This window comes from Triticum dicoccoides, chromosome 2B, assembly GCF_002162155.2.
Source record: "Triticum dicoccoides isolate Atlit2015 ecotype Zavitan chromosome 2B, WEW_v2.0, whole genome shotgun sequence".
Classification (NCBI taxonomy): Eukaryota; Viridiplantae; Streptophyta; class Magnoliopsida; order Poales; family Poaceae; genus Triticum; species Triticum dicoccoides.
In genome coordinates this window covers 87,666,431-87,727,273 of record NC_041383.1, presented here as the reverse complement: position 1 = coordinate 87,727,273, position 60,843 = coordinate 87,666,431, and the positions used below count along the sequence as shown (strand labels likewise).

At 45.9% G+C, this 60,843-nt stretch overlaps 1 pseudogene; it reads right to left on the bottom strand.

The window, feature by feature from the left end:
* Window positions 1-12,235: 12,235 nt before the first annotated feature.
* LOC119360549 lies at window positions 12,236-26,155 on the bottom strand (annotated as a pseudogene).
* Between the last annotated feature and the right edge of the window lie 34,688 nt (window positions 26,156-60,843).

Sequence of the window (60,843 nt, the reverse complement as noted above, 5' to 3'; positions counted from 1 at the left end):
CTCACCAATCGCCCTTTGCACCACCAAATCATCCTGCTACACCTCCAGTTCCTCTCCAGAGGCACCCGAGCTCGAGATCGAGCTCGAGCTCCGCCGCTTTGGCTCACCCGAGTTTGCGAGGTACATGCCTTCCCCGCTCCCCCTCTGCCCCAATCTGAAGCCGCCTCCTCCCACTGACCATTTCCCCTTTCTCCCCCGCCTCATTTGCAGCCGAACTCGACCGGAACAACCACCGCCCGATGCTCCTCCGTCGTGCTTCCTCGTCGCCGGCGAACCAGGCATCTCCCGCGACGTCCACCACCACCACCCGAATGGCAACTCCACGTTGAGTCCAACCGTGCCGTCAGCTCGACCCGTCCTACTCTGCATCACCGCCGGTGAGCACGCCGGCCCTCTGGTCGCATGGTCAGAGACGACACGCGGGCCCCGCCTGTCATCCTCACCTTTGTCTCGCCTCCTCTCTCTCCCACTAGCAGCTGGGCCCGGCCCGTCAGGTTTAAAAACCGGGCGCGCACGCGCTGGCTCGTCTGGGCCTCTTTTCCCTCTGGGCCTGCTGCAATAAGGCTGTTCTGGCCCAGTTGCATACTGTCCCTTTTCCTTTTCTTTTTCTGTCAATCTTCGAAATATTCTACAGGATAAAATAATTATCCAAATGCAATAATTCCAACTCCTAAAATCTTAGAATAATCCCACCTATTTATTGATGTAACTTTCATACACATCCATTACACTTTTCTTTACTGTTCAAATTTGAACAATAAAATCTCTGTTTGAAAATCCACTACTCTATCCCCCTAACTCCAAATCCAAAACTAAGAATTTTCCCTTCTTAGTTTTCTCCCTAGTATTTAACAAAAATAAGTTGACATTTTTCTGAGCACTTTGATTTTTCTATTTTTTTCTATTGCCTTATTTTTCTCGTTGTTATTTTGCGACGATAGATTGTGTTGTTGGCAAAACAGATTGGATCAGAAGACTTTCAAGACCCCGAAGACTTTGCTGAGCCAGACAAGCAGCGCTTTGACCATGACACCCCTCTTGTTCATCAGTACCCTTTTCCGATTGTATGATGATCAAATATGACGGTGGTAAACTTGTTGTGAACCACCACATGATGCATACCCCTACTCATGACTTTACCTTGTTCATGATTGAAATGTGAAGAGACTAGTTGATGCATAATGATGCATGTGTACCATGAACTCTTCGTGGTTACATTCTTTCGAAAACCCCATCGGGTGCCCCTAATGCCCTTGGGAGATGTTGAACTAAGGGCACCACTTGAGGAAGAAGTGGTGTACTGAAGAGAGCTTTTGGTGTGTGTAAAATGATGGATTAGATTTATGTGTGATTACCGTCCCAACCAAACATGTGCAACCACTCTACCCCTTTATGGGACGAGGCATTATTGATTACTTAGACTGATACAAGTGTGGTTCCCACATTACTAGTGACGGGGGTGACTTGAGGTCACTCTCGGGACGGGGTCGTGCTTGGATAGGCGGCCATGACTGTTTTCACAGGGCACCGGACACACCGTTGGTCCCTTCGTGTATTCGTGATAATGTGAAAAGGGCAGAGTCCCACGATATTTTGCTTATACACGAGGGCCGTGTATCAAGGAGTGGACCCTATGTTAGTGTCTTCTAGGGAAAGGTAATGATCGGGTGCTTCCCCCGAGTACTTGAGGTACTGCGGGATCATGGATGACACAAAATCTTCCCGGATCTTGTGGTTAAAGTGTGCAACCTCTGCAGAGTGTCAAACTATTTGAATAGCCATGTCCACGGTCATGGACAGTTGGGAGGTGCTACTGAAACTATGTCCAGAAATTTTACAATCTCGGTGCATGTGTGTGTGGAAGAGAACTATTTGTGTCAAGGTGGTGACTTGACATGTTGAATGAAATGGCATTGATCCAAACTCTATTTATGTTGATACCTGTAAGCTGTTCTCAAGGTTACCCATGTTCATTGATGCATATCTCACAAGTTGATAGGACATCTCAACTAGCTTGAAGCTAGGTTGCTTACTTGTTGTACAATTGCATTGTTACTTTGAACCAAATCATGGGTTGCTTGTGAGTACATTCAAAGTACTCATTGGCTTTCCACTGGTTATTTAAATGGCCAGGCATGGAAGAGCGGGACTGCGAGGAAGAGTTTCTTGGTGAAGAACATGCGAACTAGGACGTTTCCCAGTCAGAATGCCTATAGGGTTAAGGCAGATGGCATGGGTTCTACTTATCAACGAAGATTTCCGCTGCTTATGTTCTATTTGATGTTCAGCCCTTAAGGCTTTATCAATGTAAGACTTGACCATAATGGTCATAATTTGTGTAATACGGTATGTATGGATGTAAGACTCTTGTTATTCAGCTTCTGTGTGTTCAGTGAGCATTGATCTCTGGGATCACTGTACACGTGCATTCGGTGATCTCGACTTATGTGTCGGGGTCCCCACAATACCCCTGAAATATGTGTTTAAACACCATTTTCCTTTCCATTGTTTTGTTTAATCTTATAATCATATTTTTCCGTTCCATTGTTTTGTTTAATCTTTCTTGTAATCTATATGATCTAAGAAGTAATAATTCACTGCTTATGTAAATACCTCGGTGTACAACTCTGTTAGTAAGACCTTGTTACTAATGTTGATGACATTCTGGTAGCCACTGATGGACAAGAACCTTGCCTAATGGTACGCCTCGTTCAACGAGCATGAAAATGGTTCTCTTCGTCCCTCGCCCTTGGTACCGACACTATTGCCAACCCGCCTTGTTGTCATGACCATGCAAGATGTCACTGCTCCTCCTACTTTTAACCCACATGGTGGGCCCATAACCCGCAGTTCCACAGGATCGAAACCTGACTCTCCTGTACACCCCCTATTTCCCTAGTTATTCCTCGCGCGTGGCCTCGTATGTAATTCACGAGCCAACTTCCGAGAGATCATCAATTCTGTAATTAGACACAATACTTATTCCCGTAGCTTTGAGCCCCTTTCACACCCTGTTTCAGGCATCGAAATGTTGCCTGCCCGCTGAAAACTTCGCGAGATACCTCATTACTTTACTCTCGATAATTTCTTAAGTTTTGATATGAGAGTTACTTTCCGCCACCTTCACCGATGTTATCGACTAGATAGTCAACCTTGCCGAGGTCCGCTCTCCTGGAATACTACCCCTTTATTCTTTCATAAGTATGATGGAGTTTCTAAAGAAAGGATGCCGACTTCATCACGATGACCTGAAGAAGAGAAATGAAGACATCAACGTAATGGATCGACCTCTTCGAGAACAGCAAACAAGAACAATAAGAACCGTTAGAATTTCGTAACCTATTCTTCCCCCTTGCTCCCCTCTTAAATCTCGGGACGAGATTTCTTGTAGTGGAGGAGAATTGTGACGCCCGGATAATTAAGCTACAGTAACCCTCTACTAATGATGCCACGTCACCTCGATTACTGTTGCTAATCTCGCGTTAGTTTGAAACTGGTTCAAATTCAAAATTCAAATTCAAGTTAAATAATAAAATTTTTGAAACAATAAAACTAAAATGTTCGGGTTGTACCAAATAATGCATAGGTAATTATGGTGGAGAAACCACCCTTTTATAAAGCGTTAAAATACTCAAATGTGAATGAAACAGCACCATAACCAATCTAATAAATGCCTTTCATTATTTATAAAATATTAAACTATTTTATTTAATTACCCAAATTAATGTGGCAGTAATAAATATAGTAATACTAATTTAGAATCCATTTATGTATTTTATAAAACTGTAACCATTAAAGAAATAAAAGAAAATAGGAAAGGAAAAATAAATAAAAAGTAAAGAAAACAAAATAGAAAATGAAAAGAAAACAAAAGGGCTTCCCTAGTCCATACTTGGCCAAATGGCCCAGCTGGCCATCGAACCAACCGGCCCAGGCCGGGCCCCATTCCCCTATAACCCACCCTGAATCCCTAGCCACTACCGCACCCAATCCCCTCCCCACTCGCTCCCCACGTCCCCCCTTCCCGATCCAAATCTGGATCAGTGGAACGAACCGCGCCGTCCGCCCCCGACGCCACAGGACTGCACCGTCGCCGCCGCCCCAGACCTCGCCGGAGGCCACCTCGCCGGACTGCCTCCCCTACGTCGCTGTCGTACCCGTTTTCCTCCCTGTGCCCGGCTGCCTAAGACCCTATGGCCCCGCCGTGAGCTCCGGCCTCCCTCCCTCTCTCCCTTGTTTTCTATCAGCGGCACGGTCCACTCGCGCGCGCATGACCATAGCCCCGTCCCGTCACCCCTGCTTGCCTGGCCTCGACCTGGCGCGTGCCCACGCGCACCCGACCACCCGCTACACGCTCGCCGCCCGCGCACCATGACCTCCGCCCGCACCCGCGCGTGCACCGTGCCCGCTCGCCCCTGCTCTTGCTACTCTGCTGCTGCTGCCGTTGCACCTCCCTGGCGCCCGCCTCGCCGCGGCTCCTGCCTGGCCACTTTCCCAAGGCCATCCACCGCGCCTCACCCACGGATCCGCTCGCTCGCTGCCACTACACTGTCGTCCCGCGCGCTCACCCGCAGCTCGCCCCAGCCGACCGCATGATGGCGCCCGTGCGTGCCCCCTCTGTCGCGCTTGGCCGCCGCCCGGCCTCGCCCCGTTCCGCTCGCTCGCATCACCCACTGCTGTCCGAGCCACTGCCCCGCGGCAGCCGTGCCGCTGTTCCACGCCTGCGCACCGCCCTGGCCCCCTGCTCCCTGTGGTAGCCCTGCCATGGCCGCCGGCGCCCCGTAGCGCCCAAGTCAGGTGAGCCCCGGGGACCAGCGCCCGTTCGGTCTTAGCCCGATTGCCCAGCGCCTGATAGGCCCCGATGGGCCTATGACATGTGGGGCCCAGCCCCACCCCTGAACGTTTAAGAAAAAGAACTAAAAAATAAATAAAAATATTAATTAATTAATTAATTAACTAAATCAATTAACTTAATTAAATGTGTTTAATTAACCTAATGATTTAACGAAACTAATTAAACATGTTTAGTTAATCTTAGTCAATGACATGCAGCCCCGACACGTCAGCGACCCAGTCAACACCTCTGTTGACTGCTGACGTCATGTTGATGCAGTAAACCTAAATTTGATTTAAATGAAATATGTTAATGCTGAAAAATGATTAAATCCTTTCTAAATTAATATAAAATAAACCTTAGGTTGGATGAAAATACTTCGTACATGAAAGTTGTTCAGAACGACGAGACGAATCCGAATACGTAGCCCGTTCATGTGCCACACATCCATAGCATAGCGAACAAACAACTTTCCCCCTCTGGTTCATCTGTCCAAAAATGGGGAACACTGGGGATACTTTCCTGGATGTTTTCCCTCCTTCCCCGGTATCACCTCCTACCGCATTAGGGCACACCTAGCACCGCTCATTGTCATGTCATGCATCGTCATGCTTATGTTTGCACCGTCTTCTCTTGTTAGACACCGAGATCGACGCCGCTGCTACCTAGTACGACTACGGTGTTGACGACCCCTCCTTCTCGACTGAGCTTCCAGGCAAGCCCACCCCTTGATCACCAGATATTGCCTATTCCTTCTCTCTACTGCTTGCATTAGAGTAGTGTAGCATGTTACTGCTTTCGGTTAATCCTATTCTGATGCATAGCCTGTCATTGTTGCCACAATTGTTGATACCTTTACCTGGTATCCTAATGCTTAGTATAGGATGCTAGTATTCCATCAGTGGCCCTACATTCTTGTTCGTCTACGATGCTATACTACAGGGTCGTGATCACTCGGGAGGTGATCGTGGGTATATACTTACATACACATTATATGATACATGTGGTGACTAAAGTCGGGTCGGCTCATAGAGTACCCGCAAGTGATTCTGATGTGCGGGCTGGAGGGACAGGTGGCTCCATCCCGGTAGAGGAGGTCCTGGGTTCCCGATGGCCCCCGAATGTTACTTTGTGGCAGAGCGACAGGCAAGTTGAGACCACCTAGGTGAGAGGTGGGCCTGGCCCTGGTCGGCGTTCGCGGTTACTTTAAAATAACACACTTAACGAGATCTTGGTATTTGATCTGAGTCTGGCCACTGGCCTAAAAGCACTAACCGACTACGCGGGAACAGTTATGGGCACTCGACGTCGTGGTATCAGCCAAAGCCTTCTTGACGTCAGCGACTGAGCGGCGCGTGCAAAATTGGACTGGAACGCCTGCTCTTGTATTAGGGAGGCTAGGTCCGCTTTCGGCCGCATTTGCAACATGCAGGTGAGCAACGGGCGATGGTCCCAGACCACTGCATGCATAGGATTTAGACTGGCGTGCTGATCTTGTGTTGTGCCTAGGTGGAGCTGCGACGTGTTGATCTTCCGAGGTCGGGCATGACCCAGGAAAGTGTGTCTGGCCAGAGGGATCGAGCGTGTTGGGTTATGTGGTGCACCCCTCCAGGGAAGTTTATCTATTCAAATAGCCATGTCCCTTGATAAAAGGATGACCCGGAGTTGTAACTTGACCTTATGACAAATAGAACCGGATACTTAATAAAACACACCGTTTCAAGTGCCAGATACAACCCGGTGATCGCTCTCTAACATGGCAACGAGGAGAGGATCGCCGGGTAGGTTTATGCTATGCGATGATACTTGGTGAACTTACCATCTACTCTCTTCTACATGCTGCAAGATGGAGTCTGTCATAAGCATAGTCTTCGACAGGACTAGCTATCCCCCTCTTATTCTGGCATTCTGCAGTTCAGTCCACCGATATTCCCCCTTTACACATATACCTATGCATATGTAGTGCAGATCCTTGCTTGCGAGTACTTTGGATGAGTACTCATGGTTGCTTTGCTCCCCCTTTTCCCCCTTTCCTTTCTTCTCGGTTGTCGCAACCAGATGCTGGAGTCCAGGAGCCAGACACCACCGTCGATGATGACTCCTACTACACCAGAGGTGCCTACTACTACATGCAGGCTGCTGACAACGACCAGGAGTAGTTTAGGAGGATCCCAGGCAGGAGGCCTGCACCTCTTTCGATCTGTATCTCACTTTGCGCTAGCCATCTGATGGCAACTTGTTTAACTTATGTCTATACTCAGATATTGTTGCTTCCGCCGACTCGTCTATGATCGAGCACTTGTATTCGAGCCCTCGAGGCCCCTGACTTGTATTATGATGCTTGTATGACTTATGTTATTTTTAGAGTTGTGTTGTGATATCTTACCGTGAGTCTGTGATCTTGATCATACACGTTTGCTTGTATGATTAGTTTACGATTGAATCGGGGGCGTCACAACTTATCAGAAAGGTTGTAGTGCTTCCACTCACTTTCTTGTAAGTACAGGCTTCACCGCAAGTCTGTATAAAATTATATGCTTTGATCAACTCATCAAAGCATATATTCCAACTCCGAGATGCTTGCACCAGTCCATAGATGGATTACCGGAGCTCGCGCATTTTGTTAGCACCTTTAGGATCGACAAAACCTTCTAGTTGCATCTTATACCACTCTTCTTTAAGATATCCATTAAGGAATGTAGTTTTGACATCCATTTGCCAGATTTCATAATCATAAAATGCAACGATTGCTAACATGATTCGGACAGACTTAAGCATCGCTATGGGTGATAAGGTCTCATCATAGCCAACTCCTTGAACTTGTCGAAAACCTTTTGCAACAAGTTGAGCTTTGTAGACAGTAACATTACCATCAACATCAGCCTTCTTCTTGAAGATCCATTTATTCTCTATGGCTTGCCGATCATCGGGCAAGTCAACCAAAGTCCACACTTTGTCCTCATACATGGATCACATCTCAGATTTCATGGCCTCGAGCGATTTCGCGGAATCTGGGCTCATCATCGCTTCCTCATAGTTTGTAGGTTCATCATGGTCTAATAACATGACGTCCAAAATAGGATTACCGTACCACTCTAGTGCGGAACGTACTCTGGTTGACCTACGTGGTTTGACAGTAACTTGATCTGAAGTTTCATGATCATCATGTTAGCTTCCTCACTAATTGGTGTAGGAATCACTGGAATTGATTGTGATGAACTACTTTCCAATTCAAGAGAAGGTACAATTACCTCATCAAGTTCTACTTTCCTCCCACTCACTTCTTTCGAGAGAAACTCCTTCTCTAGAAAGGATCCATTCTTAGCAATGAATATCTTGCCTCCGGATTTGTGATAGAAGGTGTACCCAACAGTTTTCTTTGGGTATCCTATGAAGACGTATTTCTCTAATTTTGGTTCGACCTTATCAGGCTGAAGCTTTTTTACATAAGCATCGCAGCCCCACACTTTAAAGAAACGACAACTTAGGTTTCCTGCTAAACCATTGTTCAAACGGTGTCGTCTCAATGGATTTAGATGGTGCCCTATTTGGAGTGAATGCAGCTATCTCTAATGCATAACCCCAAAATGATAGTGGTAAATTGGTAAGGAAGATCATAGATCGCACCATATCTAATAAAGTACGATTACGACATTTGGACACACCATTACCCTGTGGTGTTCCAGGTGGCATGAGTTGTGAAGCTATTCCACATTGTTTTAAACGAAGGCCAAACTCGTAACTCAAATATTCACCTCCACGATCAGTTCGTAGAAACTTTATTTTCTTGTTACGATGATTTTCCACTTCACTCCGAAAATCTTTGATCTTTTCAAATATTTCAGACTTATGTTTCATTAAGTAGATATACCCATATCTGCTCAAATCATCTGTGAAGGTCAGAAAATAATGATCACCGCCGTGAGCCTCAACACTCATCGGACAGCATACATCGGTATGTATTATTTCCAATAAGTCTATAACTCGCTCCATTTTTCCAAAGAATGGAGTTTTAGTCATCTTGCCAAGTGATTTCAAAAGTCCATCTGCATGGAGTTTCTTCATGCGTTTTACACCAATATGACAAAAACTGCAATGCCACAAATATGTTGCACTATCATTATGAACTTTGCATCTTTTGGCATCAACTAGTACAAATGCCTGTGCGTTGCACCGGGCAAAAAAAAGAGGCACAACTTGCTTCATATTTCATTGTGCACCAGAAAGCACGAATTGAGTCTGTCAGGTTCACCGTCGCGGCATTTTTTCATAAGAGTCTCGGTGAATTTCTGTATTTAACTCGCAATACATCACTAATCTGCCAGAAATTCCACTTCCTTTTTTGCGCCAGTATATGAAATTGAGGGAGACTCTTCTTGCCGCTGCCGCCAACCATCTGTTCCTATCGTCATCTCCTCTCTGTGCCTTGCAGCGACAGCAGCCAGTCAGCCAAGTTCTCTTCCTCTCCAATGTAGCTATCAAGTGCAGCGTTGCCTATACTATTCTCAGGCATCAAGGATTTTGCTGCTTCCCAAATAATATATTGAAGTATTTTTCTTCTATTATATCTACAGGCATACTGCCTTGATTATGGTTGCCACCACCAGTCCACCACTTGGCTGGATGTATTTATATTGTCACATTGATGGACTATTACATGGTAAATGGAAATCTGAAGTCATTTGTACATATTTGCAAACATGAATGGCCAATACTGCCTTATTTTCCATTCTCTTGCTGATCTTTACATATTACATTGCCCTTTCAAAGATGCAACTATTTTTCTGCCATGAAAGTGCATCCGTGGACAAGCAGCAATGCCATATTTTCATTGTATTAAGAAAACTTAATTTTTTGACTATTTGTTACTAATATACATTTGTTGACCAATACAGCTGCTATAGAGAACTAAGGTTTGTTGAGTATTGTTACTTTCCTTCCTGTGTTATTGTTGAGAAAGATCCCTGCTGCTGGATAACACCAGGGTTACGGCGTGCTCTATGTATGTGTTTGTGTCTGCTCCACCTGCTCTGTTTGTATGTGTTTGTGTGTGCTCCGCCTGCAGCCGTGTGTCTATGTGGTCCATGCTTGCCGATGGAAAGCGCGGCTTTCGGTTGCCCTTCATGACACTGATTGTGTGCTACTGATGATGATTTTGCTGCTGCTTAATACAAACATATACAGTACATAGAAGATGATATGTATGTTTTAACTTTAGTTGCAAATTGAACTGACTATCTGTTAATTTGGCGCACCATTTTATATATCCAATTTTATTAAACATCAATAATAAGGTAAAGCTTATTATTACTTTTTGTAGAATTAATTTTGGGCATGAAGAAGCTAACTTAGCATTCTTCATAAGATGGAAGAGCAGTTTTGCGTGGAATAGTTTGTTAGTCATCTTTTTGGCTTTTCTGGAAACATGCAAATTTCCTCATTTTTATAGAAGTTAAGGTTTACGTAAAAACAGGAACACTTCTTTAAAAGTAATAAATGTATGAAAATTAGAACATTTCTTCAAAAAACACATTTTTAACATGTATTTTTTGTTTAAAGAATGTTTTGATATTTTTGTACATTTCTAAATGAATTTTTTTAGTAAAAATGGAACTTTTTGGGGGAATTTTTATGATTTGAAAAAAATGCAAACCTATCTTTGTGAAACAAAATAGTGTGAACATGTGTAAAACTGTGAAAAATTTTAAACTAATTTCTTCAGTACAGAAATTGAATCGGCCACATGCAAGGTCGGGTTCTCACGTACTTGGAACAATATTCTTGGAAATAATGCTTGATTTACTAACAATCGCATGGCGATGGCTGAGTATACTTGATCAACAATTGTTGTTGTCCAAGTCGAGGAGCTATCCCAGAATGATTTGAGAGTCGCCTGGACGGATAATCATTAATTGTATCTACTGGTCTAGTAGCACCTCGAACCATCCCAAAGATCTCACTTTCGGGTATGATGCAACGAAGCCGCTATGGTTACCCTGGTAAACATGTAAACATGACAAATTCAAAAATGCCTAACCATTAATACATTGGCAGCCTGCAAGTATTTCTTAGCTCAAACCCTCCATGTTCAACAGCATGCTCTGCACAACACCTCAGAAAGTGCTAGATTTGTGCAGGACAAACAAAATATAGAGTTAGTAATGCCATTCAACATTATTAATTAGTTTTTAGTTCTAGAGACATAGGATTATCTTAGAAAACCTTTCACAGTTGTTTCGCTAACCTGACGTTCAATATATCCAGAAGCCATAAAGACGCCATTGTAGTAGCCGTTGGCAACATTGTAGCCATAACTTGTATTGACATTTGACTACACCTTCGAACAACAGTATAATTAAATGCATGTTAGCCATAATTTATCCTCGAGTAGATAATAGTTCACCAGATAAAAAATGTGTAATTTGTAACCTACTGCACGAACACCTTACTTGATAGGTTATCCTTGCTTCCAACGAACACCTTGTTTGATGATTAAGTAGAAACATAATCTCCGACAGAAATCATCAACATTCCCTAAAAAACTCAATACTTATACATATAAATAATTATCATATTACAACCTGATCAGAGAACATGAAGCAGACCATAATTGTGAAACACTGAATATTATGTGGACTTGTTGATTCCAAGCGTGAAGGGCAAGGAGCAGAGGTCATACCTGGTGGTTTGTCGTCGGGCATCGTCCACGACATGGCCTACCTGCAGCTCATTGGGAGGGTGTCGTAAATGTTGCTGCAAGTTCCGGCTCCTCTGCTGCGGTTGCGGGAGCTTGGCGTGTCGCATCTATGATCGGCATTCCACTCGGAACAACTTCAAAAGTCCAAGCAAGATTTTTTCGGGCATGTTTTTGGAACTAGTTAACATAGAGGCATAGGCACATATTTGATAAGGCAAAAACACAGAGACAACCATTACCACTAATAATGAGCGAAAGGTGATTTGATTTCTAGGCATAAAACTGAATCATCTTAACTGATCATGCTTATGCCTCTCATTTAGCAAAAACTCCCTCTGTACCGTAATGAGTTGAACTGCTAGAACGACATCTATTATGATACAGAGGGAGTATAATTGTTGTGTATTTGGTGCCTGAAACTTGTACCAACTAAAACTACTCTCGGAAGACTGTTTTGAACATCAATTTTTAGACATAATGGATAACAATAAAGATTACAATAATTTAGATACATATATTTGGTGCACTTAATTCATCTCAGAGAAAAACACAATTCGCTGGAAAAAATAATGCCAAGCCCAATAGTATTGCATACCATTCAATTCATGTTCTTGATCTCATCCTGCCGGCATCTTTCCGCAGGCCGAGCTCGCCGTAGTAGTCCCTCACCAACGATCTCAAACAGTACTACTCAGGTTACCTGATTAACCAGAGAGACACTTGATCATTGTGTTACAGATGAGTTGGATGAATGTTAAACTAAACCCAGCTGGAAAACCTAAAACCTAAAAAGTGCTCGCGGGCTCGTTTGTCTTACAGAGCACACGCGCTCGACCACCGTTGGATCTGATCACGGTGGAGGGTGAAAACCGCCGAACAGATATACAGCGGTGGAGGGCCCCACGTCTCTCTCTCTCTCTCTCTCTCTCTCTCTCGCGTTGACCCGCACGCAGTCTGGGATCAGAGGGCGGAGTGAGCGGTGCTGTGCAGTTCCACCGTCGCCCAAATCCATCGCCATCGCGGCAGAACCGCCGGAGTTTGGGAGGTGCGAGGGCGGACCCCACATGCACGGCTGCAGAGCCTCTGTTCCTCATCTCTCTCCTTCGAAGCAGGGCGGAGGAGGGTGACGGTCGCCGATGACGGTTAGTTTATTCCGGCAAGCGGAAGGGGGTTCTCCGATCAAAATCAGTGGTGAGCATTGTCTACCTCGTCTTTTCATGCACTTCTCTACTGGATGCCTCGGGGGAGGTTCTGTGATAGGGTAGTGTCGATTTCGCGGGGGAGGGGTCAGCGGAGGGTCGATTTTTGTTGTGTGATACACCACGCGCGCCGGCGGCCGGATTTTTGGTTGCAAGGGACGAGCATTTTCTGACATTTTTGGGGTAATGGGATGTGGCTCTGCGGGGTTCGAAATAGGAGTGGCGAGTTGATGTCTTCGGTTCACCATGATTGATTTGTCTGTCATTGTGCATCTGCAGATCTGCAGTGGGTGTACAAGTACAACACCTCCGGGCTGAGCTGGATTGCCATGGAGCCACCAACATGGTCCGCCGCACCAGCGCTCTCTCCACGAGCGACCCACGGACACCGGCGAGTGCTCCCGTCCAGCTCCTGGCTCACCTTCTTCAGCCTCGCTTCAAACTAGTGCAGCCCACACGGCGTCAGCGTCCGTACTGCTAGGTGTATAACACAACTCCGCCTTGGTCATAATAGTCCGTGAACCTCGTAGTGCAGCAGCTCCTCGACCGCGTGCACCCTCTGCATGCGCCGCCGCGAGAACTGCAAGCTCCAGCCTACCTACTTCTCCTCATGGTAGGCGCGCACCAACTGCTCGATGAAATGCCCAGCTAAATTAAAGTTTTTTAGGAAGAAGAGGATTGTCACATCGAAATAGGAGTGGCGAGTTGATGTCTTGGAGTTGTAGTCATGTAGGTGCCTGACTTTTTATCCGCTGATGCTTCTGATTTTTGTTGTCTTAGTATAATTTTTACTGAAACCATGTTTTGCCTGATTGACTACAACAATTGTATTACTGAAAACAGAGGCAGGCTAGGCGTACTTGTTGATTGTTCTGGAAGCAATAACAGCAACAATTGTTAACTTGCAACTTTTGTATTACATACTGAAATGTTTTTGGAATAATGAAAAATATAAATGAACGCAGACCCACTGACTGTTCGGCTGAAAGATGGTGCACATCAGCCTCCAGAAGCAGGGGAGGTGCTAGAATTTGACATTGAGGGGAGGTGCTAAAACAGTATGCATGCATGAAGCATGTGGTCATGTTCTTCGTCCACTAAAGCCTAGTACCGTACTGTCAAGTTGCATAATCATTCCAGGGCTGAGTTGCTGGATGGAGAAATGAAACTTGTATAGTTATCTTATATGATGTCTAATTTTTTCAAACAAAGAAATAGACTGAAAGATCTAAATTGTTGACATGTCCTGCTATGACCATCAGATGGTTTGCTAGTTCTTCTCTACTTGTTATGTAGATATACTTGTATTTTTCTGCCCAGACTTCTCAAGTCTTGTCTTTTTTGTACTACACATAGCTGATTGTTTTAGTGTTTTTGCAAAGCCTCTATCATGAGTTACCTGACATGTACATATCTCGTCTAAAACTTTTTTGTCTACTATTTTTTCGCTAGTTAGTTGCCTGAGATGGTTCCAAAACTTGCTAGTAGAGATATGTACACATAAATACTTTTCCTTGAAGAATCAAGATCGTGCATGTCACCTTATGTGGGGAGGGTGTGGTGTTCCTTTTTCAGCATAGATTCATATACCTTTCTTTTAGTCTAGTTTTCACATATGCCCTTTTTTGCTAGCTTTGTTCCATATGGTTTTGTTCAGTTTAACTTGTTTTTCCTACTTGATTTTAGTTAGTTTCCTGAGACGGCTCAAAACTAGAAGCGGGAGATGGCACAGTGACACCACCTTCGTTCGTCTCCATGAGGTAAATCCCTTCTCTTCTCCATGAGGTTTGGACTACTTTTTTGGGCACGACAAACCATTGCTCTGCCTCGAAGTCGGCATTACCTTGGCTACTAGTTGCCAGGTAGAGGCTACTAGTTGCCAAATATGCGGGCATGGGTTGCCAAATCTGCGGCTTTTTGAGCTTGGCACTAGTGTGGTTCCCCCTTTTTTTTAACAAAACTTGCATAATAATTGATTAGTAGTTGCCTAATGTTTGTTACTTAGTTGCCTGACTTGGTTCATAATTTGCATTTAATGGTTTTGTTACTTGTGTGGCTTTGAGTTTTACCAAAATTTGGCCAATACTCTGTCGGTAGTTGCCTCAGTTAACACATGAACTTTGCTCGTGTGTTATTTTTCCTTCACATTTTCATCATATGGTTCAGGACTTGCTAGTTCCTTCTAGTTAGTGTTCTCGAATTTTCATACTCCCTCCGTCCGAAAATACTTGTCATCAAAATGAATAAAAAGGGATGTATCTAGAACTAAAATACATCTAGATACATCCCCTTTTATTCATTTTACAACAACAACAACAACAACAACAAAGCCTTTAGTCCCAAACAAGTTGGGGTAGGCTAGAGGTGAAACCCATAAGATCTCGAAACCAACTCATGGCTCTGGCACATGGATAGCAAGCTTCCACGCACCCCTGTCCATAGCTAGCTCTTTGTCGATACTCCAATCCTTCAGGCCTCTCTTAACGGACTCCTCCCATGTCAAATTTGGTCGACCCCGCCCTCTCTTGACATTCTCCGCATGCTTTAGCCGTCCGCTATGCACTGGAGCTTCCGGAGTCCTGCGCTGAATATGCCCAAACCATCTCAAACGATGTTGGACAAGCTTCTCCTCAATTGGTGCTACCCCAACTCTATCTCGTATATCATCATTCCGGACTCAATCATTCCTCGTGTGGCCACACATCCATCTCAACATACGCATCTTCGCCACACCTAACTGTTGAACATGTCGCCTTTTAGTCGGCCAACACTCCACGCCATACAACATTGCTGGTCGAACCGCCGTCCTGTAGAACTTGCCTTTTAGCTTTTGTGGCACTCTCTTGTCATAGTGAATGCCAGAAGCTTGGCGCCACTTCATCCATCCGGCTTTGATTCGATGGTTCACATCTACATCAATACCCCCATCCTCCTACAACATTGACCCCAAATACTGAAAGGTGTCCTTCCAAGGTACCACCTGGCCATCAAGGCTAACCTCCTCCTCCTCACACCTAGTAGTACTGAAACCGCACATCATGTACTCGGTTTTAGTTCTACTAAGCCTAAACCCTTTCGATTCCAAGGTTTGTCTCCATAACTCTAACTTCCTATTTACCCCCGTTCGACTATCGTCAACTAGCACCACATCATCCGCAAAGAGCATACACCATGGGATATCTCCTTGTATACCCCTTGTGACCTCATCCATCACCAATGCAAAAAGATAAGGGCTCAAAGCTGACCCCTGATGCAGTCCTATCTTAATCGGGAAGTCATCGGTGTCGACATCACTTGTTCGAACACTTGTCACAACATTACTGTACATGTCCTTGATGAGGGTAATGTACTTTGCTGGGACTTTGTGTTTCTCCAAGTCCCACCACATGACATTCCGCGGTATCTTATCATAGGCCTTCTCCAAGTCAATGAACACCATATGCAAGTCCTTCTTTTGCTCCCTATATCTCTCCATAAGTTGTCGTACCAAGAAAATGGCTTCCATGGTCGACCTCCTAGGCATGAAACCAAACTGATTTTTGGTCACGCTTGTCATTCTTCTTAAGCGGTGCTCAATGACTCTCTCCCATAGCTTCATTGTATGGCTCATCAGCTTAATTCCACGGTAATTAGTACAACTCTGAACATCCCTTTTATTCATTTTGATGACAAGTATTTCCGGATGGAGGGAGTACAAGCCAGCTGAATATGCATTTATGGTGATGTTCTTTTCTTTTTTTTGTGGGAAAAATGGCTGGGACGAGCAAAAGCGCAATTTGGGAAGAACAACCTGCCGCTGCTCCTGACCATAATTCATTTGCTGACCATGATTCATCTCCTTCCATTAAAGAGCAACAAACAGATGAGGAATACAGCAAGCTGCGGGTAAGCTCCCCCCCCTTGTTTAAACATGCACATGGTTTTGTTTCGGCACCTCACACACATATATTGAAGTTCACAAACACAACACACATATAATCACTTGCACTAAAATCCAGGGGTTAGAACCATGCACTTGACACAGAACAAGCAAGTTGAACACAAATGATAGGTCACATACAAATGTTAGGCACAGACCTAGGGGGGAGGGGGTTGCGTGTCAGGCAAATCTCACATGTAGAACAAGCAAGTCACATTCAAATGTCAAGCAAATAACATACCCCCATACTAGCAAGTCACATACTCAACACTAGCTGGAATTAAGCTCTTTTTATTTTCCCATTTTCAAAACACGCACATGGTTTGTTTGACATTTTCAGTAGGACTTGCTTGACATTTGAATGTGACTTGCTAGTGTTAAGTATGTGACTTGCCTGTTGTGTTTTAGGCAAATTCTATGACTTTTGCATGTTTCTGAATGTGTGATTTACCTGACACATACCATCCTGCTCCGGAGCTTAGTTCCATACTATCTAGGGGGGTCAAGTGTTTCTTGATTACCCTTTTTGCATTTGAACTTTCCTAGAAAAACATCAGTACTTGCCTACAACTACTTTTTTAGTGATTACAGTAAAAATAAATATAAAGAGCCCAGCAGGTCAGTTAATGACAACATGTCACAAATTGCTTAATGGTAGCACTTGATTTACTTGAACAAACCCATAGAAGTTGCTGCCCTTTTTCCAGTCAGAACCATTTTTGTACAAAAGAAAACTAAAAACGACGGGCTTTTGTGATTTTGCTTTTTCCCACCCATTTCATTTTTTGCTTAAAAGTGCCCCAAATAGTACACTTTTCTCCGCTTCACATCAAATCCCAGGATGCATGAGCACACAGGAGTTGCTTCACATCAAATCCTAGCACGCATGAGCACACATGAGTTGCTTACTGGCAACACTAATTTTGCTTAAACAAACCTTAGAAGTTGCTGCTCTTTTTCAACACACTTGCGGTACAAAAACAACCTAAGAAAAACATCAAGGGGTTTCTCTGATGTACTCCCTCCGTTCCTTAATATAAGTCTTTTAGAGATTCCAATATGGACTACATATGAAGCAAAAGGAATGAATCTACACACTAAAATACGTCTATATTTATCCGTATGTACTCCATACGTCTATATCCGAAGTGTTGTTTTCGTGTGAAAGTAATAGTACTAGCACATAAGTTGTGTTGGTACTTGGTAATACTAAAAGGTTCACCATTTTTGTGATAAACTCTATGTACCCTATTTTCTAGCCACATATTGGATTAGATGGTGATCTGTTGAGATATGGGAGTGTTGATTTTTTGGTCAAAAAAGGTGTGTTGGAACCCTAAAATGTTTTCCACATCACCCCTTCTAATTTGCCCAAATTTAATTGAAAGTTGCTTGCACCATCAATTAATCTAATTTTAATGTTTTACTAGAGGTACATATGGTACATGCAACAAAATGCCTTAGTATTCACGAAAGTTGCTATATCACGAGGTTAACTAACCTACATAGCAATAGTATTTGCCTAATCACTTGGTAATAGTTGCCTACATGTGATTAATTTATTGCATGTACCAACAGTACAGTAGCTGTAGATGATCAATAAACGAGAAGGGGTCAACTCAAAGATGTGACATCCACACCCATTGTTATTCATTGGTTGGCCCGGTTTACGCAATCTATCCGAAGACTTGGTCTGTACCTTGATAGAGGTGGATTGGTAGTTGCTAGAGATAGGTAGTCGCCAGATATGCTGGCGCAAGTTGATAGGTAGTTTCTAGAGATGCTGGCGCCACTGGCCCAGGGATTCACTCCCGTGAGCTTGTACTTTTTTTTCGCGCAAAAACTCGCCCAAAACATGATAGATAGTTGCTAGAGATGTTGGCGCGAATTTCCCATCCACTCCCGAGAGTTGGTGAAGTCTCGCAACTCACACAATTAGCTAAAACAATCATGCATAAACTTGTTGCCAGTGAAGCCACACACAGAAGGCAGTCAACCAACAGTAACTAAATATCAATTTCGACACCAGATATAGGATAGATATTCATACTCGATCAGGTAACACCACACACGTTTGTTAGGCAACTTACACCATTAGCACAAGCAAGCCACACAACCTTTTTTCATATCAACATGCATGGTACAACCCACAAAAATTATCCTATATCAAGTCAAAACTGAAAAGGATGTCAAGTCAAAAGCTCAAGGTTTTTATGCACACTTAGAAGCTTCACTAGCCACTCCCCGATAAAGCTTTGCACAACCACAAAATATATCAAATTTGTTTAATCTTGCTTTTCTTGCCAATAGTTCTTTTTGCTAAAACTTATATGCATTTTGTCTACATCTCGGCATTACTTTGAGTAAAAACTTTGTATGGCATTTTTCGTGAAACTTACACAAGAAGATTTCACATGCAAATAGGCTTTACCAGGTAAAATCTTGCTCCCCAACCACCACCATGTTGTTTCAATACACCACCATGTTGCCTACATCTCAGTGCTTTGCATGTTACTTGGTTAACACAAGTGCGGGTCTACATAGGAATTCAGATTGCACTTGCCTTGATGATTGTTCCCACTTTTCTTTTTGCCTTCGTAAACATGACCTCATTTTGTTGATTGCCATGAAGTTGTTTGAAAATAGAATAGTTTGTTGCACACATCCACCCAGGGAGTTGTAAATCACACATCCACCCAGGGAGTTGTATGTCACACATCCACCTAGGTAGGAAAAGAGTTGGGATGCTTTTTTTGTGTGCAGAGGACTTGCTTGTTCGTTGTACTGATGTTGCCTAAAGCAAACAGTAGCAGTTGCTTTCTTTCTTCTCTATTTTTCCCATGTCATAAAATGTCACAACTTGCTTACACAGTGGCAGTAAGTTGCCTAAAGGATTCCAACCAAGTTGTTTTAGATCCATATACTAGGTTCATTAGTTTTTATTCTCCCCACGTCACACAACTCACATAACTTGCTTACATAGCTGAAGTAAGTTGCCTAAAAGAAACCGTTCAAGTTGCTCTATGTCATCTATATACAAGTTATTTTTCCAGAACTTTATCTTTTTAATTTCTTCGTCTGAACAACAAAAATTGACACAACGTTCTGTTTACAAAGTTGCAATATGTTGGGTCAAAGATATCCATCAACATGAGTAGTCAGCCATATAACACATTCGTTTTAAAAATGACTAAAATTTGCTTATACCATGCAGTAACTTGCCTAATAGACACCCGACAAGTTGCTTCCTCATCCCATATATAAGTTCCTTTTAGTTAAACCATAGCCTTTTGCTTTTTTGACACATTACTAACCACAAAATCCATATATCTACTAGTGATTTCTCATTTTTTTGTACTTTCTCTTTCTCTTGCATGAGAGTACACAAAAACATCCAAAAAGGACACACCATACATATATCTATGAAGTTATGTGTTTTCATTTTCATTTTGTATTTTTTGCAGGACCCATAAAAAATAAACCTTTTCAAGCTATCAAAGTAATGCCCAAGGAAACCTCTACTAGCTACCATTAGCTACTCTCTGGGTAATTTCTCACCCCCTACTCTAAGACTTGGGTGTTTTACTATCTAGATAATCTAGTGCTTTTCAAAATAAATTCACTAAAACTTGCGTAAGGGAACTTTAGTGCTTGACTATAGTTAGTTCCAACAGTGACAACAAACAACAAAAAGTTTGCTTAATGGATAGCACTGTTTTTTTTGTTCAAACAAACCAACTACTTTTGCCTACAATTTTATGTTTTTAGAGCCCGACATGTCAGCACATGACAAAGAATTTTACCAATTTTTTGATTTTAAAATCATAGCACTGATTTTGGCTTGAACAAACCAATTACTTTCATCTACACTTTTCTTTTTTTAGAGCCCAGCAGCTCAGTACATGTCAACAAAATCTACATATGTTTTGCTTAATGGTATCAATACATTTGCTAGCAACCTCACTACTTGTCTATAGTTTTTGGGATGGGTACATTTGTTGCTCACTTCAACCCAATTTCTTGCTTAAAAGTATTCAAGTTTTTATTTCTGCACTACCTGACAACTCTTGCTCACAATCTTTCTATTTCTGCACATAATCTTTTCTAGCACCCATGAGCACACCGCGAGTTGCTCACTGAAACACTTTTTTTTTTCCTAAATAACCCCTATAAGTTGCTTCTTTTTAATTTCTAACACACTTGTTCCAAAACAAATCTAAGGAAAAACAAGAGTGGTCAGGTTAGTACATGACAATAAATCTATAAATTTTTGCTTAATAGTAGCAATGAATTTGCTTAAACGGCCTCACAACCATCCTAGAGTTGTTCTAGGGGACACATGATTTGATCACTTCAAGCCTCTTTTTTTTGCTTAAAAGGTCTCAATTAGTTACTCGCATCTTCTTTTTTTTGCACATTAAGCCTCTAGCACCCTGGAGAACACATGAGTTGCTCGCTGGTAACACTGTTTTTGCGTAAACAAAGCGTACAAGTTGTTGCTTTTCTATTCTAACACTTCTGGTTCAAAAGAAAATCTATGGAAAACAAGAGGGGTTTCTCTGGATGTACAACAAAACCAGTAGTTAGCAGAATTAGATTATTCCTGCCTACAAAAAGCACTATGGCTGCTCACCTTTCCTCCCTTTCCCTATGTTTTTATTGCAACAGAGCGCAGTACAAAACATTGCAGGAGATTACAACCATGACGAACAAAGGTGAGAAAAATCACACTTTTATCTCTTGATCTCTTTTTTGGCTGTAGATTTGTAGATCAATTTCTTCACTTTTCAACCTCTAATGGCGTAACCATTGCAGGTCCTTTTGATGGGGTGGAAGAAGAAAGAAGAGGGAGAAGAAGAAGGGTGTGGTGACAGCTGGGGACCGAAGAAGAAAGGAGGGAGGGGCAATGTTTTGGTGAAGCACGTGAAGGGAAGGAGAGAAGCTGGGTGGACGAAGGGACGTGGGAGACAGTCCACCCTTTCCTCTCCAAATCTGGACTGAGGGGGGACCAAAACATACCAAATATGGGAGGCTGCCAGGGGGCATTAGCGGGCACACGTTTGCCCGCTAGACGCGTCCGCTGGAAAATAATGAAAATCTGAACTAAACTGACCCAAAATCAAATCTAAGCCTTTCTATGCATGGCAATGGAGATTAGTTGGATAAATCTGCAACTAAATTCAACTGAAAAACAATGAAAACCTGAACAAAACTGAACCACAATCAAAATTGGAATAATGAAAATCTGAACTAAGCTAAAGAAAAATAAAAGCCTTTCTGTGTGTGGCAATGGAGATGAGTTGAATGAATCTGCAACTGAATTCAACTGAAAAATATCATGGAAACCTAAACAAAAGGGAGTATCCTATACAACTACATAATTTGAATCCTGAGTGGAGCTGGTCATGCCGCATGCAGACCGCGGTGTTGTGCTGCTGTGTGCAAACCATGGAGTTTTGAGCTGCTGCCTTTATGCCCATAGCTCTGTGGGTGCCTGCAGTAGCGCGACCATCTCCTCATCAGTGATGGTGCCCAGCCGCACGAGCTCCATGTCAAACACCTCAGCCATCAACTTCTCGCGCACCACCGACTGCACCAACGATGGCAGGTCGAGCGCGCCGTCGACGCCGTCCTGCATGGATGTGTGCGTCGGGGACTTGCCGGTGAGGAGCTCCAGCAGGAGCACTCCCAAGGAGTAGACGACTGCCTTCAGCATGGGCCTCCATGTGTCCAGCACCTCCAGGGCACGGTAGCCGCCGGCGCCTGCGATGGCGAACGTGCGCGCATATGGGGTAGAGGCAGAAGTCAGGGAGCGCGTGCTCCCCCGGCTCCGTCGATGCACGGTCGCGCCAGCTGCTGCTGCTGCTGGCAGCGGCAGCGGTTGCTGCTAGATAATGGGATTTTATTCGAGCCCGGTGATGGATCTCGTTGAAGACGGGGAGGAAGGCCGGCGAGGTCGGGATGGCGTGGATCTGGCCGCGGCGTTAGTCGTTCACCATGGCTGCTCCTGTAGAAGAAGGGGAGAGGCAGTCCTTGCGTGAGAGGGAGAAACATAGGGGAAGGAAACGGAGAAGTGGGAGAGTAGGGAGAGGGACGCGAGGTGTGGAGGTCCGGCGATAGTATCCGGTGGCATGGCATCCGGTGGCGAGGCCGAGCGTGAAGGCGGCGGGGTGGCGAGCGGCTCCCGATCCTCCTGATCTGGAGCTTGGGGGTCGCTGCTCGGGAGCCCACGAATGAAACATTTTTCACCGTTGACCACTTAATTAGTACCGCGGGTTAATTAATAGAAAACAGTAGGGACTTTCCTATAAAAACGACGCGATAGTGAACCCGACAGACTCAATCCGTGCTTTATTATTAGGGAAAGATTTTATGAATATGTGTATCATTACGATCGAGATTCTATAAACCATTTATAGTGGATGTATGACCATAGAAGGTTTTATTCATGTAGACAGAAGAACAATTATTCTCTGACTTAAATGAATAACTGTATCACAATAAATATGATCAAATCATAGTCATGCTCAATGCAAACACCGAATAACATTTATTTAGGTCCAACACCAATCCCGATGGTATAGGGAGTGTGCGATGGTGATCTTATCAACCTTGGAATCACTTCCAACACACATCATCACCTTGCCCTTAACTAGTATCTGTTCATTTTGCAACTCTTGTTTCGAGTTACTAATCATAGCAATTGAACTGGTATCAAATACCCTAGGGTTACTATGAACACTAGTAAAGTACACATAAATAACATGTATATCAAATATACTTTTGTTTACTTTGCCATCCTTCTTATCCGCCAATTATTTAGGGTAGTTTCGCTTCCAATGATTGATCCCTTGCAGTAGAAGCACTCAGTTTTAGGTTTAAGTCTAGCTTTGGGTTTCTTCACGGGAGTGAAAACTTGCTTGTCATTCTTACTGAAGTTCCGTTTCTATCACTTTGCCATTTTATTGAAACTAATGGTCTTGTTAACCATCAACACTTGATGCTCTTTCTTGATATCTACCTTTGCTGATTTCAACATCGCGAAGAGCTTGGGAATTACTTTCGTCATCCCATGCATATTATAGTTCATCACGAAGTTCTAGTAACTTGGTGATAATGACTAGAGAACTTTGTCAATTACTATCTTATTTGGAAGATTAACTCCCACTTGATTCAAGCAATTGTAGTTTCCAGACAATCTGAGCACATGATCACTGGTTGAGCTATTCTCCTCCATCTTGTAGGAAAATTGCTGTCAGAGGTCTCATACCTCTCGACACAGGCATGAGACTAAAATATCAATTCCATCTCTTGGAACATCTCATATGCTTTGTGGCGTCCAAAAAGTTTTTAAAGTCCTGGTTCTAAGTCGTAAAGCATGGTGCACTAAACTATCAAGTGGTCGTCATATCGAGCTTTGTCAAACATTCATAACGTCTGCATCTGCTCCTGCAATAGGTCTGTCACCTAGCGGTGCATCAAGGAATAATTCTTCTGTGCAGCAATGAGGATAATCCTCAGATCACGGACCCAGTCCGCATCATTTCTACTAACATCTTTCAACTTATTTTTCTCTAGGAACATATCAAAAATAGTGGAGCTACAACACGAGCTATTGATCTACAACATAAATATGCAAATACTATCAGGACTTAGTTCATGACAAATTAAAGTTCAATTAATCATATTACTTAAGAACTCCCACTTAGATAGGCATCCCTCTAGTCCATTATATGTGAATGTAGAGCTTATCGCACCCGATCATCACGTGGTGTCTCGGCACGACGAACTGTAGCAACAGTGCGTACTCAGGGAGAACACTTATACCTTCAAATTTAGTGAAGGATCATCTTATAATTCTACCGCCGTACTAAGCAAAATAAGATGCATAAAAGATAAACATCACATGAAATCAAAATATGTGACATGATATGGCCATCATCAACTTGTGCCTTTGATCTCCATCTCCAAAGCACCGTCATGATCTCCATTGTCACTGGCTTGACACCTTGATCTCCATCATAGCATCATTGTCGTATCGCCAACTATTGCTTCTACGACTATCGCTACCTCTTAGTGATAAAGTAAAGCAATTACATGGCAATTTCATTTCATACAATAAAGTGACAACCATAAGGATCCTACTAGTTGCCGATAACAGTTACAAAACATGATCATCTCATATAATAATTTATATCTCATCATGTCTTGACCATACCACATCACAACATGTCCTGCAAAAACAACTTAGACGTCGTCTACTTTGTTGTTGCAGGTTTTACGTGGTTGCTATGGGCTTCTAGAAAGAACCGTTCTTACCTACGCATCAAAACCACAACGATTTTTCGTCAAGTGTGTTGTTTTAACCTTCAACAAGGACCGAGCATAGTCAAACTCGATTCATCTAAAGTTGGAGAAACAGACACCCACCAGCTGTTGGAAATATTCCCTAGAGGCAATAATAAAAGTATTATTATTATATTTCCTTGTTCATGATAATTGTCTTTTATTCATGCTATAACTGTATTATCCGGAAATCGTAATACACGTGTGAATACATAGACCACAATATGTCCCTAGTGAGCCTCTAGTTGACTAGCTCGTTGTGATCAACAGATAGTCATGGTTTCCTGGCTATGGACATTGGATGTCGTTGATAACGGGATCACATCATTAGGAGAATGATGTGATGGACAAGACCCAATCCTAAGACTAGCACAAAAGATCGTGTAGTTCATTTGCTAGAGCTTTGCCAATGTCAAGTATCTCTTCCTTCGACCATGAGAGCGTGTAACTCCTGGATACCGTAGGAGTGCTTTGGGTGTATCAAACGTCACAACGTAACTGGGTGACTATAAAGGTGCACTACTGGTATCTCCGAAAGTATCTATTGTTTTATGCGGATCGAGACTGGGATTTGTCACTCCGTGTAAACGGAGAGGTATCTCTGGGCCCACTCGGTAGGACATCATCATATGCACAATGTGACCAAGGAGTTGATCACGGGATGATGTGTTACGGAACGAGTAAAGTGACTTGCCGGTAACGAGATTGAACAAGGTATTGGATACTGACGATCGAATCTCGGGCAAGTAACATACCAATAGACAAAGGGAATTGAATACGGGATTGATTAAGTCCTTGACATCGTGGTTCATCCGATGAGATCATCGTGGAACATGTGGGAGCCATCATGGGAATCCAGATCCCGCTGTTGGTTATTGATCGAAGAACGTCTCGGTCATGTCTACATGTCTCCCGAACCCGTAGGGTCTACACACTTAAGGTTCGATGACGCTAGGGTTATAAAGGAAGTTTGTATGTGGTTACCGAATGTTGTTCGGAGTCCCGGATGAGATCCCGGACGTCACGAGGAGTTCCGGAATGATCCGGAGGTAAAGATTTATATATGGGAAGTCCTATTTTGGCCACCGGAAAATGTTCGGGATTTTTCGGTATTGTACCGGAAAGGTTCTAGAAGGTTCCGGAGTGGGGCTCACCTGCATAGGGGGACCCACATGGACGTGGGTAGTGGGGGAAAGGCCCCACACCCCTGGTCAAGGCGCACCAAGATCCCCCCTTAGAAGGAATAAGATCATATCCCGAAGGGATAAGATCAAGATCCCTAAAAAGGGGGGATAACAATCGGTGGGGAAGGAAATAATGAGATTTCTTTCCTCCCACCTTGGCCAACGCCCCAATGGACTTGGAGGGCAAGAAACCAGCCCCTCCACCCCTATATATAGTGGGGAGGCGCATGGGAGCTATACACGAAGTTCTGGCATAGCCCTACCTCTCTCCCTACTCCTCCTCTCCCATGGTGCTTGGCGAAGCCCTGCTGGATTGCCACGCTCCTCCACCACCACCACGCCATTGTGCTGCTGTTGGATGGAGTCTTCCTCAACCTCTCCCTCTCTCCTTGCTGGATCAAGGCGTGGGAGACGTCACCGGGCTGTACGTGTGTTGAACGCGGAGGTGCCGTCCGTTCGGCACTAGGATCATCGGTGATTTGAATCACGACGAGTACGACTCCATCAACCCCGTTCACTTGAACGCTTCCGCTTAGAGATCTACAAGGGTATGTAGATGCACTCTCTTTCTACTCGTTGCTGGTCTCTCCATAGATAGATCTTGGTGACACGTAGGAAAATTTTGAATTTCTGCTACGTTCCCCAACAGTGGCATCATGAGCTAGGTCTATTGCGTAGATTCTTTGCACGAGTAGAACACAAAGTAGTTGTGGGCGTTGATGTTGTTCAATATGCTTACCGTTACTAGTCCAATCTTGTTTCGACGGTATTGTGGGATGAAGCGGCCCGGACCGACCTTACACATACTCTTACGTGAGACAGGTTCCACCGATTGATATGCACTTGGTGCATAAGGTGGCTAGCGGGTGCCAGTCTCTCCCACTTTAGTCGGAACGGATTCGATGAAAAGGGTCCTTATGAAGGGTAAATAGCAATTGGCATATCACGTTGTGGTCTTGCGTAGGTAAGAAACATTCTTGCTAGAAACCCATAGCAGCCACGTAAAACATGCAACAACAATTAGAGGACGTCTAACTTGTTTTTGCAGGGTATGCTATGTGATGTGATATGGCCAAGAAGAATGTGATGAATGATATGTGATGTATGAGATTGATCATGTTCTTGTAATAGGATTCACGACTTGCATGTCGATGAGTATGACAACCGGCAGGAGCCATAGGAGTTGTCTTTATTTATTGTATGACCTGCGTGTCATTGAAGAACGCCATGTAAACTACTTTACTTTATTGCTAAACGCGTTAGTCATAGAAGTAGAAGTAGTCGTTGGCGTGACAACTTCATGAAGACACGATGATGGAGATCATGGTGTCGTGCCGGTGACGATGATGATCATGGAGCCCCGAAGATGAAGATCAAAAGGAGCAAAATGATATTGGCCATATCATGTCACTATTTGATTGCATGTGATGTTTATCATGTTTATGCATCTTGTTTGCTTAGGACGATGGTAGTAAATAAGATGATCCCTTACAAAATTTCAAGAAGTGTTCTCCCCTAACTGTGCACCGTTGCTACAGTTCGTCGCTTCCAAGCACCACGTGATGATCGGGTGTGATGGATTCTTACGTTCACATACAACGGGTGTAAGACAGTTTTACACAGCGAAAACACTTAGGGTTAACTTGACGAGCCTAGCATGTGCAGACATGGCCTCGGAACACGGAGACCGAAAGGTCGAGCATGAGTCGTATGGTAGATACGATCAACATGAAGATGTTCACCGATGATGACTAGTCCGTCTCACGTGATGATCGGACACGGCCTAGTGGACTCGGATCATGTGATCACTTAGATGACCAGAGGGATGTCTATCTAAGTGGGAGTTCATAAGATGAACTTAATTATCCTGAACATAGTCAAAAGACCTTTTGCAAATTATGTCGTAAGCTTGCGCTTTAGTTCCACTGTTTAGATATGTTCCTAGAGAAAATATAGTTGAAAGTTGATAGTAGCGATTATGCGATCAGTAGAAACCTTATGTCCTTAATGCACCGCTCAGTGTGCTGAACCCCAACGTCGTTTGTCGATGTTGCGAACATCGGACATACACGTTTTGATAACTACGTGATAGTTCAATTAAATGGTTTAAGTAGAGGCACCAAAGACGTTTTCGAAACGTCGCAGAACATATGAGATGTTTCGAGGGCTGAAATTGGGATTTCAGGCTCGTGCCCACGTCATGAGGTATAAGACCTCCGACGATTTTCTTAGCCTGCAAACTAAGGGAGAAAAGCTCAATCGTTGAGCTTGTGCTCAGATTGTCTGAGCACAACAATCACTTGAATCGAGTGGGAGTTGATCCTCTAGATGAGATAGTGATGTTTCCCCAAAGTCATTGCCACCAAGCTGCTAGAGCTTCGTGATTAACTATAACATATCAGGGATAGATATGATGATCCTTGAAATATTCATGATGTTTGACACCGCAAAAGTAGAAATCAAGAAGGAGCATCAATTGTTGATGGTTGGTGAAACCACTAGTTTCAAGAAGGGCAAGGGAACAAAGGGATACTTCATGAAACGGCAATTCAGCTGCTGCTCTAGTGAAGAAACCCAAGGTTGAACCCAAACCCGAGACTAAGTGCTTCTGTAATAAGGGGAACAACCACTGGAGCAGCATTACCCTAGATACTTGGTAGATGAGAAGGCTGGCAAGGTCGATAGAAGTATATTGGATATACATTATGTTAATGTGTACTTTACTAGTACTCCTAGTAGCACCAGGGTATTGTATACCGGTTCGGTTGCTAAGTGTTAGTAACTCGAAATAAAAGCTACGAAATAAAAGGAGACTAGCTAAAGGTGAGCTGACGATATGTGTTGGAAGTGTTTCCAAGGTTGATGTGATCAAGCATCGCACGCTCCCTCTACCACCGAGTTTGGTGTTTGCGTTGAGCATAGACATGATTGGATTATGTCTATCGCAATACGGTTATTCATTTAAGGAGAATAATGGTTACTCTATTTATTTGAATAATACCTTCGATGGTCTTGCACCTAAATAAATGGTTTATTGAATCTCGGTCGTAGTGATACACATTTTCATGCCAAAAGATATAAGATAGTAATGATAGTACCACTTACTTGTGGCACTGCCATGTAAGTCATAATGGTATAAAACGCATGAAGAAGCTCCATGTTGATGGATCTTTGGACTCACTCGTTTTTGAAAAGTTTGAGACATGCGAACCATGTCTATTGGTGTATATGCATGAAGAAACTCCATGCAAATGGATCGTTCGGACTCACTTGATTTTGAATCACTTGAGATATGCAAATCATACCACATGGGCAAGATGACTGAAAAGCCTCATTTTCAGTAAGATGGAACAAGATAGCAACTTGTTGGAAGTAACACATTTTGATGTGTGCAGTCGAATGAGTGCTGAGGCATGCAGTGAATATCATTATGTTCTTACTTCACAGATGATTCGAGTAAATGTTGAGTATATTTACTTGATGAAACACAAGTCTGAATTATTGAATGGTTCAAGTAATTTAAGAGTGAAGTAGCAGATCATTGTGACAAGAGGATAAAATGTCTATGATATGATCATAGAGATGAATATCTGAGTTACGAGTTTTGGCACACAATTAAGACATTGTGGAAATTGTTTCGCAATTAATACCGCCTGGAACACCATAATGTGATGGTGTGTTCGAACATCATAGTTGCACCCTATTGGATATGGTGCGTACCATGATGTCTCTTATCGAATTACCACTATCGTTCATGGGTTAGGCATTAGAGACAACCACATTCACTTTAAATAGGGCACCACGTAATTCCGATGAGATGACACTGTATGAATTATGGTTTAGAGAAACCTAAGTTGTCGTTTCTTAAAAGTTTGGGGCTGCGACGCTTATATGAAAAAGTTTCAGGTTGATAAGCTCGAACCCAAAGCGGATAAAATGCATCTTCATAGGAAACCCAAAACAGTTGGGTATACCTCCTAATTCAGATCCGAAAGCAATATGGATTGTTTCTAGAATCGGGTCCTTTCTCGAGGAAAAGTTTCTCTTGAAAGAATTGAGTGGGAGGATGGTGGAGACTTGATGAGGTTATTGAACCGTCTCTTCAACTAGTGTGTGACAGGGCACAGGGAGTTGTTCCTGTGGCACCTACACCAATTGAAGTGGAAGCTTACGATATTGATCATGAAACTTCGGATCAAGTCACTCCCAAACCTCGTAGGATGACAAGGATGCGTAGTACTCCAGAGTGGTACGTAATCCTGTCTTGAAGGTCATGTTGCTAGACAACAATGAACCTACGAGCTATGGAGAAGCGATGGTGGGACCAGATTCCGACAAATGGCTTGAGGCCATAAAATCCGAGAGAGGATCCATGTATGAAAACAAAGTGTAGACTTTGGCAGAACGGCTCGATGGTCGTAAGGCTAATGAGTACAGATGGATTTCAAAAGGAAGACGGACAATGATGGTAAATGTCACCATTAAGAAAGCTCGACTTGTCGTTAAGATGTTTTCCGACAAGTTCAAGGACTTGACTACGATGAGATTTTCTCACTCGTAGCGATGCTAAGAGTCTGTTGGAATTATATTAGCGATTACTGCATTATTTATGAAATCTTGCAGATAGGATGTCAAAACATTGTTTCCTCGATGATTTTAATGAGGAAAGGTTGTATGTGATACAACCGGAAGGTTTTGTCAATCACGAAAGATGCTAATAAGTATGCAAAGCTCCAGCAATCCTTCTAAGGACTGGAGTGAGCATCTCGGAGTTGGAATGTATGCTTTGATGATGATCAAAAATTTTGGGTTTGTACAAAGTTTATGAGAAACTTGTATTTCCAAAGAAGTGAGTGGGAGCACTATAGAATTTCTGATGAGTATATGTTGTTGACATATTGTTGATCAGAAATGACGTAGAATTTCTGGAAAGCATATAGGGTTATTTTGAAAGTGTTTTTCAATGGAAAGCCTGGATTAAGCTACTTGAACATTGAGCATCAAGATCTATAAGGATAGATCAAAATGCTTAATAATACTTTCAAATGAGCACATACCTTGACATGATCTTGAAGTTGTTCAAGATGGACCAGTCAAAGAAGGAGTTCTTGCCTGAGTTGTAAGGTACGAAGTTAAGACTTAAAGCTCGTCCACGGCAGAATAGAGAGAAAGGACGAAGGTCGTCCCCTATGCTTAAGACGTAGGCTCTTCAGTATGCTATGCTGTGTACCGCACCTGAAGTGTGCCTTGCCATGAGTCAGTCAAGGGGTACAAGAGTGATCCAAGAATGGCTCATAGGACAGCGGTCAAAGTTATCCTTAGTAACTAGTGGACTAAGGAATTTTCTCGATTATGGAGGTGGTAAAAGAGTTCGTCGTAAAGGTTACGACGATGCAAGCTTGACACCTATCCGGAGAGCTATGAGTAGAGAGACCGGATACATATAATGGAGCAATAATTTAGAATAGCTCCAAGTAGAACAGTTGTTTGGAATAGCTCCAAATAGAGCGTGGTAGCTGCATCTAGGAGATGACATAGAGATTTGTAAAGCACACACGGATCTGAAAGGTTCAGACCCGTTGACTAAAACCTCTCTCACAAGCAACATGATCAAACATAAAACTCATTGAGTGTTAATCACATAGTGATGTGAACTAGACTACTGACTCTAGTAAACTCTTGGGTATTAGTCACATAGCGATGTGACTTGTGAGTGTTAATCACATGGCGATGTGAACTAGATTATTGACTCTAGTGCAAGTGGGAGACTGTTGGAAATATGCCCTAGAGGCAATAATAAAAGTATTATTATTATATTTCCTTGTTCATGATAATTGTCTTTTATTCATGCTATAACTGTATTATCCGGAAATCGTAATACACGTGTGAATACATAGACCACAATATGTCCCTAGTGAGCCTCTAGTTGACTAGCTCGTTGTGATCAATAGATAGTCATGGTTTCCTGGCTATGGACAATGGATGTCGTTGATAACGGGATCACATCATTAGGAGAATGATGTGATGGACAAGACCCAATCCTAAGACTAGCACAAAAGATCGTGTAGTTCATTTGCTAGAGCTTTGCCAATGTCAAGTATCTCTTCCTTCGACCATGAGAGCATGTAACTCCTGGATACCGTAGGAGTGCTTTGGGTGTATCAAACGTCACAACGTAACTGGGTGACTATAAAGGTGCACTACAGGTATCTCCGAAAGTATCTATTGTTTTATGCGGATCGAGACTGGGATTTGTCACTCCGTGTAAACGGAGAGGTATCTCTGGGCCCACTCGGTAGGACATCATCATATGCGCAATGTGACCAAGGAGTTGATCACGGGATGATGTGTTACGGAACGAGTAAAGTGACTTGCCGGTAACGTGATTGAACAAGGTATTGGATACCGACGATCGAATCTCGGGCAAGTAACATACCAATAGACAAAGGGAATTGAATACGGGATTGATTAAGTCCTTGACATTGTGGTTCATCCGATGAGATCATCGTGGAACATGTGGGAGCCATCATGGGTATCCATATCCCGCTATTGGTTATTGATCGAAGAATGTCTCGGTCATGTCTACATGTCTCCCGAACCCGTAGGGTCTACACACTTAAGGTTCGATGACGCTAGGGTTATAAAGGAAGTTTGTATGTGGTTACCGAATGTTGTTCGGAGTCCCGGATGAGATCCCGGACGTCACGAGGAGTTCCAAAATGGTCCGGAGGTAAAGATTTATATATGGGAAGTCCTATTTTGGCCACCGGAAAATGTTCGGGATTTTTCGGTATTGTACCGGAAAGGTTCTAGAAGGTTCCGGAGTGGGGCCCACCTGCATAGGGGGACCCACAGGGACGTGAGTAGTGGGGGCAAGGCCCCACACCCCTGGTCAAGGCGCACCAAGATCCCCCCTTAGAAGGAATAAGATCATATCCCGAAGGGATAAGATCAAGATCCCTAAAAAGGGGGGATAACAATCGGTGGGGAAGGAAATAATGAGATTTCTTTCCTCCCACCTTGGCCAACGCCCCAATGGACTTGGAGGGCAAGAAACCAGCCCCTCCACCCCTATATATAGTGGGGAGGCGCATGGGAGCTATACACGAAGTTCTGGCACAGCCCTACCTCTCTCCCTACTCCTCCTCTCCCATGGTGCTTGGCGAAGCCCTGCTGGATTGCCACGCTCCTCCACCACCACCACGCCATTGTGCTGCTGTTGGATGGAGTCTTCCTCAACCTCTCCCTCTCTCCTTGCTGGATCAATGCGTGGGAGACGTCACCGGGCTGTACGTGTGTTGAACGCGGAGGTGCCGTCCGTTCGGCACTAGGATCATCGGTGATTTGAATCACGACGAGTACGACTCCATCAACCCCGTTCACTTGAACGCTTCCGCTTAGCGATCTACAAGGGTATGTAGATGCACTCTCTTTCTACTCGTTTGCTGGTCTCTCCATAGATAGATCTTGGTGACACGTAGGAAAATTTTGAATTTCTGCTACGTTCCCCAACACCAGCAACATGTGTGCAAAGCACGTCGGTAGAACCAGTCTCATGAATGCGGTCATGTAATGTCGGTTTGGGCCGATTCATCCAACAATACCGCCAAATCAAAGTAAGACGTTGCTGGTAAGCAGTATGAGTATTATCGCCCACAACTCATTGTGTTCTACTCGTGCATATATCATCTACGCATAGACCTGGCTCGGATGCCACTGTTGGGGAACTTAGTAATTCAAAAAAATCCCTATGATCACGCAAGATCTATCTAGGAGATGCGAAGCAACGAGACGGGAGAGTGTGTCTACCTACCCTTGTAGACCAAAAGTGGAAGCATTTACTAACACGGATGATCACTACAAAAAAATACACTTCCCTGATGATACATGTTTGTCACAGTAGGTCACGTTTTCTATCATGCATGTACATCCATGATGATTTTACGACAGAATCAAGTTAATCATACATGTGCTGTCGTAGAAGTGTTCCATGACATTACCAAAATTATCATCACGGTAGTGTCCACTCCCATGACCATAAATCGCGCATCATAAAAGTTCTTTCGTCAGGGTGACCGACACGTGGCATCCACCGTAATGGCTCGCCATTGAGCTATTGGGTCCGGTTTTGGATCCGATAACAGCCCCAACCAATGGGGATTTTCCACATGTAAAATCATCATTGGCTGGAGGAAACACGTGTTGGCTCACCGTTGGGACAGATTTCATACGCTCATTGGACTAAAGGCGCCTATGATACGTCGACATGTGGCATGGCCGAATAGAGGCCCATTTCTATGAAAAGGCCGGCCCATTTGACTTGGTCAAAAGGTGGCGGGCTGGCCCACGGAAAGCATGTTAACGGCCTGTTTGCATATAGCCCATTTACAGTCTGTTACGACCTATCCGAATTAGGCCCAGTAGCATCATTTGGGTCCTCCAATATGATTCTAGCCCATTTTAACTTCCAGCCCATGTGTGGCCCATGACGTCTTTCAGCCCATATAAGGCCCTTTGTAACTCTTGGCCCATTAACGACCTATGGTGAAACTGGCCCGTAATGAACATGGTATCACTTTATACCCATTAATGGCCCATTATTCCATTGGGCCGTTTCCAGCCCATGTTATCTTTCGGCCTTCTCAGGGCCCATTTATTCTTGGGCTCATTTTGAGCATTCGGATACTTATGGCCCGTTACTGTCATTTTCTGCTTGTGGGCCAAATTCAGCCGGTGGTTACAGTCGGCCTGTTTGTGGCCCATTAATACGTTGGCCCGTTTTCATAGCGTCATCAAATACGGTAGATTAACGATGGCCCATTATGGTCGGCCCATGAATGGATGGTTCCAACTCTAGCCGTTGATGGCCATAATGCGGTATGTTATTGGGCCATGTTTGGCCAATCGATCATACGGCCCGTAGAAGGCCCATTGATGATACGGTCCGTAGAAGGCCCATTGATGATACGGCTCGTAGAAGGCCCATTGTGTCTATGGTCCGTAGAAGGCCCATTGTTTCTATGCCCCGTAGAAGGCCCATTATTTCTACAGCCCGTAGGAGGCCCAGTGTCACTACAGTAAATATGTAGCCCATGGTTATTGTGGCCTACTTTTAAAAAATAGGTTATTGCGGCCACTATCAAACCACGGAAAGAGAACTGCACTGACTACAAGCAAACTAATAAACAACACAACAAGGAAATAAATAAGCAGGCAACTTACGCTAGGCTATCATGGCTATTACACATATTACATACACTAGACATCAAAGTTCGCCAACAGTGCAAATATAGGGAACAAAGCGGCATATCATATACACTGGTTGTCAAAGTTGGCGACCAGTGCAAATAAACGCCGCAGCAAAACAAGTCCAAAACTGAAACTACTTCAGAAGATCTCAAGATACAATATCCTGGGTACCCATAATGCTGGCAAGATGCTTAGCAAGCTTATTAAGTTTCTCTTGTTTGGCGCTTAAATCCTCCAGCGCTTGTTGTTGCACCAGAAAGTATGCATATGAATTCTGCAGGGACTTCCTTAGTCCTTCATCTTCCTGTGGCGGCACATCTGATTGATGTCTTTCAACTTGAAGTTGTGACTCAAGAAGACAAACTGATTCAGGTAGCGAGTTCGAACAGCTTCTGCCAGTTGTAGTGGCTAGTAACTCGAACACTACATCAAGATAGGCCTTTGGGTTCTCTCACTATCGTCAAGATAGTTTTTATCAGCTTTCTTGGAGACCAACAGGGATGTCTCACTATCTTGAACCTTATTTGTATTACTTCCTTTACCATTGCATAATGGGGTACTCTTCTCCAGTATTTGGTCCGCATTCTAAAAGAGAAACAAGCAGACACATCACAGGTTTACCATGTTGTATATGAAACTCATTTTGGTAAATTAGTTCAGTACTAAAGTGGACAGAATAACAGCATGAAACAAACATATATCTATGTACCATGGTCACTTTAGGGTCTATATCATTCTAGTTTTTGTTGCCAAATCAAGATAGAGACACAATTCAAATTATATTTGTTCAAGACAAAGGAGAATAGACAGAATATAAGTGTGGGAAACTATAGAGCAATAAAAACACTTGTAATGTGCATGAGATGAGAACATAACTGTTTATTCAATTGAAACTGAAATCAACATAGAGCAAGTTACAACAGCAAACCAGTTAAAGAAACATGTTTAAAACATACCTGTTGCACCATTGGAGTTTAATGTCCATCCTTCAAATTTTGAAAATAGTTGGTATGAGTAAATACAGTGATGCAAGAGCAAAGGAGTATGAACCATAGCTACAGAACCTGACCTGATAACAATTCTTCTTCTTCTTTAAGCGTTGAGTTGGGACTTGGAGTGGTGGTCCTCATGCTTTGGGCACTGCAGTTCCCTTACTCACTGCTCGTGTTTGGGTGCTCTGTGGTGGAGATGGTGCTGTGTCAACTGGAACTGGATTACTACCTGCTGGGGTTGGGGTTAGAAGGGGTGTAGCCGGTTCTCTGTCCAACTGGGTAGGGGTACAATCTGCGAGAGTCTGGGTTATGTGTGGTGGGGCTGGTTCTTGGGCAAGTACAATCGTGGTTCTATCTGCATCAATGATATGTCTCCAACGTACCTATAATTTTTGATTGTTCCATGCTATTATATTACCTGTTTTGGATGTTTATGGGCTTTACTATACACTTTTATATCATTTTTGGGACTAACCTACTAACCGGAGGCCCAGCGGATATTGTTGTTTTCTTGCCTATTTCAGTGTTTCGAAGAAAAGGAATATCAAATGGAGTCCAAACGGAATGAAACCTTCGGGAGAGTTATTTTTGGAACGGAAGCAATCCAGGGGACTTGGAGTGCACGTAAGGGAAGCAAGGAGGAAGCCACGAGGCAGAGAGGCACGCCCTACCGCCTTGGGTGCGCCCCCCACCCTCGTGGGAACCTCGTGGCTCCCCTGACTGACTTCTTCCATCTATATATGTCCATATACCCTAAAAACATCGAAGAGCACAATTGATCGGGAGTTCCGCCGCCGGAAGCCTCTGTAGCCACCAAAAACCTCTCGGGAGCCCGTTCCGGCACCCTGCCAGAGGGGGAATCCATCACCGGTGGCCATCTTCATCATCTCGGAGCTCTCCGTGACGAGGAGGGAGTAGTTCACCCTCGGGGCTGAGGGTATGTACCAGTAGCTATGTGTTTGATCTCTCTCTCTCTCTCTCTCTCGTGTTCTTGAGGTGATACGATCTTGTTATATTGCGACCTTTGCTATTATAGTTGGATCTTATGATGTTTCTCCCCCACTACTCTCTTGTAATGGATTGAGTTTTCCCTTTGAAGTTATCTTATCGAATTGAGTCTTTAAGGATTTGAGAACACTTGATGTATGTCTTGTCGTGCTTATCTGTGGTGACAATGGGATATTCACGTGATCTACTTGATGTATGTTTTGGTGATCAACTTCCGGGTTCAATGAACTTATGCATAGGGGTTGGCACACGTTTTCATCTTGACTCTCCGGTAAAAACTTTGGGGCACTCTTTGAAGTTCTTTGTGTTGGTTGAATAGATAAATCTGAGATTGTGTGATGTATATCGTATAATCATGCCCACGGATACTTGAGGTGACATTGGAGTATCTAGGTGACATTAGGGTTTTGGTTGATTTGTGTCTTAAGGTGTTATTCTAGTATGGACTCTATGATAGATCGAACGGAAAGAATAGCTTCGTGTTATTTTACTACGGACTCTTGAATAGATCGATCAGAAAGGATAACTTTGAGGTGGTATCGTACCCTACAATAATCTATTCATTTGTTCTCCTCTATTAGTGACTTTGGAGTGACTCTTTGTTGCATGTTGAGGGATAGTTATATGATCCAGTTATGTTATTATTGTTGAGAGAACTTGCACTAGTGAATGTATGAACCCTAAGCCTTGTTTCTTAGCAAAGCAATACCGTTTACGCTCACTTTTATCATTAGTTACCTTGCTGTTTTTATATTTTCAGATTACAAATACTTATATCTACCATCCATATTGCACTTGTATCACCATCTCTTTGCCGAACTAGTGCACCTATACAATTTACCATTGTATTGCGTGTGTTGGGGACAGAAGAGACTCTTTGTTATTTGGTTGCAGGGTTGTTTGAGAGAGACCATCTTCATCCTACGCCTCACACGGATTGATAAACCTTAGGTCATCCACTTAAGGGAAATCTGCTACTGTCCTACAAACCTCTACACTTGGAGGGCCAACAACGTCTACAAGAAGAAGGTTGCGTAGTAGACATCAAGCTCTTTTCTGGCGCTGTTACCGGGGAGGTGAGTGCTTGAAGGTATATCTTTAGATCTTGCAATCGGAACTTTTTGTTTCTTGTTTTATCACTAGTTTAGCTTATAAAAGAAAACTACAAAAAAAATGGAATTGAGCTTGTCTAATACGCTTCATCTTTTTAATATCTTTCGTAATTATGATGAAAAGGAAAATTGTTCTCAAGTGCTAGAAGAAGAAGTCTATAAAATGTTTGGTACTAAATCTTTGAATGATGAGCATGATTGCAATGTTGTTAGTTTGAACTCTTTGAATATCCATAGTACTAATGATGATTGCACTAGTTATGATGAAAATGTCTCCTATAAGCATGTCAATTTTTGTGGAGTGCATTGGGTTTGGAAGTACACACCAAATAGGGAAGATAGATTTTGCAAGAGGCATAAGTATTTGGAAACTAAATGGTTGCAAGAAAGGCTAGATGATTGTGCTGAAAGATTCAATATTTATCGCCTTCCTTGTGAACTTTGCAAAGAACATGGTCATTTAAATCTCCAATGCAAATTGTTTCATGATCAAATCATGTCCAAAAAATTGTGATAACTTGATTACCCTTGAGCATCATAAAGAGCTTAGTCTTCTTTTGGGGTATGAAGAAATGAAACGTATAACTGAGGGTATTCCAAAATTTAATCTTGATAGATTTCTTGATTTTGATCTAGAAGAAGTTTATATGTATTGTGCGGTGAATTGCGTTGAAAATCCTTATATTGCCAATTACATAAAGAAAAGAAAGCAAATATAAGATGAAGAGAATACTGATGAAAGGGAAGAGACTTCCCAATATACTCCTATTATTTCTTCTGATGAATCAGGTAACGAGGAGGAGCCTTCTATTCAACCAATCTCATTAATAAGGAGCTCAAAAAGGAGGGTTCAACCCACACAAGATGTGATGAAGAAAAAGAAAAGACGGAGAAGCAAAGGTAGAAAGGTATCCCTCCCAAATGATGTTGCTCATATTACTCATTGTGATGATGATAATTGCTATACTATTGGTGCTATCCATACTATTAATGATGAGAGTGATTATGCTTATGATACAAAAAGGCCCAAGCTTGGGGATGCTATGTTTGATGAGAATGACATGTTTGAGAATATATTTGCTGCAATTAATGTTTGTCCCAAGCTTGGGGATGCTATGTTTAATGAAGATGATATTTTTAGCCGCCCATGTTTTGATATGCAAAGTTGTTATGATGATAGCATGCCTCCTACCTATGATGATTATATTGATGAAAGTGGGTTTGGAAGAGTGTCAACTTTAGGAAGTAATGATCCCACTATTTTGGAGGATGTTGAATCTTATTGTGATAATGAAAGTGGATTTGGAGAGGTCATGACTTTATTTAGTAATGATTCCACTATCTTGGAAGAGGTTTCAATTGATTTTGATGAGAACAAAGTTGCTACTTATGATGATTATTGTGATGAAACTTATGCTCTAAAAAGTAGTGATGATTATATTTATAAAACTTGTCAGGATTATGATTACCCTTTTTCTGTACATTACTCTTTTAATGTGGAAACAATTTATAGTATTTGAGTCTCTTATGATACTTCCACTATTCTGAATGAGAAGAATTTTGCTTATGTGGAGAGTAATAAAAACTATATGCTTGTAGATCATGAAAAGAATGCTTTAGGTACTGGTTATATTGTTGAATTTATTCATGATGCTACTGAAAATTATTATGAGGGAGGAATATATGCTTGTAGGAATTGCAATAATATCAAGTTTCCTCTCTATGTGCTTAAAGTTTTAAAGTCATGCTTGTTTTGCTTTCCTATGCTAGTAGATTATTGTTCCCATAAGTTGTTTGCTCACAAAATCCCTATGCATAGGAAGTGCATTAGGCTTAAATGTGCTAGTCATATGCTTCATGATGCTCCCGTTATGTTTCAATTCTTATCTTTTATGTGAGCATCATTGTCATCATCATGCCTAGCTAAAAAGGCATTAAAGAAAAGCGCTTGTTGGGAGACAACCCAATATTCACCCTTACTGTTTTTGTGTGTTCACATTATTATGCCACTGTATTAATCATGTTTTATAGGTTTTGTTTCAATAAAGTGCCAAGTAAGACCTTTAGGATAGCTTACGGTGATAGTTTTGTTGATCCTGATGAAAATCAGAAACTTCTGCACCCAGTAAGTTAGTTTTGATAATTCATAGAAACGTTATTTTGATCTGACTCTTTTTGCTATGGATTGGTACACAAATTGCTCAGGTTTTCCTAATTTGGTAGAATTGTTTGAGTTACAGAAGTATTCGAATGATACAGATTACTACAGACTGTTATGTTTTTGACAGATCATGTTTTCTATGTGTTGTTTGCTTATTTTGATGAACCTATGAGTAGTATCGGAGGGTATGAACCATAGAGAAGTTGGAACACAGTAGATATTGCACCAATATGAATTTAGAATGAGTTCACAACAGTACATAAGTGGTGGTTTTATTTTCTTATACTAACGGAGCTTACAAGTTTTCTGTCGAGTTTTGTGTTGTGAAGTTTTCAAGTTTTGGGTGAAGATTTGATGGACTATGGAATAAGGAGTGGCAAGAGCCTAAGCTTGGGGATTCCCAAGGCTCCCAAAGGTAAATTCAAGGACAACCAAAAGCCTAAGCTTGGGGATGCCCCGGAAGGCATCCCCTCTTTCGTCTTCCTTCATCGGTAACTTTACTTGAAGCTATATTTTTATTCACTACATGATATGTGTTTTGCATGGAGTCATTTTGTTTTGTTTTGTTTTGCTTGATGTTTGAATAATATCCCAAGATCTCAAATTCTTAAATGTTAGAGAATCTTCACATAGTTGCATAATTATTCGACAACTCATTGATCTTCAGTTATATCTTTCGTAGTAGTTTGTCATTTCCTCTAGTGCTTCACTTATATCTTTTTAGAGCACGGTGGTGGTTTTATTTTGTCGAAATTATTGATCTCTCATGCTTCACTTATATTATTTTGGAAGTCTTTTAGAACAGCATGGTATTTGCTATGGTTATAAAAATTGGTCCTAATATGATGGGCATCCAAGTTGGGTATAATAAAAACTATCATAGAAAGTGCATTGAATACTATGATAAATTTGATACTTGATAATTATTTTGAGATATAAAGGTGGTAATATTAGAGTCATGCTAGTAGAGTAATTGTGAATCTGAGGAATACTTGTGTTGAAGTTTGTGATTCCCGTAGCATGCATGTATGGTGAACCGTTATGTGATGAAGTTGGAGCATGATTTATTTATTGATTGTCTTCCTTATGAGTGGCGGTCGGTGTCGGTGTACTAGAGTAGGGGTACCCTAGTTTCCTGAACTTGTGCACGGGCAGTTGCAGCGCCCCGCGGCAAGGCTTGCCGGGTGACCGCCAAGGTCCTCCGTGGTTCCTTTGGAGCCATTCAAGAACAAAGTATTCAAGCCAAGGAGACAAGGCCCCAGCAAGAGGAGCTTGCCGGGAAGGCCAACCAAGGCATCTCAAGGAACTTGCCGCGACGCGCCATGCGTCCCGGCAAGGCCCGGTGAGCGACAAGCTTCCGGACGCGACAAGACAACGACCGCGGCAAGGTGCTTGCCGCGGCAAGCGACCACTCTGTACCCACGCTCCAGCACATCCACCAACATGTCGCCCTGGGGCCTTTGCAGGCGCGCGTGGCGAGAGGCTGTGCAGCCAGCGGTGCGCGGTGGCATGCGACGCTGTCAAGATCGCCATCGTGGCAAGCGGTGGCGTCCCTGACGGTCCCTTCCTGCACTGTTTGGGCGACGCAGACGGGCATTTAATGCCTTTGTCGCCTGCCTTCAGGGTTAGGTAGGATGCACTGTACAGGTAACTGTACCAACCACCCCTCTTTTTCCATTTTTACCCTTACCTACGTTGCCACCTGTCGGTGACCCATTGAGCATATAAAAGGAGGCCCATGTGCAACGTAGAGGGGGTTCGAAACCAGAGAACACTCAGTACACTCGAGCTGCTAACGAGACCGAGTGTGAGTGTTCTCTGGTTTCGAACCCCCTCTACATTGCGCATGGGCCTCCTTTTATATGCTCAAGGGGTCACCGACAGGTGGCAACGTAGGTAAGGGTAAAAACGGAAAAAGAGGGGTGGTTGGTACAGTTACCTGTACAGTGCATCCTACCTAACCCTGACGGCAGGGGACAAAGGCATTAAATGCCTGTCTGCGTCGCCCAAACAGTGCAGGAAGGGACCGTCAGGGACGCCACCGCTTGCCACGATGGCGATCTTGTCAGCGTCGCATGCCACCGCGCACCGCTGGCTGCACAGCCTCTCGCCACGCGCGCCTGGAAAGGCCCCAGGGCGACACATTGGTGGATGTGCTGGAGCGTGGGTATAGAGTGGTCGCTTGCCGCGGCAAGCACCTTGCCGCGGTCGTTGTCTTGTCGCGTCCGGAAGCTTGTCGCTCACCGGGCCTTGCCGGGACGCATGGCGCGTCGCGGCAAGTTCCTTGAGATGCCTTGGTTAACCATCCCGGCAAGCTCCTCTTGCCGGGGCCTTGTCTCCTTGGCTTGAATACTTTGTTCTTGAATGGCTCCAAAGGAACCACGGAGGACCTTGGCGGTCACCCGGCAAGCCTTGCCGCAGGGCGCTGCAACTGCCCGTGCACAAGTTCGGGATACTAGGGTACCCCTACTCTAGTACACTGACAGGAGCCCCCGGGCCTGGGCCACACACGGTGCCGAGCGCTGTTGGGCTAGGCCCAAAACAGGGCACGGGCACCCGCGGCCTGGGTTACGCCGCATCTTACTCCGTATCCACCGCGCCCTCCCCTAGCGGCACGCGTCGAATGCGGCGTCATGGGAGAGATCGTGGGTGGTTTCTTTATTCGGAAGGACGAAACGTCCGCCCCCTCCCTCTTTATAAGCAGGGGAAACAGGGGCAGTTCGCCCATCTCGCCGGTTGCTACTCCAATCTCGGAAATCTCCGCCGCTCCCCCCTTCTTCCCGAAGCTGAAAGAGAGCAGCGCTCCGCCCGCCATTGCCACCAGCACCACCGACGCCGTCGATCTCCCCCACTACCTCCGCCATGGCTCCGAAAGCCGACAAGGGGAAGGGCGTGAAATCGGTCGAGGCGCAGCGGCTCGCGGTGCTGCGAAAGGAGCGGGCCATCTTCCCCCCTCAGCTTGCCGCGAAGGAGCTGAGGGAGTACTACTACATCTTCTGGTCGACGGAGACGCGAGCGCATCCGCGCACGAAGGTACTCCCGGCCGCCGCTTCGGAACTGGCTCCAAATGGGTACCCCTTCTTCGTGCTGTTCTTCTATTGCGGGCTCTGCCCGCCCTTCTCTGAATTTTTCTGCGACATCATGAACACCTACGGGTTCCGCCTCCTTGATTTCACCCCCAACGCCGTTCTGACCATGGCAGTTTTCGCACATCTCTGCAAAAACTTTGTCGGAGTCCACCCAAGCGTACCACTCTTCCGCCACTTCTTCATGCCCCGGGTTGAGATAGGGGAGCCTCTTGCCGGCGGGATCGCTTGGATCTCGAGAGTCGGCAAGAAGGAAGCTTATCTGGAGGGAGAGCTCCGCAGCAAGTGGGAGGAATGGAGAGCAGAGTGGTGCTGGATTGTCGAGGAGAACCCACAGCCATTTACTGCCCTGCGCCAAGCCCCAATAGTGCGCTGCAATGATTGGAGCAACGTAGCCCCGGAAGACGACAGGCTGAAGATTGCCGTCACCCGGATCCTTCGACTTAGGCTTGCCGGGCTCACCGTAGGCGCTGTTGGCGCAGATTTTCTTCGCCGCCGCATCGCCCCCTTGCAGGAGAGGAGGAGACCCGCCTCGGAGTTCCAGAACTCGGCGGATATCATGAGGCTGCGCCCGGGCCTCAACTTCAACTTCACTGTCCTGGAGCTAGACGCGATGCTCCTGGAACTGTTCAAGTGCGATCCTCAACATCCATTCATGTTGCCGAGGGGTGTTGTTCCGTTGTGCAACAATTCCTCGCTCGACCGCATCCGCGCAATGATGCCACTGTGCGACTCGCATGGAATTGTCCCAACTTGGCAAGAGCCTGCAGACAACATCGTGCAAGATTTCTTTGACGGCTTGGTAGAAGTGCCGGTTCGTGCCGATGAACAGAAGAGCCTCACCCGCGACACCACCGATGCGGAGATGCAGCGCATCGCCACCAGGCTGGAAGAGGCGGCGGCAGCCGCTGCCGCGGGTGAGTTCGGATTCACCATGGAGGAGGCAGAGGCAGCAGAGGCGGCAAGCCTTGTCGAGCGAGAGGAGTTTGCCGGCGAGGAAGAGCTTGCCGGGCCTAAAGCTGAGTCGAGCGAGCCCGCCGAGGGCGCGGGCGACTCGTTGGAGATCGGCTCCTCCTCCTCTCTACCTTCAGCCAGCTCTCCGCAAGCGGAGCCCCCAGCTCCACCAAGAAGGCGTCTCCGCAAGGCTGGGGACGTAACGGCGCGGCAGACGAGTCAACAGCCGCCGTGCCGCGCGACACGCTCTACCGCGGCAAGCATTGTTGCCGCGGGAGCGCCTCACACCGCTGCGACAACTAGGGCGGGGTCTTCCCGGTCCACCGCTACTGCCCCTGCCAAGCGGGCAAGGGAACCTACTCCTCCGCCTCGTCGCACCGGAGGCGAGCCGGACTTCGATCTCTCTGCGCTCAGCTCCGACGAGGAAGAAGAAGAGTAAGATTCTTTGCTGTACTTGTAGTTCTTCAATTTGGTTGCTTTGTCTTGTATCTGATTTGCTTCACTCTGAACCCATTCCTTTTCAGGACGCTGCCCCAGAGAGCGGCGAAGAGAGCCAAGGCCCCACTGATTGTCATCGAGGATGATCCCATTGCAACGGCAGGGGACATGTCCGAGACCACCTTGCCGGAGCCGGCAACTATTCCCCAAAGCAGCCCCCAGCGCAACCCCCAGCGTAAGTGTATAGTTTACTTCCTGCAATCGGGCGTGCATCGGTGCTCTTTCTTTGCTGATTATCTGGCTGTTGGTTTGTGTAGGAGCAGAGCAGCTCACCAGGAGGGCACGGAAGCCGCTCCCGAAATGCCATCTGCTTCGACTACACCGCCAAGGGAGGATTCCCCGGCAAAGGAGCGTTCTCCGGCAAGGGAGCGTTCTCCGGCAAGGGACAGCACCAGCGATCCTCCGGTGGTTGAGACCATGACTGCAGATCCCAGCACAGGTAATCCTCTTGCTTTGAAACTTCCCTTGCGTTCTTCTTCTTCTGATTTTCTTTTTGGATATTTGCTTGACTTTTCTCCTCTTTCCGTTCGTCAGATCCACCTGCCACGGAGCCGATGGAAACCGAGGTCGCCGGCGAGGAGGGCGCGCGCGGCGACACCGACAACGCCGTTGCCACCGAAGGAGAAGCCGGCGCTGATTATCCCGCCGGCGAAGAGGCCGCCAAGGCTGCCGCCGCAGAAGCTGGCGAGGGATCCGGCGATCGCACTGACGGCCCTGAGGCCGCAGGAGCGCTAGGCGCTGCGCCGACCGCCGATCCCTCCGTCGCTGCTGCAGAGCCAGGCTCCGAAGAGCCCCAGCCCGGCGCCTACTTGAAGGCCGGCGATGGCATCTTCATCAAGCTCCCCTGGGCATCAAGCTCCATGGCGCCGGTCGAAGGAGAGATTCTGGATGGAGAGGTGCTCGCCTCCGCTGGGCTGACGCTGGTCGACGCGCCAAGCAGCAGCAGCGACGAGCCTGAGGAGGAGCGGCTGCTGCGGAAGCTGATGTCGCTCTACCGCGCCCGACAGGCTAAGCTGGCATCCCGAGAAGCGCTCGTCGCGAAGGCGGGAGTTGACATCGAGAAGCGCGCGGAGGAGATCCGGGGTCTCAGGCAGGAAGCTCTCCGATCCCTGGCGGAGGAGTGGGAGCAAGTTGCTGAGCAGCGGAAAGCCTTCCTCCTCGAGAAGGCTGAAGTTGAAGAGCAGTAGCGGCTTGTCGCCGAGAATCTATTTGTGCAGGAAGGAGAGTTGGCGGAGTGCAAGGTCAATCTTGACAGCCACGAGGAGGAGCTCGCCGCGCGCGAGCAAGCAATTGGCAGGGCTCTCAAAGAGGCAAAGGATGCTGCCGCAGCTGCCGAGGCCGCCAAGAAGGAGCTGGAGACGAGGGTGGCGCAGCTGGAAGCTGATCTTAAGGCGAGCGGCGAGGTGCTTGCCGCGCTCAAGCGTGAGCGCGAGAAGGACGCCGCCGCTCATGGCGAGCTGCAGGGTCTTCTTGCTGAGAGGAGCAAGGAGCTTGGCGTCGCCAAGGACTCCAATGCAGATCTCGAGTTGAAGCTGGCCACTTTGACTCAGGCGCTGGACAGCGCGAGGGAGCGGGAGGTGGCCTTGACGGAGAAGATCAAGGCCGACGAGGCGCTGATGGTGAGTGCTGCCGCCGCCCAGGACGCTTTCAGGGAGACTGTGGAGCACTGGACCGAGGGTCTGGTGAATGTTGCCGCAGCCATCGACGGGGAGCTGGCGCAGCTGGGGATGGAGGATCTCGGGTACTCCTCCGATGAGCACCTCCAACCCAGCGCCAAGCTCAGCTTGTTCTTCAAAGGCGTGGCGACGGCCCTCCAGCGACTCCGGGAGAAGATCCCAAAGCAGCTGGCCGACGAGTCGCGCAAGATCTGCGCGGGAGTTCTTCAGAAGGTGCTGGTGAAGGTGGCCTTCCACAACCCAGGCCTCAACCTCATCAACGTCCTAAGGTCCCTGCCGCCGGATGCCGATCTGGAAGCGCTCAAGGCCCTTGTCGCACCCATTGTGGACAAGGTGAGCGAGATCAAGAGGGGTGAGGGCAATCGCGTAGATTAGGCCGCCCGTTTTCTCTTTTTCTTGTCGCTGCTGGTTATGTCATGAGAACAATCTGTTAGAGCTGCGACAAGCTAGCTTGTAACATAACTCTATTTTGGGTAGCTATTGCTATGTTATTTCCTTTACTTGCTCCCTTCCTTTGTATGTTTTTGCCCTACGCTTTTAGGGAACTTGTTGGCGCAGGCACCTTAGCCGCGAGCGCTGAGTGTGGGACATCAGCAGCCTGCTGGCGGTGCCGCTTCCGACAAGAAACCCTGTCGCAACTAGTCGCAGCTCACTTAAGTTGTTGAGTGGACTCGAAATATAGTAAGGGCGCAACTAGCTACGAGTTGGTTCCTCTCCGCACAGGTTTTCCATACAAAGTACGGTCATTTGAGGAAGATAACTTAAAAATTTAAAACTGATTGCTCAAACTTTGGCAACTTAGCTTTTCTATCGTTTGCTTCCCAGTAAGGCGAAACTTCCTTGAACGACGCCTGGTCCACACCATTATCTTCTCCTTTCCCCCCGGCAAACTTGAAGGCATTTCGGCAAGGTTTCTTTTGGCTGACAGCCCTCCAGGATGCAACTGCACAAGTAACCAAGTGTGAAGCGTGCCAGTTCCATTCCAAGCAGATACACCAGCCAGCTCAAGCTCTCCAGACGATCCCTTTATCCTGGCCATTTTCGGTCTGGGGGCTCGACATCCTCGGCCCCTTTCCCCGAGCTGTCGGGGGCTTTGAGTACTTGTACATCGCAATCGACAAGTTCACAAAGTGGCCGGAAGTGGAACCAGTGAGGAAGGTGACAGCACAGTCAGCAGTCAAGTTCTTCAGGTCGATTGTTTGCCGTTTCGGGATCCCTAACAGGATCATCACCGACAACGGCACTCAATTCACGAGCCGCACCTTCATGCAGTATGTCCAAGATCTTGGCGCCAAGGTCTGCTTCGCTTCTGTTGCTCATCCGAGAAGCAACGGTCAAGCGGAGAGGGCAAATGCTGAAGTGCTGCGCGGGCTCAAGACCAGGACTTTCGACAGGCTGCACAAGTGCGGAAAGAACTGGATTGAGGAGCTGTCGGTGGTTCTTTGATCGATCAAGACGACGCCAAATCGAGCCACTGGCTAGACACCTTTCGCTCTAGTCTATGGAGCAGAGGCAGTTCTCCCCACGGAACACGTATACGGGTCACCTCGAGTGCTCGCTTATGATGAGCTCGAGCAAGAGCAGCTGTGACAAGACGACGCACTGCACCTTGAGGAAGACCGTCTTCAGGTTGCTGTACGAGCTGCTCGATACCAGCAAGCTTTGCGCCTCTACCATAGCCGCAAAGTTAAGGCCAGAAGTTTCGAGGAAGGCAACCTTGTTCTTCGGCGTGTTCAGTCCGCCAAGAATTCCAACAAGTTGACGCCGAAGTGGGAAGGCCCTTACCGGGTGAAACGAGTCACTAGGCCTGGCGCTGTCCGCCTTGAGACCGAAGATGGCATTCCAGTGAGCAACTCCTGGAACATTGAGCATCTTCGTAAGTTTTACCCGTAAGGCGCGGTTGCCGGAACCTGTTCCGGCAACCACCTTTTGTACAAGTCTTGCCGATGTTGCATGTAATCCTTTGTACAAAGCCGGGCGCAGAACCTGTGCATAAGTAAAGCTCATGTGCGCCGCACATCTTGTCAACTTCATGCTTTCAACTTCTTTTGCATGTATTATCTGACACTTTGTGCAGCACCTACCCCCGGTAAGCAATAACGAGCAGTAAGGCTACATATCTTTATTTTCTCTTCTTTCTTTTTCTCAAAAAGGAAAGGAAGGTTCCCTCGCACACAAGTTTGCCGGGGGGAAAGGAGAAGATAATGGTGTGGACCAGGCATCGTTCAAGGAAGTTTCGCCTTACCGGGAAGCAAACGACAGAAAAGCTCAGTTGCCAAAGTTTGAGCAATCAGTTTTAAATTTTTAAGTTATCTTCCTCAAACGACCGTACTTTGTATGGAAAACCTGTGCGCAGAGGAACCAACTCGTAGCTAGTTGTGCCCTTACTTTGTTTCGAGTCCGCTCAACAACTTAAGTGAGCTGCGACTAGTTGCGACAAGGTTTCTTGTCGGAAGCGGCACCGCCAGCAGGCTGCTGATGTCCCGCACTCAGCGCTCGCGGCTAAGGTGCCTGCGCCGACAAGTTCCCTAAAAGCGTAGGGCAAAAACATACAAAGGAAGGGAGCAAGTAAAGGAAATAACATAGCAATAGCTACCCAAAATAGAGTTATATTACAAGCTAGCTTGTCGCAGCTCTAACAGATTGTTCTCATGACATAACCAGCAGCGACAAGAAAAAGAGAAAACGGGCGGCCTAATCTACGCGATCGCCCTCAACCCTCTTGATCTCGCTCACCTTGTCCACAATGGGTGCGACGAGGACCTTGAGCGCTTCCAGATCGGCATCCGGCGGCAGGGACCTGAGGACGTTGGTGAGGTTGAGGCCTGGGTTGCGGAAGGCCACCTTCACCAGCACCTTCTGAAGAACTCCCGCGCAAATCTTGCGCGACTCATCGGCCAGCTGCTTTGGGATCTTCTCCCAGAGTCGCTGGAGGGCCGTCGCCACGCCTTTGAAGAACAAGCTGAGCTTGGTACTGGGTTGGAGGTGCTCATCATAGGAGTACCCGAGATCCTCCATCCCCAGCTGCGCCAGCTCCCCGTCGATGGCTGCGGCAACATTCACCAGACCCTCGGTCCAGTGCTCCACAGTCTCCCTGAAAGCGTCTTGGGCGGCGGCAGCACTCACCATCAGCGCCTCGTCGGCCTTGATCTTCTCCGTCAAGGCCACCTCCCGCTTCCTGGCGCTGTCCAGCGTCGGAGTCAAAGTGGCCAGCTTCAACTCGAGATCTGCATTGGAGTCCTTGGCGACGCCAAGCTCCTTGCTCCTCTCAGCAAGAAGACCCTGCAGCTCGCCATGAGCGGCGGCGTCCTTCTCGCGCTCACGCTTGAGCGCGGCAAGCTCCTCGCCGCTCGCCTTAAGATCAGCTTCCAGCTGCGCCACCCTCGTCTCCAGCTCCTTCTTGGCGGCCTCGGCAGCTGCGGCAGCATCCTTTGCCTCTTTGAGAGCCCCGCCAATTGCTTGCTCGCGCGCGGCGAGCTCCTCCTCGTGGCTGTCAAGATTGACCTTGCGCTCCGCCAACTCTCCTTCCTGCACAAATAGATTCTCGGCGACAAGCCGCTGCTGCTCTTCAACTTCAGCCTTCTCGAGGAGGAAGGCTTTCCGCTGCTCAGCAACTTGCTCCCGCTCCTCCGCCAGGGATCGGAGAGCTTCCTGCTTGAGACCCCGGAGCTCCTCCGCGCGCTTCTCGATGTCAACTCCCGCCTTCGCGACGAGCGCTTCTCGGGATGCCAGCTTAGCCTGTCGGGCGCGGTAGAGCGACATCAGCTTCCGCAGCAGCCGCTCCTCCTCAGGCACGTCGCTGCTGCTGCTTGGCGCGTCGACCAGCGTCATACCAGCGGAGGCAAGCACCTCTCCATCCAGAATCTCTCCTTCAACCGGCGCCCTGGAGCTTGACGCCCAGGGGAGCTTGATGAAGATGCCATCGCCGGCCTTCAAGTAGGCACCGGGATGGGGCTCTTCGGAGCCTGGCTCTGCAGCAGCGGCGGAGGGATCGGCGGTCGGCGCAGCGCCTGGCGCTCCTGCGGCCTCAGGGCCGTCAGTGCGATCGCCGGATCCCTCACCAGCTTCTGCGGTGGCAACCTTGGCGGCCTCTTCGCCGGCGGGATCATCAGCACCGGCTTCTCCTTCGGTGGCAACGACATCGTTGGTGTTGCCGCGCGCGGCCTCCTCGCCGGCGACCTCGGTTTCCATCGGCTCCGTGGCAGGTGGATCTGAGGAACGGAAAGAGGAGAAAAGTCAAGCAAATATCCAAAAAGAAAATTAGAAGAAGAACCCAAGGGAAGTTTCAAAGCAAGAGGATTACCTGTGCTGGGATCTGCAGTCATGGTCTCAACCACCGGAGGCTCGCTGGTGCTGTCCCTTGCCGGAGAACGCTCCCTTGCCGGAGAACGCTCCTTGCCGGGGAATCCTCCCTTGGCGGTGTAGTCGAAGAAGATGGCATTTCGGGAGCGGCTCCCGGGTCCTCCTGGTGAGGCTGCTCTGCTCCTACACAAACCAACAGCCAGATAATCAGCAAAGAAAGAGCACCGATGCGCGCCCGACTGCAGGAAGTAAACTATACACTTACGCTGGGGGCTGCGCTGGGGGCTGCTTTGGGGAATAGTTGCCGGCTCTGTCAAGGTGGTCTCGGACATGTCCCCTGCCGTCGCAATGGGATCATCCTCGATGACAATCACTGGGGCCTTGGCTCTCTTCGCCGCTCTCTAGGCCAGCGTCCTGAAAAGGAATGGGTTCAGAGTGAAGCAAATCAGATACAAGACAAAGCAACCAAATTGAAGAACTACAAGTACAGCAAAGAATCTTACTCTTCTTCTTCCTCGTCGGAGCTGAGCGCGGAGAGATCGAAGTCCGGCTCGCCTTCGGTGCGACGAGGCGGAGGAGTAGGTTCCCTTGCCCGCTTGGTAGGGGCAGTAGCGGTGGACCGGGAAGACCCCGCCCCAGTTGTCGCAGCGGCGTGAGGCGCTCCCGCGGCAACAGTGCTTGCCGCGGTAGAGCGTGTCGCGCGGCACGGCGGCTGTTGACTCGTCTGCCGCCCCGTTACGTCCCCAGCCTTGCGGAGACGCCTTCTTGGTGGAGCTGGGGGCTCCGCTTGCGGAGAGCTGGCTGAAGGTAGAGAGGAGGAGGAGCCGTTCTCCAACGAGTCGCCCGCGCCCTCGGCGGGCTCGCTCGACTCAGCTTTAGGCCCGGCAAGCTCTTCCTCGCTGGCAAACTCCTCTCGCTCGACAAGGCTTGCCACCTCTGCTGCCTCTGCCTCCTCCACGGTGAATCCGAACTCACCCGCGGCAGCGGCTGCCGCCACCTCTTCCAGCCTGGTGGCGATGCGCTGCATCTCCGCATCGGTGGTGTCGCGGGTGAGGCTCTTCTGTTCGTCGGCGCGGACCGGCACTTCTACCAAGCCATCAAAGAAATCCCACATGACGTCGTCTGCAGGCTCTTGCCAAGTCGGGACGATTCCGTGCGAGTCGCACAGCGGCATCATTGCGTGGATGCGGTCGAGCGAAGAGTTGTTGCACAACGGAACGACACTCCTCGGCAACATGAATGGATGTTGAGGATCGCGCTTGAATAGTTCCAGGAGCATCGCGTCCAGCTCCAGGACAGTGAAGTTGAAGTTGAGGCCCGGGCGCAGCCTCATGATATCCGCCGAGTTCTGGAACTCCCAGGCGGGTCTCCTCCTCTCCTGCAAGGGGGCGATGCGGCGGCGAAGAAAATCTGCGCCAACGGCGCCTACGGTGAGCCCGGCAAGCCTAAGTCGAAGGATCCGGGTGACGGCAATCTTCAGCCTGTCGTCTTCCGGGGCTATGTTGCTCCAATCATTGTCGCGCACTATTGGGGCTTGGCGCAGGGCAGTAAATGGCTGCGGGTTCTCCTCGACAATCCAGCACCACTCTGCTCTCCATTCCTCCCACTTGCTGCGGAGCTCTCCCTCCAGATAAGCTTCCTTCTTGCCGACTCTTGAGATCCAAGCGATCCCGCCGGCAAGAGGCTCCCCTCTCTCAACCCGGGGCACGAAGAAGTGGCAGAAGAGGGCTACGTTTGGGTGGTCTCCGACAAAGTTTTCGCAGAGATGTGCGAAAACTGCCATGGTCAGAACGGCGTTGGGGGTGAAATCTAGGAGGCGGAACCCGTAGGTGTTCATGATGTCGCAGAAAAATTCAGAGAAGGGCAGGCAAAGCCCGCAGTAGAAGAACAGCGCGAAGAAGGGCTACCCGTTTGGAGCTAGTTCCGAAGCGGCGGCCGGGAGTACCTTCGTGCGCGGATGCGCGCGCGTCTCCGTCGACCAGAAAAGGTAGTAGTACTCCCTCAGCTCCTTCGCGGCAAGCTGAGGGGGGAAGATGGCCCGCTCCTTTCGCAGCACCGCGAGCCGCTGCGCCTCGACCGATTTCACGCCCTTCCCCTTGTCGGCTTTCGGAGCCATGGCGGAGGTAGTGGGGGAGATCGACGGCGTCGGTGGTGCTGGTGGCAATGGGGGGCGGAGCACTGCTCTCTTTCAGCTTCGGGAAGAAGGGGGGAGCGGCGGAGATTTCCGAGATTGGAGTAGCAACCGGCGAGATGGGCGAACTACCCCTGTTTCCCCTGCTTATAAAGAGGGAGGGGGCGGACGTTTCATCCTTCCGAATAACGAAACCACCCACGATCTCTTCCATGACGCCGCATTCGATGCGTGCCGTTTGGGGAGGGCGCGATGGATACGGAGTAAGATGCGGTGTAACCCAGGCCGCGGGTGCCCGTGCCCTGGTTTGGGCCTGGCCCAACAACGCTCGGCACCATGTGTGGCCCAGGCCCGGGGGCTCCTGTCGGTGTACTAGAGTAGGGGTACCCTAGTATCCCGAACTTGTGCACGGGCAGTTGCAGTGCCCCGCGGCAAGGCTTGCCGGGTGACCGCCAAGGTCCTCCGTGGTTCCTTTGGAGCCATTCAAGAACAAAGTATTCAAGCCAAGGAGACAAGGTCCCGGCAAGAGGAGCTTGCCGGGAAGGCCAACCAAGGCATCTCAAGGAACTTGCCGCGACGCGCCATGCGCCCCGGCAAGGCCCAGTGAGCGACAAGCTTCCGTACGCGACAAGACAACGACCGCGGCAAGGTGCTTGCCGCGGCAAACGACCACTCTGTACCCATGCTCTAGCACATCCACCAACATGTCGCCCTGGAGCCTTTCTAGGCGTGCGTGGCGAGAGGCTGTGCAGCCAGCGGTGCGCGGTGGCATGCGACGCTGACAAGATCGCCATCGTGGCAAGCGGTGGCGTCCCTGACGGTCCCTTCCTGCATTGTTTGGGCGATGCAGACGGGCATTTAATGCCTTTGTCCCCTGCCATCAGGGTTAGGTAGGATGCACTGTACAGGTAACTGTACCAACCACCCCTCTGTTTCCATTTTTACCATTACCTACGTTGCCACCTGTCGGTGACCCCTTGAGCATATAAAAGGAGGCCCATGCGCAACGTAGAGGGGGTTCGAAACCAGAGAACACTCACGCTCGGTCTCGTTAGCAGCTCGAGTGTACTGTAGCACTCAGCGCTCCCGAGCAAGAACTCAATACAATCAGACAAGAAGCAGTAGGAGTATTATCTCTCCGGAGAGCTCCGAAGCTGGGTAAACTGCTCGTGTGCTTCGCCTCGATCCGCTCTTCGTGCGATCTCCACCCCCCCACCGAACCGAAAGGGGCTCGGTCCGCCGGTCCCCATAGGTGTTCGTGGATCAGCTTCCCCGACAGTCGGGGACGAGCGAGGGTCTTTTCCTACCAATCTATGCCCCTAGGAGCATGTGCGTAGTACTTCATTTCGGTGACTAATAGATTTTTGCAATAAGTATACGAGTTCTTTATGACTAATGTTGAGTCCATGGATTATACGCACTCTCACCCTTCCACCATTGCTTAGCCTCTATTGTGCCGTGCAACTTTCACCGGTACCATACACCCACCATATACCTTCCTTAAAACAGCCACCATACCTACCTATTATGGCATTTCCATAGCCATTCCGAGATATATTGCCATGCAACTTTCCACAGTTCCGTTTATTATGACATGCTCCATCGATCATTGTCATATTTCTTTTGCATGATCGTGTAGTTGACATCATATTTGTGCCATAGCCACCTTGATGATTCTTTCATACATGTCACTCTTGATTCATTGCATATCCCGGTACACCCCCGGAGGCATCCACATAGAGTCATATTTTGTTCTAAGTATTGAGTTGTAATTCTTGAGTTGTAAGTAAATATAAGTGTGATGATCTTCATTATTAGAGCATTGTCCCAAGTGAGGAAAGGATGATGGATACTGTGATTTCCCTACAAGTCGGGATGAGACTTCGGACTTTATGAAAAAAAAGTCCATAAAAAAGAGAAAGGCCATAAAAGAAAGAGAAAGGCCATAAAAAAGGAAGGCCCAAAAAAAGAGAGAGAAAATGAGAGAAGGGACAATGTTACTATACTTTTACCACACTAGTGGTTCAAAGTAGCACCATGATCTTCATGATAGAGAGTCTCCTATGTTGTCACTTTCATATACTAGTGGGAATTTGACATTATACAACTTGGCTTGTATATTCCAATGATGGGCTTCCTCAAAATGCCCTAGGTTGGATACACACCCACTTAGTTTCTTTTGTTGAGCTTTCATACACTTATAGCTCTAGTGCATCTATTGCATGGCAATCCCTACTCACTCACATTGATATCGATTAATGGGCATCTCCATAGCCCGTTGATATGCCTAGTTGATGTGAGACTATCTTCTCCCTTTTTGTCTTCTCCACAACCACCATTCTATTCCACATATAGTGCTATGTCCATGGCTCACGCTCATGTATTGCGTAAAAGTTGAAAATGTTTGAGAATACTAAAGTATGAAACAATTGCTTGGCTTGTCATCGGGGTTGTGCATGATTAAATACTTTGTGTGATGAAGATAGAGCATAGCCATACGATATGATTTTGTAGGGATAGCTTTCTTTAGCCATGTTATTTTGAGAACACATGATTGCTTTGTTAGTATGCTTGAAGTAATATTGTTTTCATGTCAATATGAACTTTTATCCTGAATCATTTGGATCTAAAAATTCATACCACAATAAAGAAAGTTACATTGAAAAATATGCTAGGTAGCATTCCACATCAAAAATTCTGTTTTTATCATTTACCTACTCGAGGACGAGCAGGAATTAAGCTTGGGGATGCTTGATACGTCTCCAACGTATCTATATTTTTTGATTGTTCCATGCTATTATATTACCTGTTTTGGATGTTTATGGGCTTTACTATACACTTTTATATCATTTTTGGGGACTAACCTACTAAACGGAGGCCCAACCCATAGCCTATTTTAGTGTTTCAAAGAAAAGGAATATCAAACGGAGTCCAAACGGAATGAAACCTTCGGGAGAGTTATTTTTGGAACGGAAGAAATCCAGGGGACTTGGAGTGCACGTAAGGGAAGCAACAAGGAAGCCACGAGGCAGGGAGGCGCTCCCTACCCCCTGGGCGCGCCCTACCCCCTGGGTGCGCCCCCACCCTCGTGAGCCCCTCATGGCTCCCCTGACCGACTTCTTTCACCTATATATGTCCATATACCCTAAAAACATCGAGGAGCACAATAGATCGGGAGTTCCGCCACTGCAAGCCTCTGTAGCCACCAAAAACCTCTCAAGAGCCCGTTCCGGCACCCTACCGGAGGGGGAATCCATCACCGGTGGCCATCTTCATCATCCCAGCGCTCTTCATGACGAGGAGGGAGTAGTTCACCCTCGGGGCTGACGGTATGTACCAGTAGCTATGTGTTTGATCTTTCTCTCTCTCTCGTGTTCTTGAGGTGATACGATCTTGATGTATCGCGAGCTTTGCTATTATAGTTGGATCTTATGATGTTTCTCCCCCTCTACTATCTTGTAATGGATTGAGTTTTCCCTTTGAAGTTATCTTATCGGATTGAGTCTTTAAGGCTTTGAGAACACTTGATGCATGTATTGTCGTGCTTATCTGTGGTGACAATGGGATGTTCACGTGATCTACTTGATGTATGTTTTGGTGATCAACTTGCGGGTTCAATGAACTTATTTTTGGGGAACGTAGTAATTTCAAAAAAAATCCTACGCACACGCAAGATCATGGTGATGCATAGCAACGAGACAGGGAGACACTACAAGAAATATGTCAACTTATGACCTTCTGTCAGTGACCCTGGAAGAATTGGTCATAGATTTATGACCATTTGAGACTAATTGGTCAAAAGCTGTTCGAGGGGCTCCAAACCCTAAACCATTGCGACCATTTTGGTCAGAAAGGTCATAATTTCCTTACATGAAATGGTCATAAAGCTAACAGCGCTAGTCCGCTGCCTTATTTCTAGTTGTTAATGACCAATATAGATGGTCATAGCCATGTAAATTGTGGTGGGTTGCTATGACTAGGCGCCACCTCATCAGTTTTGCCTATGTGTCATGTCCATGTGGCAGTTTTTGCCCTAGGTTGTGAAGCAACCTATGTAAAAACCTTCCTTGTCTAGTTCAAAAATAATTCAAAAATATTCATTTTCCTATTTTGTTCAGAGTAACAGTTTGTGAAGGAAGTACCACTTTGGCATGTCCAAATAGTATCCATTTTCTACAGTGCTTTCCTATGCCCAAGTAACCATCCTCCACCAAATGCCAGCTCAATCCAGTCATTATTTTGAGCCGAGCTTCAACATTCGTATTTATGTCCAGTGTGGTGGTTTGCAAAGCAAGTACCACCTAGGCTCCTCCTTTTGAGCTGAAAATTTGTGAAAACGGTCTTCTTAGTAACTGATCGTCCTCAGCCAAAACTCACGCCCATTAGCCATGTACATTTCCCGTAGCGCTAATCAAACACTTGGCTGCTAATTCATGTTTGAGCATCGATTGGTCTCCTCGTGAGAATCTTATGTTGTAATTTTCTTCCTAGCACCAACCTGGGGAGTGCCCAACCCACTAGACATGCCTAGGCCACCTAGAACACATGGCAACGCCACGGTCACGCGGTGACCACGCGGCGGGCATGCGAGTTTACACGCTCTAGAGTTGGGGCCCTCGGCCACCGACCAAACCTCGACGTATCGCCACCAAACCATGTATTTATGATTAAATAGATCCTTATGTAACTAGAAATGATTTTTGGAAAATATAAATAGCAAACTATGAGGCAGCTGCAGTTCAAATTTGACCCGCTTCCAGCTGAATCGGCAGAAATTTGTCTTTTTCACCAGAGGTGGATCAAAACTTTTTACACCAGACCATTTTGTCAATTGTGTATTAAATATGGCCTAGTATTTTATAAAAATGATTTGGTCCAATTTTGCAACAATTATTTGGTAGTTCCTTCACAAAAAAACCTCCTTTCGGGCACTCGGAAAATGAAAATGAAAGCTTCCTTAGGCAACATTGTTTGCTATTCCAATATGCACCCTTGTGCACAATATGAGATCATTTGAACAAACTATGCCATGAATGTGGCCATAAGATTGATCATTTGGCTTGAAAGCCATGAATCTTCACACTTGATAGCTCATTTCTGAGAACACTTTTTAAAAATGATTACTGTATTACAAGTTTATTATTTTTCCTGGAAACTTGGTCACATATAATGACACAATGCGAAGGTTTTCCAATTTTTTGATTTTTTTTTTGAATTTTTTATGCCCGTTTCAAAATGCGGTCAAAACGGCGGGAATGACCGTTCCTAGCTAGTGGTTGAATCTTGGAATTTTTTTGGTGTTTCTATGGTTAAATAGATACTTATGTAACTAGAAATGATTTTTGGAAAAAATAAATAGCAAACTATGAGGCAGCTGCAGTTCAAATTTGACCCGCTTCCAACTGAATCGGCGGCAATTTGTCTTTTTCACGAGAGGTGGATCAAAACTTATTTCACCCAACCATTTGGTCAATTGTGCATTAAATATGTCCTAGTATTTTAGAAAAATGATTTCGTCCAATTTTGCAACAATTATTTGGTAGTTCCTTCACAAAAAACCCTCCTTTCGGGCACTCGGAAAATGAAAAATGGTTTTTTCGTCCAAAGAAAATGAAAACTTCCTTAGGCAACATTGTTTGCCATTCTAATATGCACCCTTGTGCACCATATGAGATCATTTGAACAAACTATGCCATGAATGTGGCCATAAGATTGATCATTTGGCTTGAAAGCCATGAATCTTCACGCTTGATAGCTCGTTTCTGAGAACACTTTTTTTATAATAATTGCCGTATGACAAGTTTGTTATTTTTCCTGGGAACTTGGCCACATATAATGACACAATGCGAAGGTTTCCCATTTTTTTGATTTTTTTGAATTTTTTATGCCCGTTTCAAAATGCGGTCAAAACGGCGGGAATGACCGTTCCTAGCTAGTGGTTGAATCTTGGAATTTTTTTGGCGTTTCTATGATTAAATAGATACTTATGTAACTAGAAATGATTTTTGGAAAAAATAAATAGAAAACTATGAGGCAGCTGCAGTTCAAATTTGACCCGCTTCCAGCTGAATCGGCGGTAATTTGTCTTTTTCACGGGAGGTGGATCAAAACTTTTTTCACCCAACCATTTGGTCAATTATGCATTAAATATGTCCTAGTATTTCAGAAAAATGATTTGGTCCAATTTTGTAACAATTATTTGGTAGTTCCTTCACAAAAAACCTCCTTTCGGGCACTCGGAAAATGAAAAATGGTTTTTTCGTCCAAAGAAAATGAAAACTTCCTTAGGCAACATTGTTTGCCATTCTAATATGCACCCTTGTGCACAATATGTGATCATTTGAACAAACTATGCCATGAATGTGGCCATAAGATTGATCATTTGGCTTGAAAGCCATGAATCTTCACGCTTGATAGCTCGTTTCTGAGAACACTTTTTTATAATAATTGCCGTATTACAAGTTTGTTATTTTTCCTGGGAACTTGGCCACATATAATGACACAATGCAAAGGTTTCCCATTTTTTTGATTTTTTTTGAATTTTTTATGCCCGTTTCAAAATGCGGTCAAAACAGCGGGAATGACCGTTCCTAGCTAGTGGTTGAATCTTGGAATTTTTTTGGTGTTTCTCTGATTAAATAGATACTTATGTACCTAGAAATGATTTTTTGAAAAAATAAATAGCAAACTACGAGGCAACTACAGTTCAAATTTGACCCGTTTCCACCTGAATCGGCGGGAATTTCTCTTTTTCACCAGAGGTGGATCAAAACTTTTGACACCCAACCATTTTGTCAATTGTGCATTAAATATGGACTAGTATTTTAGAAAAATGTTTTGGTCCAATTTTGCAACAAATATATGGTAGGTCCTTCACAAAAAAACTCATTTTGGGCTCTCGAAAATTGAAAAATGTTTATTTTTGCAAGAAAACTCATTTCTCAGTACACCTTTTTGAAGATATTTATATTTTTTCATGTTTGTTATTTTTTCTGAAAACCCGTTCACATTTTGGTGACACAATGAGAAGGTTTTTTATTTTCTTTTTGAATTTCTCAGGTCACAAAATAGCTGACATGATTTTAACATATTATTTTTAGACAACTATGACCAATTTAGATGGTCATAGCATCATACTGCATTCTGATTGGTCTGTAGACGTTTCACGCGGATCGTACATCATACGTCGTCGGATGCTCGTGGATCCAACGGCTGTCCTCAACCCTTCGACACCTAACACGAAACCCTAGCTGGTCATTTTCCATCCACCCCCCCGCCTCCTTTCTTTCCCACATCCATCCATCTCCTCGCTGTCTCGCCCGACGGAGAGAGAGAGAGAGAGCTGCCTCCTCCCTTCCAGATCGCCGCTGGCACCTCCCTCCGCCGGAGCTGGCCGTCGTTCATGGCCTCCCGCATGCCCCCCCTTCCCCCACCCAAACCCTAGCTCAGATCCCCTCATCTCCTTGCGCCACCGCCCCCTCCCGATCCAATCCTC